Source organism: Amborella trichopoda, chromosome 9 (genome assembly GCF_054954075.1).
Source record: "Amborella trichopoda isolate Santa Cruz 75 chromosome 9, AtrichopodaSantaCruz75HAP2 v2.0, whole genome shotgun sequence".
NCBI classification, from domain to species: Eukaryota; Viridiplantae; Streptophyta; class Magnoliopsida; order Amborellales; family Amborellaceae; genus Amborella; species Amborella trichopoda.
The window spans coordinates 42,679,415-42,739,094 of record NC_142344.1 but is presented as its reverse complement, the minus strand read 5'-3'; the positions used below and the strand labels follow the sequence as shown (position 1 = coordinate 42,739,094).

Here is a 59,680-nt window from a genome sequence, read left to right as displayed (position 1 = left end):
GAATCACGAGAGAGAGAGTATGAGTGAGTGTGTGTGAGAGAGAGAGACTGTGTTTGGGATTCTTTGGGAGAATGAGATTTTGGTTTATGATGGGCGATAAAGAGTTTGGTTGAGAGAGGGGAAAGAGAGATAAAAAGCAAGGGAGATTATGTTTTTGAATTAGAGTAGGGAAAGATGAAGAGAGAGTGTGTCTCTGGTTTGGGTGAAAGAGAACTGGGGCTTTTGGGTGGGAGAGAGAGAGGAGAGAATTTGGCATCGACATGACAGGATGAAGGAGACGATTGATACTCCTTTATCATATCCTCCTTTTTCATATGATAGGCTGTTGGCGATGTAATTGTTGCAGAGAGGATTAAAATGGTCCAATCTTGTGTGTGGTTTCTTTTAGTAAAATGTTGTAGAGATTGAAGTTTTTCAAAGGTGGGTGGATAAAATATGGTCTTCTTTACCAAGTCTATGTAGGAGTTTACCTTATTGCAGGAGATTGAAGTTTTCCAAAGGTGGGTGGATAAAACATGATCTTCTTCACCAAGTCTATGTAGAAGTCTACCTGGTGGGAAGATTATTTGCTTTCTTGGATCTGCTATTGAGGCTAGTAAATTATAAATCAGAAGCTTTGAAGATTTCGAGGTATTGATTTAACTGTTGAGAAATGGATCCTAACCTTAAAGACTTCTTTGATAAAACCAATAATGGTTTGGTATTAGAGTCAATGGAATCCTAGTAATAACTTGGTCGGTTGAAGTGTTTAAGGAGGTCACTAGACTATGAGGATATTTGCTCAAAATAGATTAGACGAACTCATCCTATCATGAGATCACTTCAAGTGGAAAAGGTGGGTTTTGATTATCCAAAGAATTGCCTTCTTAAAGTAGGAAGTTTTGACTTTCTACTATCCTTTTCTGAAGTATCCATAGTTGATGGCAATGTGGTGAATTAAAAGCAGATGGAGTTCAAAGGGCTGCAGCTGAGGTGTGGCAAACAAGAAAAATAAAAAAGCTGCAGTTTGCGCAATGACGTCTTTGCAAAAGGGTCGAAAGGATCTGGTGCCACATCACAACCTCACTTCAAATCCAACTATTCATCAAATAACAGCTCCATTTTTAAGAAAACGGGTGGTTACAAAAAGGGTGGTCAAATTCGATGGTAACAGGGCGGCAAATTTTAAAATTCAAAACCAGAGTCCACATCCACCATCCATCTCCCAACCTAACCCTTTTCAGCCTCTCAAGGAATTTACCTTTTTCATGAATGACACGTTGGGAGACTTACAATTTCCAAAAATCTTCTCGCCAACCTTGGGAAACCATGCCCAAATAGTTCTTCCTCAAGCCTAGACTAGTTTATGAGGAAAGAAAGGAAAGATGGTCAATGAAAGAAGGATTATGTTGAAACACTCGGCCTCCAAACCTCTCAAAAAATCCCTAAGAAAGGCTGGGCCTAGTAAACCTACACTTCTGTTGTATGAGGTTCACGCAAGTGATGGTGAAGAAGATTCTACTGTGGACAGTGATTTTGAAGAACTTTTGTTCTTGGTAAATACCAAAGAAAATACAGAGAAATTTCAATTTGAGGATTCACATCAGCCTTTGGTTGCTCAACCACTGGCAATGCGACTCCCGCATAATGTATTTGAGGATGCTGGGGAAGAAGTTGAGGACACAGGTGAAGATGAAGATGTGGTAGAGGAAGGTAATTTACCTTTAATCTTGCATCCCATGGAGGTAGGACATGTGGTGAATGATATGCACTTGCAATACTGTGAGCCTTTGGACGCAATTGTTGAACCTTGATGCAATGCATAAATGTTGATGTTGCAGCCCATCAAAGTGGAGCAGAGTCGAAGAAGGTAAAAGGAAAGGGTAGTATGCAGCGAGAACTGGATAACTTGGTAAGCTCCATTAAGTACAACAAAGGTAAAAGGGTGTGTTAGAGCTTCATCAGAGTGTTGCCTCCCTGTGGTTGTCGATCCTTCTTGGATGGCCAATTGCAGTAATGGATATTTTTCTGAATGAAGATTTTATGCTGGAATATCCAGGGTCTTAATGGGTTTAGGAGAAAAAAGTCTCATGGTTTTTGTCAAGCTTGAAAAGCCTAAAATTTTGATTCTACAGGAGACCAAAATGAATGCCCCCGAACTTTCAGAATGCTAGGGCTATTTGGAGTAGTAGAACTATTCAATTTTTGGGTTCAAATGCAAATGGTAGATCTGGTTTATGGCTTATCTGGGATCCATCAATTTTGAATGGAACTAGTTATGTTATGACTGATAAGACATATTTCCATCATATTCACCAATATTTCATCTGGCTTTCAATGGTGCTTAACTAATGTATATGGCCCTAACTGTAGTCATAAGAGAATGTGTTTTTTATTTATTTATGAATTATATTCTTTATTCAATTCCTTGAATGTTCTTTAGTGTATGGGGGGAGATTTTAATGTTATCAGATGGCCCAGTGAATCCTCTACTTCTCCTTGGATTTTTGCTTGTATGTGGAATTTTGATAGTTTCATTCATAACAACGAATTGATTGATATTCCCTCATCTGGGGTTTGCTTCACTTGGTCAAATCATTCCCATGCAGACCCCATTTTTACCCATTTAGACATATTCTTGGTTTCGAATTCATTCTTAAACCAATTCCCCAAACTTTGCATACAAGCTTATGAGCAAAATAGGTTCAGACGATGTTCCCTTGCTTCTCAACTCCGATGGTTTCTCCTTTGGATCATTTCCTTTTCGGATGGAACTTATATGGTTAGCTGATAGGAATTTCTAAAAGCTTGCGGAAGATTTTTGGAAATCTACAAAAGTGGATGGTTAGATTGGTCATCAGTTGACAACCAAACTCAAGATCTTAAAAGAAAAGATTGCCAAATGGAAAAATGAGGTATCGAGTATTCAAACCAAATTCAGTTCACAAAGCAAGATGGAAGAGTTAGATGAACATCGGTTTTCTAGGTCTATCTTATTTGAGGATCAATTGAGAGAAAGACGTAATCGTGTGGGATGCTTTCACAGCTTGTAGAACTTGGAAGAGGTGTATTGGAGGCAAAGGTTGAGGATCAAGTGGTTAAGAGAAGGTAATCGTAATACAAAATTCCTCCACACTACTGCAAATTGTAGAAAAAGGGGAAATACTATCCTAAAGCTCAAAATTCAGGAAGTAAAGAGTAATAATGTAGAAAGAATTGAAAAACCCTTCTTGATCATTTTAAAAATGTGTTCTCAGGTGAAGGGCAGAGAAAATTTTCTATTGAAAATGTTCATTTGCAAAACTTGCCAATAAATAAAGCTCAATGGTTGGAATGTAAGTTTGAATTAAACGAAGTTAGAGAGGCAATTTTTGGATTAGAAAGAGATAAATCTCTAAGGCCGGATGGATTTTCAAGGAATTCTTATGAAGTTTTTGGGAAATTTTAAAGATAACTGAGGCTCATGCTAGATGAATTTTTTTTTGTGAGGTAAAATTAGTAAGGCGATGAATTCTATTTTTATAGCCCTTATCCTTTAAAAATCAGTGATTGAAGAGGTGAAGGGCATCAAGCCTATTAGTTACTTGGCAGTTTATACAAGATAATTACAAAAGTGTTAGCCAATAGATTTCGGGAGGTTATTCATTTGGTAGTTTTGGGGCGCCTCAGTTTGCCTTTTTAAAAGAGACAGATTATTGATAGTATTCTCAAGTATGTACATACATTCAGTCGATTCGTATGCCTTTTAAAAGTCAACTATGTATAGATGGACAAACTTTGAATAGCCTGTGAGTGGGACTTTGAATAGATGGACAAACTTTGAATAGCCTGTGGGCGGTTGAGTCAGTCGATTCGGATGCCTTTTAAAAGTCAACTATGTATACATGGAGTGAGTGGGATGGAAACAGAAAATGCCAATTTTCATACCACTTGCAAAACTTGGGTTTGGTTTCCACCAGTAACCCAATATGTTGGAATCCAAAGTGGCCCTTCACATTATGAGGGGAGCTTTTAAAAAAACTAAAAATCTATAGAAAAGCTAAATTCCTAAAAGTTTGCCAACATGGTAAATTCCAAAAAGTTTGTCAACATGGTTTCTATCTAGCAGTTTTCACTCGTTCTAAGTTTTCAGCAACAGACGAACATGGACTTCATCATTACCCTTCAATAAATAAATAAAAACATGTTTCCATGCAGCTGTGATTGCATGGTGCTGTAGCCTTTTGCACTGTCCCATAAAATTGGATAGGGCAAGATGCGCTGATAATATACTGTCTAATAGAAAACAGATTCCGTTAATGACTGCAGCCACATGCAACTGCAACTGCACCAAAACTCCAGCCATAAATAAATAAACAGTACATCTGGTTATCAAAGTGCAGACATAATTCTCGTAATCTTGGCCAAGAAACTTTGTTTATTGAAGTATTGTCATAAAAAAAAGGTATGTGAAAGTCATTTTTGCCCAAAATTTGATGGGAAGTTAAGATAAAACACTGTCAGACCATCAAAAGTTAAAAAGCAATTTTATCTTTTATAACCAAATAATAATCAAAATGCTGAAGTACTTAAACAGAAACGCCGCAAGTAAGGATAAGATAACTAATTAGTGCAGGAAAAATATCAAAGGACAGGAAATAGAACCCCCATTACTTTCCTAGAAGCAATCCAATGACATCCTGATACAGCCTGGAAGGAGATAGCCTTCAGAATAACAAAAAATTGTCCTGTTTGTGATGAAAAACCAAGGTCATCACATTGAGCTGTAATTAAACTCATCCAATAAATGCATTCAAAATTGAAGAGCCTCTGTTATTTGCTGAATCCATGGAACCCAAAGTCACTTTTTTAAGGGTCATAATCTCAAGGCAGCTTTTGCCATGGCAAGAGCACCTTCGTAAGTGTTGTTGCCTCCAATGAAACCACTCATATGCACAAATACACAGCCAGGAATGCCAGATTCATAGGGGAGTTCAGAATCTCTAAGACCTCTCCATGAGGAAGGAAGAGGCCTCCAGCTCTTGAATCTATCAGGAGCTATTGCAACTTTCTGGACTCTCCATTTCTTGCGTCTCTCGTCCTTCAGTTTTCAGATTAAGTTAAATAAGAATCAACAAATATATGATTACACCTGCCATCCAATGTTCCAGGTCTCTCTCTCTCTCTCTCTCTCTCTCTCTCTCTCTCTCTCTCTCTCTCTCTCGCTCTCTCTCTCTCTCTCTCTCTCTCTCTCTCTCTCTCTCGCAAAAACAAAACACACAAAAAAAGAAGAAAAGAGTCCCTCCCTCCCTCTCCCACACACACAAAAAAAAGAAAAGAGAGACTACAGGAATCGAAAATATCAAATGTGATAACTAAGAAAAGATTTGTATACATAGCTTATATATCATAACAAGGAATTGCGAAATTCTTTTTCTTTTTTTTTCAATGACAAATACCAACAAATTTTCCTGTTTTTTTTTACATTGGCTGCCAACGCATTTTCTAGAAAGCCAACATTATTTTTTCTAGGTAACTAAAATGATGCATTAATAACTTATTTCAAAGTGCGAAATGGAATTTTAAATGCTTGATTCTCTATCATGCAACAGAAAATATAGAGGACATACTTAGTATTCTGGTGCATCCATTTTTCACTGAATATTGGAGAGAAGTAAAGAACAAATGTTTCTAGTTCTGGTAGGGGAGAGATAGGATTACCTCATATAGAACATATTTCACGGAAGGCTCAATCTTCATTTCCTCCTCGAGCTCAAACAAGTGAAGCTTCCCCTTCAGAAAAAAAAAGGGAAAATGTTAGCCCCCTTCCTGATAATTATGCAAAGGGTGTGGTTTGCAAAAGGTTGCAACCTTAAACAATCAAAGTAAGATGCACCCTCAATTTTGGTGTCAAATATTCTTCGAATGGAATGAGAATCTGTTTTTATCTCTATATAAAATTATAAACTCCAAAAGTAGTGCAAATCAAGCAGATATAGAGATGTATGAAAATCTTGAAGGGGACGGTCCAAATTATATATTACAAGATGTACTAGTCTTAAGACTTGAAATCTCTTTTTTCTCTATATATAAACATCTCAATGTGGAGATGATCAATTAGATGTTTTTCAACATCAAAACATCATTTCTCGAAGGATTTTAGTGGTGCACCTTAATTCTACATTTTCAGGTGTAAATATTAAATAACTTTTTCCTTATGCAAATGATTCTTGGAAGTAACAGTCCTCCAAACCACAGAAATATTATTATGGGATTCCACAAGATCGACAACTTTACAAACACAAAGTAGAGAATATAGATTAAATACACCTAAATTAAGTGTCAGGGTTGGTTTCAAGATTTGTGACAAGCAAAAAGTGATCCAAAATAGTCACGAAAAGTACAGATGAAACGGACTAATACCCTAATTTAGACCCACCTAATGGTTTTGGACTGGCACAAATCTGTCAAATTGGGGGATGCACATCTGAAATAACCCCATTGTGTAAAATTACTAGATTTCAAACAACACATACATGACAAGGAAATGGGAAGCCTAAAATCATTACCTGATATCATGCAACCATTTTTAAACCACAAGATAACTAGAGATGGTAAATCATGAATGCTACAAGAAATATGTCATTGTTTCTTTTACATATGCTTGCAAGAGATATTCATAAAACAAACAAAAATTCTATGACAGGAAATAAAGTTGGAATCAACACAGTTGGATGAAGAAGATTTCTATTACAAAAAAATAGGTTACTCAACTTACAGGGCAGAATTTCTTCAAGACCATAATTTCTCCACTGGAATCAATCTCATGCCTTGCTGCTAAGCAATCCATAACAATAGACCGTGCAGGCAACCAAGACCAAGCATGGAACTGAACATTCTGGAAAGAAAAAGCATTCTAATTTAGGTCACACACTTGTAACTCGTGCCACTCCAAACTGTAATTCTATAACAATTATATGGGTTTAAATAATTTAAAAACTTTAATATATGTTTTATAGAATGCTTCTACAATCAAACAAGTCACCATGAGAATGTAACAGGGAATAACTCTGTTGTGCAATTAAAAGCTTCACAAGGAAAACTTACGTCCATTAATTCACCACCGGCAAGTTCCATTGCACGTTGAAAGGCTTCATTTTCCTTCTCAGATGACTGATCTGGATATGTCCAATCCAGATTTAAACGGCCAACTCGTGAAGACAAGTGTGTTGTTTACATATTTTGGTGGCTGATCTGTGTCATATTGATTAATTCCATTGTCGATGGCATCAATTGCCTGAAAGAAGCACACACGAATAAATAACAATCAAGATGAAATCATAAAGTGGCCTCAAAACAATTCCATCACAGGCCCTGCTTTAAGAAGTTGACAGTAAGTTCTGCAAAGAACTCATACATGTCAATCAACACGTAACTTTTCATTCCAAGAAATTATATAGCTGGAGGTCTTGCACACGTCGATAGAAGTTACAAAAGAAATCAAACCAAAGAGTTTCAGCCAAGTACCATCTTATCATGTATCATGGAGTAATTACATGAAAAACCAGGGAACAGGAGACACCTTTATAAAGAGTACCGATACAAATCGAGTGATGAATGGATTAAAAAATAAACCGAAAAAATAAATAAATAAAGAAACCTCACGGTATCAAAATTTGCATTGGTTTATAAATTATTTTTGGGATTTAATCGAGGTTTCCATCTTTATATGAAAGGTCTTTAGAAGTCAAGATCATAGTTTTGGGGATCTTCCAACCAACAGCGATTTTTAAACTTTGAATTTCGATCTTTCCTATCAAGGATCGAGATCCTAAGTTACCGGGGATTAAGATTCCCCTAAAATTATAGTATAGTGTTGCAATTTAGTATAGTATAGACGTGTGGTATATAGTACTGTAGTATAATCTAGCTGTGTGGTGTAGAATATATTATATAGTTGTCTATCATCGTCATCATCTTAGCCTTATTTTGAACTATTTAGGGTCAGCTCATTTTACACTTGTATATAACAAATTTAAATACAATAGCATATAGTATAGTAATACAATATAGTATATGGCAAAGTATTGTAGTATAGCATAGCAACATAATATTGCAAAGCAGTGTAGAGTAGTGTAGTAGTGCTCTCAAGGGCCTTGATTTTAATCAAGTGGAGTTCGGTCATGTATAATACATTATTCAATCAGGATTAAGTTTACATCGAGCTCCCGCACTTGGGATCAAGATCCCCAGATTTCAGGATGCACAGACTGTGATCCCTACCATAGGGTGCTTCCTGTTTGTCACAATCCCGCTATCCCAGTCCTGATCCCGGATTAATTCCATTGCAATCCCAGTACCTAGGTCATGATGAGCACTTTCTACTTGGCTAGGTTTATCAGAACATTCATTATTAGTTCCGTATACACTTGGTTCTCCAACCGCTCTGCAATCGTGTCATGGATTTTATCTAAATTTATTCGGCTTCCTTGACTTAGAGATTGTTTTAAAGTTCTGATTAAATCAACATATTTGTCCAAGGAAAATGGAAGGGGATGATCATAAATCAAAAGATCTGTCTTTCACTATAGGTCATAATTTTGGATGGAAGGCACTTGCACAACATCAAACATTCGCATAAGCTATGTATTTAACTAAGTACATCTGGTGCCTGTAACAGAACTTGTATAGGAAATGTCAGGTTAAATGTCCTAGTATGATTATGTCTCAAGGCATCGAAATCCTCGTGCATAGCCTGCCATTATCAAAACTGCCATAAAATAGAGGAAAGATCAACCACCATTTTGAGTGGAATCTTATTACTTTGAAGAGAATGGTTGATGTGCATGATCTATATCAGTAGTTGCCATTCCACTAGAACCTAGAGGACATCCCTGAGAGTAAGTGGGAACATAAACAAGTGCATAGTGATTTCCCTTCAGGAATCACCACTGCCTATTTGTGTCATGGAATCCCATAATGCATTAAAAAAGGATAGAGTTTTTACTGTAAATTTGTTCATAGAAATCCAGTTATATCGCCTGCATGAAGAGGCATTACTATATCTCCTACAAGGGGCGCCTTCTCATTGAAACCAAAAACAAAAACAATTTAGCTGATGGTATCCCTCAACACCGGAAGCAAACAACCCGTCATAAGGTGTAAAAAATCTTTGGGAAAAATGACACTTAAAGAAATTATAATCAACATAAGAAAAAGGCTAAGGAAGACGTTTTCAAAGCCTGGGACTTATCGTACCATCTATGTGCTTCACCATGGATATTTACTACACTGTCCTGTCAGTTTTCATGTTGGCACAAATGATGAGCTTCCAGTGCATCAATAAACTATATTTTTGAACCCATGCATAAACATCATCATCCAAGTTTTATCCCAACTATTTGGGGTTGGCTACACGAATCATATTCGTCATATTGGTTCGGGATTTATGAAAAGATGTGGCGAAGTTTTACGCTGGCTGCCCACTTTAACCAACCTATCCTGGGCTTGGCCAAGAAAGCCACTTGGACAGCCAGGAGAAACAGGTAGTACTTTTATGAATAGAATCATGCACAACATGACCTTTAAGACTAGAAGTACCATAGATTCATTCAGGGGAAGCCCCATTTCCACTGTTTGGGCTCCACTGAACCAAGCAAGACAATAGACTATGACACATTCAAACAATTTACAAAATTCAGGTAAGAAAAGCCAATGAGACTTGCATTAAATAACATAGCTGCCATGAACCAACATCTGAGATAACAAAGGTGAATCCATTGAGAAAACAGAGGGAGGGAGAGAGCTTAGACATTCAACTAAATTAAAAACAGAAGTACAGAAATAATAAGCAACAGCATGCCTTTCATGAACACCATCCTCCAAGTTGACAGAAACAAAAGCCTCCACAACTCCCATTTACACGCCTGTTATTCAGTCCAATACTTCCCATCCTTTGCCTTCTCACCCCCTTCTCCATCACTCCCATCATCATCCTTCTTACTCTTCTTATTCATCCTAACATCTTCACAAGCCACACTCTTAAACAAGAGCAAATCAATAGCCCCCCTGTTATTCACTCCAATATTTCTCATCCTTTGGCTTCTCACCCCTTTCTCCATCACTCTCCCCATCATCCCTCTTACTCTTCTTATTCCTCCGAACATCTTCACAAGCCGCACTCCTAAACAAGGCCAAATCAACAGCCCCCGAAACCATACGATAACCCCTTCTCTGCAAATCCTCAGCCCCATCAAAACCTGTAGCGAAACCTGCCAAATAAGACCCACCTTTCAACCCCAAAACCCCTTTCTCAGCCTTAAACAAAACCTCTCGGGCCTTCTCAGAACCAGGATCTCTCAAAGAACCAACGCTTGCGCTCAAATCCAATGGCCCCATTTGAATGCAATCAACTCCATCAACCATTCCAATCTCGTCGATCTTCTTCACTCCCTCTTCGCTCTCGACTTGACACATTATGAGCAATTCATCCTCATATATGTCAAGGTAATCTTCTTGGATCCCATACTTTGACGCCCTAATTACAGGGTGGGCAGCCCCTCGAACCCCTTTTGGTGGATATTTACAGTAAGAGACTGCTTTTTTCGCAGCTTTAGGGGACTCGATCATGGGGAACATTATGCCTTGAGGGCCCACATCTAGGGCTTTCTTCGCCCAAGTTTGAGAGGATTCAGGAATTCGGATAATAGCCGGAGTTGCAGAGGAAGCTAGCGCTTGAAGAATTGGTAGGGCAGAGGAGATACCACCATAGCCATGCTCCAAGTCAATGACCGCAAAATCGTAGCCCGAGAAGCCTGCAATTTCAGCAAGAATCGGAGAGAAGCTCATGAGGAAGATGCCATAGAGTTGCTCACCAGCTGCGAGCCGGGCTTTTAGGGTTTTCGGGGCGGGGTTTGTGGCAGATGATAGGGAATTTTGTTGCTTTTTCCCGTGAGGTGTTAGAGTAAGAGATTCGAGGTTTGGCGTTGGAGAGTGATAACAGTTGATGGAGTTGGGAGGAGAGATTGGAGTCTTTTTGTAGGGTTTTAAAGAGGGAAAAGAAAGAAAGGATGGGGTATTTGATGCAGAGAGAAGACGAAAACCAGTAGAGTGAGAAAAAGAAAGAGAAGACGAAGAGAGAGAATAAGGATGGGTGATGGATAATGGAGCCCTGAAGGTGAGAGCCATGGCCTGCTTCGAACTAGGTATACCGGGCTTTTAATTTCGAAGCGCCTTAAATGGACCAGGAGACGTTGCACAATTATTTGAAAGGGCTGCAGCCCTATTTAAAAAAATAAAGCCTCCCCTCGTAACTCATCAAATATTGCCATTCAAATTTTGAAAAACCTTTAAATTGTCATCTCACCTTGAATGTTATAGTGAATGTTATGGTTGTGTAAAAATATTAAGATTTCAAATTCTAAAAATAGTATATATTGTAGCTAGACTATCTATTTCTCTCTAAATAAAGGTGTTTATAGATCCACAAGATTTGTATATTTTTTTAGTTTCAAAATTTATTGTCGGTGTTGAAAATTAATTTTAGAGCCAACAAGAAGATTGCCTATGTCAAAAATGCTTTTCAAAAGAGGATTTGAGATGAGGCTTTTTTTTTTTTTTTTCATAAAGCTTAAGCCCGATAGAAACTTCATCCTTTATATTTTCCTGGAAATTTATTTATGGGAAAACTTATTTACCAAACGATTTTATGATTTTTAGAGCAAATTGTCTATTTACTCCCTCTAGCCAAGACGGTCTTTTTAGACCCCAAATTCTAGAGATGTATCCTCTACCACTTAGAAATTAACTCCACATAAAAATGAAAATTCTAATACACAATCTTTAAGCTGGAAAAATATTATCCCAATGATCATCGTCCATTTTTTGGACAAATATTAACGAGCTCAAAATCCCATTTCATTCTTTAGATATAATCATATGATAATATTTAAATAGATTTAAACATATTTCAAATTTTCAAATCCAAAAAGTTTTTTCAAGTTCATCTTTCACTCAAGGGGGCAAATGAACAATTTGCCCCTATGAGAGGTAACCTATTAGAGGGAAGTTTTTGTGTTCTATTTAATTATGGGTGCGGTTTGTATAGAGCCTAGGCTCTAAACAATCAAATTAGAGCCTACTTTCAAATAGTGTAGAGAAATATAATTTTAATATTGGAAATCTTTGTAATAGCCTTAAAATATATTTTCATCTTTATTTATAAATTTTAGAGCTTCAAAAATAGCGTCGATCGACATATCTATGACAACTTGAAAATTTTGAAAATTGATGATCTAAAAATGTGTTACAAAATACACTATTTGTAATACTTAAAATGTGTTTTTTTTTTTATGTCCATGCATCTTGACGTCGAGAATATTTGAGCATCAAAATAACTTCTACCGGTGAAATTTTTGAGGTAGGCTCTAATTTGATCGTTTAGAGAGCCTCGTATCAATACTAACTTTTTCCCTTTATTTATTGGGTGTGTGGTTTGTTAAGTCGCTCTCCCCTTAGCCCCCAAATATTATTAAAAGGTATAATTTGATGTTGACAACTTTTACAATGATTTGGAAAAGCTTTCTATACTTATTAGTTAAATAAATGGACAAGGATGAGGTTTGTATTTGTGGTTTGCTGCTTAATTATGAGTTTTTTCGTTAAATAAATCATTTAAGCCATTGCCATAGTGCACTTTATATATAGGCAATTGTGTCTTAATATGTTTGAGTTCTATTTTTATTTAAAAGCCACAAATTTGGAAAATGAAGATGTACCAATTTAAATCACAATTACTACGCCAAATTAGAGAGAGAGAAAGAAAGTGGCTCATGCCCCATACCCCATGGCCATGAGCACCTAGCCCAGCCCATACCCCCTCACCTTGGCCCTCTGCCCCATCAAACCTACAGTTCAACTATGGCCCAATTTTTCATAAGTGGAGCTCAAATTCATCTTTCATGCTGCTGGTTATGATTGAGTTCTACTCATTTACAACTTGGTAATCCATTATATACTTCCCCTTATTCAGCCATCCAATTTAAATGGAGGGCTGAGATGACCCAATCATAATGTCACGCTTCTTCACTATTTTATTTTATTTCCATTTTTTTCTACAAAATATTTTGACACCAAGGTGTTCACTCCTCTTTTGAACTTGTACCTACAAAACATATGGAAAAATATTTCTAGTAAAATAAAATGACTAAAATACCCATAAAAATTTTAAGAGCATTTTGGTTATTTTATTTTTTTTAAATTTTTTTTTAGTTGGGCCCATTGAGATGATGGCACATAACAAATTCATAAGGTTTAGGGTTAAGAGGTGATCCCAAGCATTTCTTGTGAGAATTGCTTTCCCATGGTTCATATCCTTGCTGCACACATCTGTTGAGTCTCTGTAAAGTAGAAGGTTGTATTTGAGGCGTGGAAGCGATAATTGTCAAGTGTTTGATGAAATGCTAAATGAATAGTGTCACTGAATTTTTCCAAGTGTCTATTGTATTATATTTTTATAACCTTTACTTACTCAAATGAGATGCTTTTTATCCTAATTTTGAGCTGTAAATCAAATCAGCAACTGTTTGTATCAGTCCCTGATTGATGTAAGTTCTATTCAAATATATCTGTAAAGCGGTGTAAAGCGCCATTTGTATTTATATTTTTAAGTGTGTATACCAAGGGAGAGGTCTTTAAACCTAACTACACCAAGCCATTCATAATCCATTGAGGAAAAGGGAGAGGTCTTTAAACCTAACTACACCAAGTCATCCATAATCCATTGAGGAAAAGAAGCCCCGGTGACCATTGCCAATTTGAAACCTCCCATGCTTCTTCGGAGAAATGTTCATGGATACAATGTGTTGCGAGCTTGGTAAGGCTCAGCCCAACTATGCGCTCTTTGCATGATTCCCATTTCCGAAAGGGAAATCCATAGAGCTCAATCTGTCCCTAAACATGCAAGGGAGAAAAGGGTATACCAAAAGTCTCCGCCAACCGCCAATTACGTCACCTATGATTGCTCTTTAGCAATAGATAGGGGAAGCAGTCTTCTCAGTTGCGCCGATCCAAACCTCCAAGTTGTCTTATGATTTCATCATAAGACAACTTTAGGATCCTGCACGCCTCTACTATTATACCACAAAGACTAAAACAGAGTAATTCATATAACGGCAAGGAGAAAGATGTTGAAAAACATCAAATATCTCCTTCACGATGTGTGGGTGACATTCAGAACAGTTGCATAGTACTTCAATTGAACCGCTTTACCCCTTGTAGGTTGATAATGGCTTAAGCAAAACTACAGAGCAACATGGTCCTTACGGCTAGTGCAATCACTAGAAGGTCTAGGGGTAAGGAAGGCCTCAAATCCCGGAAAATGATCAATAATAGAGTCCTACAAGGAAAGTACTTCTCTAACCTCATTAAGCCAGGGATCGTTTGGATACCTGGAAATATATTGTCTGTGAAATATATTACATGGCGTAATATATTACTGCGTAATATATTACTGCGTAATACATTACATGCAAATAGATTGTTACGGTTAGTATTTAGATACAACATGAGAAATATATCGCTACTGTTTTGAGAAATATGGGAAATTGTGGTACGGAGAGAAACAAAGTGAACCAAATTCAACAGCAGAAGCAACATAAACAAATTAACTTTAATGGGGATCACTACGTCACATAGGCAACTTATAGACAGAGTAAATTGGTTCAGTCTAGTGAGAAAAAGCCAAAAAAGAGAGGGAGAAAACCAGCTAATGGGAGAGAAGAACCCCTCAAATTGAATCAAAAGCAACACAGAACAGAGGATTAGAAGAAAGGGGTTTCTCAAAATTGATATTGAGATCTAGTCTTTATCTAATGAGGAAATCTCATAAATTTTCTGTAACAACCCATCAATCCAAATTCCTTTTGGATTGATGACAAAAATTAAAAACAATATAGAACATACCTAAAATTGCTTCAAGGCTTGAAGAGTGAGACATAATAATATTACTTCTAGGCTTGAAGAGTGAGACATAATAATATGAGAACTGATGGCTTCAGAAGAGGCAACAACCCAAATTGGACAGAAATGGATGTGAAAAGCAAAGTGTAGAAATGGATGTGTGATGTGGATGTGAACAGGAGTGTGTAGAAATGGATGCGTGCAGTATGTGTAAACACTTATAAGTGGAGTAGATTTGGATTGATTAATCAAATTAAAAACCAATTTAGAAAATACCTAAAATTTTTTCAAGCCAACTTAGAAGATACCTAAAATTGTTTCAAGGGCTTGAAGAGCGAGACATAATAATAAAACCAACTAGAACATACCTAAAACTGTTTATAAAACCAACTAGAACATACCTCAAATTGTTTCAAGGGCTTGAAGAGCGAGACAAAATAATAAAACCAACTAGAACATACCTAAAATTGTTTACAAAACCAACTAGAACATACCTAAAATTGTTTCAAGAGCAAGATATATAATAAGAGAGCTGGTCAGAACGCTACAACCCAAATTGGGGATAGAGGATGTAGAAATAGGAGAGTGTAGAAATGGATGTGTAGACGATGTGCAAAACACTAAGTGGAGTTTAAAGAAAGAAAGTATAAATAAATGTGAGCGGAGAAAGGGAGAGTGGATGTGAGCAAGAGAGAGGAGATCCTGCGCTTAGAAAGAGATCTTGTATAATTTATTTCCATTTTCTTATTATTGAAGTGTACCAAAATATGGTAAATATCATATTTCCTTGTCATAGGTTTCGTGTAATAGATTTTCAGGTACCCAAAGCCCATAATAAAAATTGTTTCGTGCGAGCTGGACCGCATGACTGCATATGCGGTCCAAAAAATATAAAGTGTCCATCTTAAAGATCGATGTAAGTAAGTGTTCCATCTAAAAACAAAAGAAACTAACGGTCTAAATGTTTTCTTACTAGAATTATTATTTCTAGTTTTTAAAAATTTACATGATGTTTTCATATTCATGATCTCCATGTTAGAGATTACATGTCCTTAAAAATTAACTCCAAAAACCTATCTCAAAAATAAATTTATTAATAAGCCTACATTTCTAGGTATGCGGGGGCTTGGCTGCATAGAAACTGGGTCCATCAGTTGCTAGTTTTATAGTTGTTGGGAAAGTAGATTCATCGTCATAAGAGCGTACTGATGAATATCATAGGTTGCTCGCAGAAAAGGAAATATCGGCTTTGATGGGAAAGGTAAATTTCTTGGTTTTTGGTTGTCCAATGAAACCAGTCGCCCCCTTAATTAATATTTTGCTTTTGTCCTTTAGGGGTGAAGTTTGTACAAGGCCCCTCCTTATTCTAAGGCATGTCTCTAAATTTTGTTTGGATGGCTTGAAATCTATTTTTATTTCTAGTTATGAAGTTGTAAATTTTAAAAAATAATATGAATGGAGCAAATCTATGAATATTTGAAAATTTTGAAAATAGACGGTTCGGATAATTTATAATAAGACGTACTAATTTTAGAATTTGAAATTTTTTATTTTTTATTTTTTCTATTTATATATTTTGAGGTCGAGATGAATAAATCGGAAGGTTTCTCAATGTTGGAATACTCTCATTTAGAGGATTTTTAAGGTGTAAGTCACTTCCATAGTATAAGGTTTGACACTCATGTTGAAAAACCTAGTTAGATCGGAACCGGTTTCAGGCGTTTGTGGTGATCGGTTGGTATTTTAAAAAAAAATAAACAAAATGTATATAAAATCCTAAAAATAAAGAATTTGGTTTGTAATACTTTTTTAATATTTTGTCCATTATAGTAAAGATTAGAAATTGTTTTGGTCATTAATACTTACTTTTATATTTTTACCTTTTTTTACGAAAAATACCCCCTAGGCACAAATGGATTCATTAATTTTAAAATCCATTTATTTCATTAATTTTCAACTTCATTTGAATGTGTTTTGTTTTAATCATTCTTTATGTATTTTTCATATTTTAGTAGATATTTTTTTTTTATCTTTTTTATTTTTTTTCAACAATTTTCTTTTTTTTAGTTGGGAGGTATTTGCTAGGAAACATAGTTTTGGGAAAAAAGTTGTTGACAAAATACTCCGTGAGGGTAAATTGTTTAGAAAGTACATATCCGGGGGGTTTTATGAAATTTACGCCATCTATTTACATGTGGGTCCCTTTTAAGAGATTTTCGATTCAAAACATAGATTCTGGGATCTAAAATTTCAGGATTTGTTAATCTCATTTATAAGGATAATCATCATTCAATAATTGTATTTTTTAAGAAAAAAATCAAAAAAAATTTTTCTCTAGGTACCATTTTTTAATTTTCATTATTGAAAGCTTGATGATTAAGAAAGTCAGCTGACTCGCAGTAGTGCACTTGCTGTGAATAAAAGATGACGATCAAATAAAATCCATGATGATACCGACCCAAATTGAACGGGAACCACATATTCAGATTCTGTTTCACCAGAAGCCAAACTAATGGACTTCGATCCCCTTCTCCAACTAAAAAAAAATCCAGGGATATTATTACTTATGCACAAGGCCACATTTCTCTCTCTCTTCATCTGCTCAGTGCTCCAGGGATATCTATCTGTGTATTGATGATGGCCATTGCGGCTTCTACATTGCCACATTCGTATTCAGCTGCTTTTCCATATTCATTCACCCACTCTAAAAATCCCAATTTCCAACCCCCAACAGTGTTGGGGATTTGCTCTAAAGGCCCAAGATCTTATTGCCCATTATTCAGGCCTATAATCATTAAAAACGCAGCAACAAAGCCAGCAAAATCTCCAGGTAAGCTCTCTCTCTCGGTTTCAACATGAAGGTATGCTCTCTCTCTTAAGCTAAAATGGGTTGGCAATTAAAAAATCTTTCATAGAAAAGATAATGGAGTTTGTTGGGTTTTGTCCTGAGATGCAGCTGAAGAAGACTGGAAGGTCAAGCGTGAATACCTTCTCAAGAAAAGGGTACTTTACATTTCTTCTCCCTGAGGGTTTTATGGTGATTTGGGTTTGTCATAGTTTGTTTGGTATTTGCATGCGCAGTTTGGATGGAGGTTTCTTTGTAGTGCCCTGATTTTTTAGCAGCTCAGTGCGTGTGTGAGAGAGAGGGTGAATGAAGTTATGGAGATAAGTTTGATTCTACTAAGTGAAACAGCAGAAAAGAGTGAAAACTTTATGTGGTGGCTGTATTGCCCTTTCATTTTAGCGACAACCCATATTCACCATGGATTAAAAATGAAGCCCTTAGGTCATATATACAAACGAGTTTTACAAACATTCATTCAATTGAGGTTGTAGTTCTAAACATCTTGCTATGCAACTTGAACTATTACATATGAGTCCTCTTATCCAAATGGCTACCTGTATTATCATATAATCAGGATTACATGAACAGCTCATGTACAGGATCGTTGTGTTCCCCAATATGTGGGTTTTTTGTAATTGATAGGCTCGCGACGGATGCTACGTTGACAAAAAATTTTATCCATAATCGTACAACATAATTCTTGAAATCAATAGCAGTATTTTGGCAACATCTTAATTAAACCAGGGGCAGTCGGGTGAATATATGGTCCTGATAATTCATGATATTGGGTTCACTTCTAGTAGAGCTCCTAGTACCATGTTAGAGCAACTGAAGCAGTTATCTCAGGTTATTGGCATAATCAAATGATCGTGCACATATGATGTATGTATGGGGATGTACATGGTCATCCATCTGTCTATACAAATGGACGCATTGACAGATAAATAGATATTCACAGTTAGTGAATGCCTGAATGAGAATGTTTTTTTCTTTTTTCGGCTAGATCAACAAGGAGGATATCCTCTATTCGTGGTAGGAATGGAACTCAAAGACATCATGTTGTGGCACCACCATCCTGACCACCTATGCCTTAAAAGTCCTTCTTAGTTTTGGACAGAACTACATCAGTTGGATTCCTCACTTTTGGAAGGATGAGCATTGGATGTTATGTTGGTAACATAACATATTCCAATGACTTGATATCTGGTGATATATAGATTAACTTAAGTTGGATAAAGAAAAAGAGATGCCAATACAGTACTTGCAACTTGGTTATTTGCATTGAAAGACTGCCATTGCTTCATGAGGAACAACTGTGAAATGATAACTCGCATGAGTTGATCCATGTATGGAATTTTAATTGTCGAATTGCTAATATAATTTAGTTTATTTTTCATTTCTTTTTTGGTGTGTGAAAGTCTTATTACTTTAAAGGCTCTGCCTAGAAATGCCAGAAACTTTTGTCAGCATATTTGTTTTAATTTCTTTCCCGGCACAATCATCTTCCTAGTGGTTGTTGCCAATTAGGTTTTCAAGAATTTTATGGTTAATTTATTAATTATTTGTACTTTGCAGGTCCGAAGTGTGGATGTGAAGGAAGCGTTGCGCCTTCAACAAGAAAACGGCTTTGTGATTCTAGATGTGCGTCCTTCTGCAGAATTCAAAGAGGTTCAACTTTCGCTTGCTCATTGCATTACATCAAAGCATCTTCAAGTTTCTAAATGTCTTCATATAAAACTATACATCTGATTAAGATGATGTGGAGTCAAGCATCTTAGAATAGCTATCTTATAATATTCAAAGATGCTCATCAACTATTCCTTTTCATGGTTATCAATACTGAATTGAACAGGTGGTCCAACCGGTCAGACCATCAACGCCTTAGTTGTTTTGGTCCAGAATAGAAACTAGGTTTGGTAAAAAATAAGTGAAAAACATTGTTTGACCAGTCCAACAGGCCAGTTTTGACCGGTTTGATGGGCTAAACAAAGTTGGAAACTTTTTTCTAATATATTTTATATTTTTAAACTCTTAGCTATATTTTTCTAATATTTTTAGTATCCAGTAAAACCAATTCGATCTGCGGTTGGACTAATTTTTTACTACACCAAACCCCTCACTAGTTCAATGTTAAGTATAGTCCTAATAACCCTAGGTTTTTTAATAGCATTCATGAAAACCAGGTGATAACCATTATTGAATTGTATTAATATCATGTCAAGTTTATTATTTGAAAAAGTTAAAGTATTACGAAATTATATACAAGGTTTTTTTTTTTTAACCTATCCACATATGTGCAAATGTGATAAAGGAGGTTTGGATATTTGATGCTATTTTAGGTGTATTATTAAGTGCATATAATTGTGTTTGGCAAGACCTGTACCATCCATTGAAATGTTTTATTTCCCAAGAATATGTGGCTCCTTAATTGAGTTGTACCCACTTATCTTCCATCTCGGTTATTTTCAAGTTTCTCTTCTTGGACAATGGTTTAGATGCAAAATAAAGATGGGAGGTCAGTGGGTCATGTTGGTCGAGAGAGCTGGCCTAAAAGAGTTGTTCAATTGAGTTTTGTTAAGGTTTAGAGAGGTAATTCTATATCCCATAATCTATGATGTGCTTTGATCAGTATAGTGGATTTTAGTTTATCGTGCCCACAGATGTAGCCCCATTTAGGGTGAACCAATGAACATCATAGAATCTATGTGTTCTTATATTTATTTTTCTGCTTTCTTTTGGCATGTCGACATTAGCGTTGTACACGCCTATTTTGTTTTTAGCCAATTAGTACACACCAGAAGACCCAATATTATGGATTCATGTTTTTGTATACAAGAGAGTTCTTAAATATCTTACAAGTGGTATCAGAGCGTATGGTTCAATACATGAGTAAGATTTGTGTTGAGAGGCAATGCCTTCCCGTCTATATGTGAATCAAAGAAAAAAAATACCAAACCTACAAGAAATAAAAATACAAAAATTTGCAAGATATCAGAAACAAACCAGACGCCAAGATTTACATGGAAAACCCTTCAAAGAAGGGAAAACCGATAGGGCACCACTGATGAAATCCACTATACATAAAATAGTTACAATAGTTCTTCCCAAATTGACTGACCGTAGCCTAAGGATTAGGAACAATAAAAATAAGAAAAATACAGGGTTACCTTCGTGGGAACTATTTCATCTTCCTCCACTTCTCAAAAGCATAACTTCTTTCCAACCTCTATTGGAGAACGCCTGCTTCAATCATTTGGAAAGCTCCAAAACTTTGGAGATTTTTGGAAGGAGAACCCTCTATAATTTTTCTGCACATCAAATAACTCTAGGGAGAAATAAAAGATTTCAACCTCTCTCTGTAATTTTTTTGGTTCACCTCTCTCTAAAAGTTAAGAAAGACTCCTTTCTATGAGGAACCCTAATTATTATAATTTTTCTGTTTCTCAAAAATAGCCTTTTAATTTTTCTTTCCCAAAAAATAGGCCCCAACCTCATGGGGCTAGAAGTCTATGGACTTTGGGAAGAGTCCATAACAATTGTGCATTTAATATATAAATAAAAAAATTCATATGGTGAAATATGAAAGTGTTTTGTTTAAGGTGGAAAAATATGATAGTAAGCACAATCATTTCCATCAAGAATAACAAAGATCTATTTGGCAAAACGAAAAAAATCATTCAGCTATTCAATGGTGTTGGTGAAAGAAAGACCAATGTGATCTTGCCGGGGACTATATATATATATATATATATATATATATATATATATATATATATATATATATATATATATATATATTATTTTTTTTATTTCTCACCCCTTTTATTTGTGCAAAGATCACTTACAATTAGTCTCATTACAATAACTCATACTTCAAAGAAAATAAAACCAAGATCTTAAAACCTTGATACCACTGAATCAATTTTCTTTAAACAAAGAAAATAACCACTACTTCATATGGGACTATAAAAACAATATAATTAAATATGCAGAAACAAAAGATATGTCGGAGATTACCTGAACCAGACTTATTACACCCCACACCGAGTCACCACCATCCGATGGTCCGAGATCAACGATCAACCCTCAACGTCAACAGGAAAAGCTAGTTTAGGCAAAGCCCTCCAATGGAACTATGAACTCCTCTTGATCACAAGACTTATACTTAGGTTCAAACCCATAAGACCTAGTCTAAGATAGCATCCTCTTAATACTACCCAACCTTTAGGTTCATCAAAGCAAGATGAGAGAGATAGAACACCATCTAGGTGGGGCGTGCCCCTGAGGTCAACCTAGAGAGAGAGAGAGAGAGAGAGAGAGAAAGTTCAAGAGGTGGGGTGTGCCCCTCACAATAGACTAGAGAGAGAGAGTCTTCTAGGGTTTGTGCGTGCCTCCTATTGCTACCAAAAAGAGAAATATTTGAGAAAGAGAGAGACGAAAAATATTGGTGTAGAGATTTTATGGGTAGAGGTCCTTTTTTTATAAAACAAGAATAGGATTAGGGTTTCTTAGGATTTTACACGGCTTACCTCTTTTGTGAGATTGAACATGAACCATTGATCTTGGGTGACTTGTGGGGTGATAGATTTGAGCCCTCCATTCCATAAATGGGCCATCAACATTAAGGAATGTACTAAAACCATTATCCCATTTTTCTAAAATACCAAAATAATGCACGGCAACTTGCCCTTCAAGTTAACACCTTTCCAAAAATCCGTTCAAAGCTTCCTCAAGTTAACACCTTTCCAAAGCACAACAACTTGCCCTTCAAGTCAAAGTTGCTTATCACAAAAAAATAGAAATAAGAAAGCTTCTAAATGGGTGGGGCGTGCCACCCATGAGAGGATCTCATGGCCCCACCATCTAGGCCATGGTGGGCCCATATACACAATGGGCCCCCATGCAATTTTAAATATTTTAAAACTCATTAAAATAATTTTAGAATTTTATTTGAATATTTAAATCAATGTAAAATCAACATCTTTGTTTTTAGAAATCCAAATTTGATAAATAAAATATTTAGAGATATAGAAAAATTCAAATAATAATTCTAAAATAATATATTTAGAATTTTATTTGAATATTTAAAGCAATGTAAAATCAACATCTCTATTTTTATAAATCCAAATTTGATAAATAAAATATCCAGAGATATAGAAAAATTCAAATAATAATTCAAAAATAATATATGTTATAAAACAAACACAATTAAATTCATGAGATGGGAAAATGATCCATATGGTGTAGGAATTAAATCAATAAACACTAGGGCACTCCATCTTCAACTGTGGACTACATATCACTCTTGCTTTATCAAACCGACACAGTGTTTTTCATGACCCCCAATCCATGCAAGAGCTCATTAGTGGGTCACCAAAGTCTAGCCGATGAGCCAAGGGGTCGTAATCCCAGCTTGTAGATTCAGGTTCTCCCCTAGAGACATTCTAAGGTCACGTAGACCTGATACGACTACAACTCCTATGGTGCATCAAGGTATCTCTCGCACATGCATAAACTTCACCCTGAAACGTGGTTCGCTTTTTCGAAATGGCTATCATTATACATGCCGTGTGATGGTATATGGATGAGGCTTTGACCCCTGTCGCTAATGGCCACCATCACACACAAAGATCACACAGTCCCTCGGCTCACTCATCCGGGCATAATTCGACCTCATCAAGGGATGACCTATTAGAACCCTTATCGGATAGTTTTCTATGTCTAGGTAACATAGGTTTTTCCCAACCAACTAGTCTAGCTTGTCAAGCTCAATCCGGTATCAGCAAACATTGTTTGCTTAGTATAATCCACGAGGGACCACACTCCCACTGAGTTCAGTATATCAAAATGTTTTATTACAAGCATTCATAAGGCCTTTAATGGCTACACTCACCAAATAGTTGGAATGGTGAGCAGGTGATTTTTTTTATATCAAGGTAGAAACTATTAAATAAGGTGATATCCAAAATCATCAGCACAAAAAAATCCCCTATTAAAAGAGATTGAGATGGTCAATGCTTTCTAAATTAGAGGAAATCCTTTGCAAGTTTCACTCCCACAAGGAACAAGAGAGAGAAATTACATGTACCTAGTTTGGTCACCTTCTAGGAAAGGTGGGCTTCCCCTAAAGCGGGAGGCCAGAGCTTCACTCGAGAGAAGTGAGCTTCTTATATAGGGGAAGGCCGAGATTTTGGGTGGTACTCTCTTTTTACTGAGAGTTACATTTATTCTCAATATTCTCTTCATAGAAAGCGGTTTATTTGTAAAATAAAGATGGGAGATCAAGAAGTAATACTTGTTGTAAGAATTAGTCTAAAGGGGTTGTTCAACTAGTTTTTATCATGGGTTAGAGTTAATTGTGTCCCAAAAATCTGTGATGTAAATTTCATCAATGTAGTATAGATTTCAATTGCTGTAAATGTTTGTGTTCTTGTGTTGTGCTTCTGTACTTTATTTCCCATACTAGTATTATGGTTTATACCTGTCTATGTTGTCTCTAGCATATTAAATACACTATCCTAATGAAATCCCAATATTAGATGATCTAGTCTATAGTTCTTTGAGCCCTGTAAGTTTAGAAATTAAATGTGACTTGTAGGGATAAGAGTTCCTTTGAAATGGAACGATTATGGAATGGTTCTTCTTTTGAATTGCTTATGCTTGTTCTTAGACTAAGGGCAGGTTAACATGGTATTGGTGTTGACTAGATTGAGTCATCTGGAAGACTTTATTTGAGCATACTCTCTCTCTCTCTCTCAGTTAAAGCATTATAAATATTGGTGTGATACATTTTTAATACACAAGTTTCTCCATCAAATAAATTTTGGTTTGATACATCGTTAATACAAAATGTTGCCCTGTGACCATCTCTTTCAGGCTCACCCACCAGGGGCTATCAATGTGCAAATTTATAGACTAATAAAAGAGTGGACGGCATGGGATATTGCTAGGCGTGCTGCGTTTGCATTCTTTGGGATATTCTCTGGTACAGAAGAAAATCCTGATTTTATTCAAGGTAAAACGCGATCTAAAGTTACATTGCTTGGTAGAGAATGGAGCTGGGTTGTGGTGGTAGTACCACCTGAGCGCCAGTTGAAAGTCATGGCCTACATTCTCACTAATACTTTCAAAAAAATTGATTCTTTCCAAAACGGGTAGGGGCCTGTAATCCCACTGTTATGCGAAAAAAAAACATTGCTTGGTATGGACATGTCGTCCCATTGGTTTTCAAGTGTTTAAGAGTAACTGGATGATGGTGCCGTGTCCCTCGCAGATGTGGAGTCGAAATTGGATAAAAGTGCAAAAATTATAGTGGCATGTCAATTTGGTGGAACCATGAGGCCTTCTCAAAATCTTCCAGAAGGCCAACAATCAAGGTTAGCTCATTGTTACCTCTTCCATCTCTATGCATTCTATCAAAATCTGGTTCTTTCATTTGTTTACACATTTTTTTATTATAATATTTTTGATATAAGTGCAAAGCTATGTGAAATCAGTTACTGATAGTCAGTGTCAACTTCGGCTGTAAAGAATTTGTCATAAGTGTCTCTCTCTCTCTCTCTCATCATTGAAGATGACAAGGTGGGATTAAGCTGTTTCCTTTTGCAGGTCTCTCATAGCTGCTTACTTGTTGGTCCTGAATGGATATGCCAATGTATTTCACCTTGATGGTGGACTCTATACATGGTTTAAGGAGGCCCTACCCGTGGCCAGTGAAGAATAAAATTCTTTTTATTTCCTTATAAAATTTTGCCACTTTTTGAGTGTAGATTGTGTCCTAACCTTCACCAACCTACTGTACAGTAACTTTTTCATGAGTTGTGGACCAAAAAACTGCAGATTTTTTTATATTAGATGACGGCTATTTCTGTAACGCAACTATACCTTCATTGGCACCTTGGCATAATCCATGAAACATAGACAAGTGTGTCTTGGGGTTTGACCATGTATCTACACTTAGTGGATCCGACGCATGTGTTGACACTGACACTTCTAATAAGTGTCCACTACGATGTCTTTTTTTAGACATTTCTTTTTTTGAAAGTGAATTTTTTTTAGAAACTTCATTCTTCATTGAAAAGCATTTTATTTAAAAGTAACAAGTGTTTGAAAATACTATATATAGTTTAGAATAAAAATAAAGAATATTTTTATTTGTTGAAGTAGTCTTTCCATAAGTCATATTTACTATAAGTTTCTCCCTCTCCAAGTTTCTCATTCCTCAATTAGTTTCTCACTTTGTAAGCTATGGATCATAAGTTTCTCCCACTCCAAGCCTTATGGACTATCTTGCTCGCAAGGAGGAAAGATGATCATAAATCAAATCCATATAAGTATTGGGATGTGGATCAACGAAAACATAGATGGATCTACAAAAATTGACATTAGAACATGGTGTTTGATGAACTAATCTTATAAAAAGATGAATATTTGAATCTTAGAAAAGAATGAATATTTGAGGGTGCGAGTGGGATGATAGTGTGATTTTGGATGAATGCATTAGAACTCTTTTCAATAACCACACAATAAAGGTGTTACATTTTGAATGAATAATTAATTAATACTTGGTAGCTTTTTTTTATATTGTTATGATGCAACTTTGGATTAGTCTGTGAGAAATTTTGATGAATAAAATTTAAATTCACATAGTAACTTTTTTGGACTATTAATTAAATTATATTTATTTTTTGGATGCTTTCCAATTATTGTAAGATATGAATTATTGTGTGTAAATGCATACGGAAACTACATATAGATTTTAATATGTATATATATAGACGTACGAATTTATGTACATACATATTGTACAAATATGTCATGCTTAGATATCAGGAGTTCATGTTTGTCTGTATTATAAATGGACATATATGTTCCTGTCCATGCAACACGGCATCATTGAGATTTTAACCTCATTAACTAAAGGAAATCTACAAAACAAGTATATGCAAACATCCAAGTGGCATAACATGCCCACTCTCACTTCCCTTAGAATATAATTTACAATCACTTATTTCCAATTTGAGGAGTAAAAAATGGATGCTCTTTGGATGTTAAAATAGAGAGCAAAGATCCATTCCCTCTTTCTCTGACCTTGTTAGGCTCTCTTCATTAACTTAATGAAAGCTTATCGTTTCAAAGAAAAAATAGAAAACAAAGATCCGTAATCTTATTGAGATATTATGGAGAAGTTTTTTGAGGCACACATTTTTACTAACAATCAAAATCAATGTTGTCATATTTGCTTATGAGCTTTTTTTTGGTTTGGTAATTTCGTGCTTTAGCCGATTTGAGGGTAGATTTTGGACTTTTTATAAATTTAATATAAATAAAGTATATATTTATGTGTAAAAATGTATTACAACAATAACAAAACTTGAAATAAAAAATAAAAAAAATGTGTTCTGTGAGAGGAAAGCTAGCAACATATTCCCCCTTTTCTACGGATTCATTCTTAGGGCCCCATTCTCTCTCTCTCAATTCTCTATATCTAAGACGACCAATTTTCACCTAGGTTTTATGCGGATTCTAGGGTTTGATTCTTTCTTGAAATGCATTTGTTTTTAAAGATATGGTGTGGTATCCTATCTGGATATATTTAGGAGTTGATTTTTTCGCCTCTCATCTCCTTTGTCAAAAGAGGGCCTTCTTCTCGAGGTTTTCTGCACTTTTCGGGGTTGCTTTTGTTTCATCACATGTTCTCTCAAAGAGACTTTTTTTTGTTTTTTGATCGAGGAATTTTGTCTTTCTAGTTTTTTCTTGATTGAGATTTGGGGTGGAAATGGTTTATTCATGGGGAGTAGACTAACCCGCTAGGTGGAGGAATCCACTTTTTAGGCGCCTGTTTTCTTCTGATGTTTGTTTTGTTTATCCACCTAGACTCGCCATAGTTTGTTTCTCATTTCTGTCCAACATATAAAGGTATACATTTCTTTTTATTTCAATCTTTGCACACTAACTCTTTTATCCACAGTATATATTGTTTCTCTCTTCCCACATGCTCCATAACATTGCCAGCAGTACCAATTTCCGAAGGATAAGGCCTACTTTCGGAATTGGAGGACTGAACCATTGTATAAAGAGTGCCTCAATGGATGCAGAACAATCCAGCTAAGGTCAAACAAATATGGTGTTAAACGACCATATTTCTTGGCTAGCAGGAGAATGTAGAGAGAGATGATACACAATTTCGTCATCATTCCTGCACGACCATTGACTCTACTCCTTATGGTGAACCATCAGGCCCTTCATTTAATGTAATGAGCCAAGGAAAAGGTTCAGAGTCCTTGGGATGGACAACACTTTGTGAGCAGTGAGGTTATCTTCCACGGATAAGGTCATTGTGCACCAGAACTTAACAGAGTATTTACGTATACTATCAGGACTTACTCTTAGATGGTGAGTTGATAGCAGACAAGTGCATCAACAATAGACACCATCACACCAATCCAAGACCCCAGGTCATTGTCCTTGAATTGGATGAATAAAGGCTTGGGACCACGTGGATTGGGACATTCTCGATCAAGCACTGTATGGCTTCAAGAGCGGCCTTGGATCAGGAGGTGTATCTCGTACATGTGGTTCTCGGTGCTTGTCCAGCGATTACCTAAGGCCTTTTGTCACCTTGAGAAGCCTTTGGAAAGAAGAGCCCACGTCTCCATTCTTGTTTGCCATCATAGCCAAGGTCTTCAGTAAATTCATCTCGAAGTTGCTTGATAAAAAACTACTCAGAGGCTTTAAACCGTCCTGGAGGGGTCCTTGTCTCTCACAATATGCAGACAATATGATGGTTTTCTACGATGCCAACACCCAATAAATGTACAAAATTTAGTTTTATCTAAGATGGTCTGATGTCTCAATGGGGTTCAAGATCAATATGGAAAAAACTGAAGTACTCTGGGTCATAGTTCAATCTTGGTGCTGGCCAAAACGTTGGGGTGTGGAATCAACTCTTTACCCAACAAACACTTAGGTCTTTTCCCTGTGCATTGGCAGCCCCCATAAGTCCAATGGGATTCGATAGTGGAGCATTTTGAACAGTATCTTGCTGCTTGGAAAGGAAGCGTTCTGCCTCTAGAGGCAGAATCACACTACTCAAAGCATCTCTAATATCCCCCATTTTATCATATGTCAGTTCACAATGTCATCCATCATCCATGGTTGCCAACCACCTTGAGCATTTGTGCAGTGGGCAAACGTAAGTCCCACCTATTACAGATGAATGTCTTTTGTCAACCCCGGAGGAAGTGAGGATTTCGACATTAGAGAACTAAAGGAGTACAACAGAGTATCCCTTGGTAAACAGTTGAGGAAGTTGTCAAAACATAAAACATAATTATGGGCTTGCTCATAGGAGGCTTTGCTTATAGGAGGCTTTGCCAATGGATCAGCCCATAATCGCCCAAATCTCCCATATAGGTAGGTGGCAATACCACTGCGAAATCTTTGCTGTCCCAAAAAGGTTGGGATCACAATTCCTAATATTTAGGGATATAGACTCCTAACATATGCATTGCATGGAAAGGGATCCCAACCACAGGGATCTTCTACTCATTTAACGATCTCCAATTCCTAATCCCGGTCCTACTCCGGTCCCAACAGCTATGGACCAACCTCTAGGGTTTGGGAAAGGGCTAGTTTCATCATGTGCAGCATTCATTTCTAACATTTGTTTTATGGCTAAAACTGGGGAAGAAATCCAGCTATAGGAGGACCTTTGGATAGAGGACATTCCCCAGTAATTCCACCCAAATCTATTCTTGTTGACGAATATCCAAGACATCATCTTGGCTCATTCAAAAAAGTCATTGGAGGACAACTGGTTTTATCCCAACCTATCAGATCCAGAGATCCTGGAGCTCGTATCCTTGTTGGACTTCTTATGGACTCATAATATCCCCAGAACAGGATTTTACAAAATGGTCTTGATCCCTGGCTCCTCAGGTTTTTATTCAGTTGCAGCCTTCAACCTTACCATCAAAAAACCAAACCAAGTAAACAAACCCCAGAACTTAGTCTCTAAGGCCTGGTTCTTCTCGGTCCCACCAAAAGTTCAGGATTTCAATGGGTTGGTCCTGCTCGTGTGACTCCACATAGTCTGCCAAGCCAACTTTGGTGAAGAGGATCCACATGGCTAAGCATTGTATGTTATATATGGAGTCGTCGTCCAAAGATTATCTTTACATTCATCGTTCTTCCTCTGCGTACATTTGGGTCCTCTGCGTACATTTGGGCCTCCTTGTTGAGGAAGTTTGGCTGGTTGAGGATCTGGCCTAACAGTCCAGCAATTATTCATGGGTTTCTTTAACCACCCCCACCCCCCTCCCCCTTCCCCTTCCCCTTCCCCTTCCCCTTCCCCTCATCCATTTTGATCCTATGGCAGACCATGCTGTTAGCTATGTCTTGGAGCATTTGGCTGGAATAATAATCTCAGGTGGATGGGGTAGAGGATCACCTCATGGCTGTTGTCATTTTTTGGGCCAGGAACCAGAAAGAGTTTAGCAGTTGAATGTGGGTCAATGTTACATGATAACTTTAATATTGTCACTAGGTCGTGGCCAATACGTGTTAACACTTAAGACATATGTTGATAATTCACAACACGGCCCCAACACATTGACAATACATGTCGGATGACATCATCATATTTTATGCATACTAAGATGCCTTGAGTGTGGTGCATTTTTTGATCAGTTAAATCCAAATAACTGTGGTAGAGTAGACTCGCTCCAAATCCTACTACATGCTCTCTTTATTATGAAAATTTTTTGCATATACTTTTATGTACACTATGTAAAAATGTTATTTTATATAAAAGAACAAAACATTACCCCTTGGCACCAGGCCAGCTCTAACTCAGGACATCTTGCTAGGGAACATTGAAACCTACCACTTCGGCAGAAAAAACCTCGTCATAAAGACTACTCCATAGTCAACTATTTTTCAAAAAAATCCACCACCATGCCAACTTACATTGCTAGACTTTTATGCTATAGTTGCATTGATCAATTCCCAATAACATGCCATTTTAGCCAAAACTGGATGGCTATCCTTTTAAACTAGGGCCAAAATCGATTCAAACGTCCAGCTCGGGGTCCCTTCAGAGCTCAGTATCTTCATGCTAAACTTCAACATATGCTCCTTCAAGAATAGTAGGCGGTTTCCAGATTGGAAGCAATTTTTTTGGGAAAAATAATTTTGAAGTTTGGTAACCCTATTTTAGTTGCTAGCTTATTTTTTCTTTGCCACGAACGCCTACTTCTCCAGGCATTTTACTAAGCTGAAGCATCATGTGGTCTTCTCCAGATTTTGAGACTTTGCCGGCTCTTTGGATTCCCCTGTTCCTACCGCTTCCCACCCTAACCTAGCCCTCATTTTTTTGCTTCTAGCCTCTCTCCTTAGTCTGCTCTTTTAGAATAGAATGAAAGTCTGCACTCAGCAGGACTGAAGCTTCCATTGCCTTTATCCTCGTCTCTATAACAGTTAAGAAGAACCCAATGTTCTTTTTTGGGTAATTCAGTGGGGAAGACAGGCCCCAACCCATTTTTTCAAGTAGATTAGAGATTAGCTTTTTTGAAGTTGTTAGTGTGGTGGTGTTATTGATGGAAATGGAAACCACTTGATGGGAATGGAAACCACAACGTGGTGACTAGTTACGAAGAACCTAATGTTGTCTGCAAATAGTGACATTTTTACGGGTGGTCCGATCACGCAGTACTTCAATCTGTGGTACTATGATCTGGAATCTTACTGCATCAAGGCTTTCTGTGGCTATAGTTTTCCAGTCAAGCTTCATCAGCTTACCACAAGGCTCCAGTTGAGCTTGATTAGCTAATCACAACCCTGGTACGTTTGCAGAACACCTTGTAAGTCCATGCATTAAGGGGAACCTTGTGATGTTTTAACCTTCTCATTCTTCTTGGATGAAAAGGTGCACAATCTTTTATTCTCAAAAAAAAACAAAAAGAAAGAGATGTACAATCCTTGGAGTTCTAGTAATGAATCCCGAAACCTCCACGATGTCTTAAATATTTTCCAAGCTTTATTCTACAAATGTAATATGAATAGATCATCCCATTTTAAGTTTTTGCAAACTACAGGTGACATTTCCTTTTGTTCCCATTGCTCCAGGCCTGAGAGATCTTATGATGCTCACATGTTTTGGGATTGCAGGTAGCAAACATGTTTTGGCATTGTTTCAGAGGTGTTTTGGATATTGGAGGATGTGGTTGAGTCAGTCGATTCGGATCACTTTTAAAAGTTAACTATGTATAGAATGACAAACTTTGAATAGCCTGTAAGTGGGATAAAAACAGAATGCCAATTTTCATCCCACTTGCAAAACTTGGTATGGTTTCCACCAGTACCCCAATATGTTGGAATCCAAAGTGGCCCTTCACATTATGAGGGGAGCTTTAAAGAAAATAAAAGCTATAGAAGAGCTAAATTCCTAAAAGTTTGACAACATGGTAAATTCCTAAAAGTCTGTCAACATGGTTTCTATTTAGAGGTTTTCACTCTAAGTTTTCAGCAACACACAAACATGGACTTCATCATTACCCTTCAATAAATAAATAAAAACATGTTTCCATGCAGCTGTGATAGCATGGTGTGCACAGTCCCATAAAATTGGATAGCGCAAGATGCGCTGATAATATACTGTCTAATAGAAACAGATTGCGTGAATGACAGCAGCCACATGCAACTGCAACTGCACCAAAACTCCAGCCATAAATAAATAAACAATACATGTGGTTATCAAAGTGCAGACATAATTCTGGTTATATTGGCCAAGAAACTTTGTTTATTGTAGTATAGTCATACAAAAAAGGCACGTGAAAGTCATTTTTGCCCAAAATTTGACTTGAAGTTGAGCAAAAAGCACTGTCAGACCATCAAAAGTTAAAAAGCAATTTTATCTTTTATAACCAAATAATAATGAAAATGCTGAAGTACTTACATAAACAGAACTGTCGCAACTAAGGGTAAGATAACTAATCAGTGCAGAAAAAATATAAAAGGAAAGGAAATAGAACCCCCATTACTTTCCTAGAAGCAATCCAACGACATCCTGATAAAGCCTCGAAGGAGATGGCCTTTAGAATAACAACAATTTGTCCCGTTTGTGATGAAAAACCAAGGTCATCACATTGGAGCTGTAATCATACAATAAATGCCATCAAAATTGAAGAGCCTCAGTTAATTTGCTGAATCCATTAAACCCAAGTCACTTTTTTAAGGGTCATAATCTCAAGGCAGCTTTTGCCATGGCAAGAGCACCTTCGTAAGTGTCATTGCCCCCAATGAAACCACTCATGTGCACAAAGACACAGCCAGAAATACCAGATTCATTGGAGAGTTCAGAATCTCTAAGACCTCTCCAAGAGGAAGGAAGAGGCCTCCGGCTCTCAAATCTATCAGGAGCTATTGCAACTGCCTGGACTCTCCATTTCTTGCTTCTCTCGTCCTTCAGTTTTAAGAATAAGTTAAATAAGAATCAACAAAGATATGAATATGATTACACCTACCATCCATTTTTCCAGGTCTCTCTCTCCCTCCCCCAAAAACAAAACACACACACAAAAAAAGAAAAGAAAACAGTCCCTCCCTCCCTCTCTCCACACACACAAAAAAAGAAAAGAGAGACAGCAGGGATCGAAAATATCAAATGTGATAACTAAGAAAAGATTTGTATATGTAGCTTACATATCATAACAAGGAATTGCCAAATTCTGTTTCTTTCTTTTCAATGACAAATGCCAACAAATTTTCCTTCTTTTTTTTTTTTTACATTGGCTGCCAACACATTTTCTAGAAAGCCAACATTTTTTTTTCTAGGTAACATAAGTGATGCATTAATAACTTATTTCAAAGTGCGAAATCGAATTTTAAATGCTTGATTCTCTATCATGCAACAGCAAATATAGAGGACATACTTAGTATTCTGGTGCATCCATTTTTCACTGAATATTGGAGAGAAGTAAAGAACAAATGTTTCTAGTTTCAGGGGAGAGATAGGATTACCTCATATAGAACATATTTGATGGGAGGCTCAATCTTCATTTCCTCCTCGAGTTCAAATAAATGAAGCTTCCACTTCAGAAAAAAAGGGGAAAATGTTAGCCCCCTTCCTGATAATTATGCAAAGGGTCTGTGTTTGCATAAGGTTGCAACCTTAAACAATCAAAGTAAGGTGCACCCTCAATTTTGGTGTCAAATATTCTTAGAATGGAATGAGAATCTAGAATGGAATGAGAAACTGTTTTTATCTCTAATTATAAAATTATAAACTTCAAAAATAGTGCAAATCAAGCAGATCTAGAAATGTATGAAAATCTTGAAAATGGACGGTCCAAATTATATATTACAAGATGTACTAGTCTTAGGACTTGAAATCTCTTTTTTCTCTATATATAAACATCTCAATGTGGAGATGATCAATTAGATGTTTTTTCAACATCAAAACAACATTTCTCCAAAGATTTTAGAGGTGCACCTTAATTCTACATTTTATGGTGTAAACCTTATATAACTTTTTTCTTATGTAAATGATACTTGGAAGTAACAGTCCTCCGAACCACAGAAATATTATTGAGTATGAGATTCCATAAGATCGACAACTTTCCAAACACATAGTAGATAATATAAATTAAATACACCTAAATTAAGTGTCAGGGTTGCTTTCAAGATTTGTGACAAGCAAAAAGTGATCCAAAATAGTCACAAAAAATATAGATGAAAAGGACTAATACTGGTTTTGGACTGTGAGTGCAAATCTGTCAAATTGGGGGATGCACATCTGAAATAACTCCGTTGTGTAAAATTACTAGATTTCAAACAACACATATATGACAAGGAAATGGGAAGCCTAAATTCATTACCTGATACGATGCGACCATTTTTAAACTACAAGATAACTAGAGATGGTAAATCATGAATGCTACAAGAAATATGTCACTGTTTCTTTTTACATATGCTTGCAAGAGATATTCATAAAACAAACAAAAATTCTATCACAGGAAATAAAGTTGGAATCAACACAGTTGGATGAAGAAGATTTCTATTACGAAAAAAAGGGTTACTCAACTTACAGGGCAGAATTTCTTCAAGACCATAATTTCTCCACTGGAATCAATCTCATGCCTTGCTGCTAAGCAATCCATAACAATAGATCGTGCAGGCAGCCAAGACCTAGCATGGAACCGAACATTCTGGAAAGAAAAAAGCATTCTAATTTAGGTCACACACTTATAACTCATTCCACTCCAAACTGTAAATCTATAACAATTATATGGGTTTATATAATTTAAAAACTTTAATATATGTTTTATACAATGCTTCTACAATCAAACAAGTCACCATGAGAATGTAACAGGGAATAACTCTGTTGTGCAAGTAAAAGTTTCACAAGGAAAACTTACCTCCATTAATTCACCACCGGCAAGTTCCATTGCATGTTGAAAGGCTTCATTTTCCTTCTGAGACGATTGATCCGGATCTGTCCAATCCAGATTTAAACGGCCAACTCGTGAAGACAAGTGTGTGTTGTTTACATATTTTGGTGGCTGATCTGTGTCATATTGATTAATTCCATTGTCGATGGCATCAATTGCCTGAACGAAGCACACACGAATAAATAACAATCAAGATGAAAGTCATAAAGTGGCCTCAAAACAATTCCATCACATGCCTTCTGCTTTGAGAAGTTGACAGTGAGTTCTGCAAAGAACTCATACATGTCAATCAACACAGTAACTTCTCATTGGAAGAAATTATATAGCTGGAGGTTATGCACAAGATGATAGAAGTAACAAAAGAAATCAAACCAAAGAGTTTCAGCCAAGTACCATCTTATCATGTGTCATGGAGTTATTACATGAAAAACCAGGGAACAGGAGACATCTTTATAAGGAATACCTATACAAATCGAGTGATGAATGGATTAAACAATAAACCCAAAAAAAGAAAAGAAAAGAAACCTCACGGTTCAAAATTTGCATTGGTTTATAAATTATTCTTGGGATTTAATCGAGGTTTCCATCTTTATATGAAAGATCTTTTGAAGTCAAGATCATAGTTTTGGGTTCCAACCAAGGGGTCAATTCCACTCCATAATCTCGCTCCTCAGCGATTTTTAAACTTTGAATTTCGATCTTTCCTATCAGGGATCGAGATCCTAAGTTACAGGGATTGAGATTCCCTAGAATTATAGTATATAGCAATTTAGTATAGTATAGACGTGTGGTATATAGTACTATAGTATAATCTAGCTGTGTGGTTTAGAATATAATACTGTCTATCATCGTCATCATTTGAGCCTTATGGCCTAGAGGGCTATCTCGGGAAGCGTTGCCTCTTAGTTTGAAGCTTTGCCAAGAAGCTTCTACATGTTGAAGCCAGCGAGCGAAGTACGTAAGCACTGAGCAAGCCATCTGGAGGGATTAGGAGCATCTCGCGTATTAACCTGGATGAGTTGACTGAGCAGACAGTAAGTGCTTTCGGCCACTGGACTCTCGCCATCTAGGGTGCAGTACTCAATCGCTTCGCCTAGCAGCACGACGCTTGTCATGGGAGAGGTGCGCCAGCGGCGAGCAAAAGCATGGTTATTAGATACCAAAGGAAACCCCGGCCAAGACCACACATGCAAGTTTCCCTGCATGTGGCTCGTCCGTGATAACTTCTTCGGAATTGCGTGAACTAGCGGTCCGTTCACAAAGTGGGATATCAACACGAGTAGCTCCATGTCCAGATTTGTACCTTCGTGATCGCCAACATCAGTAGCTTTTTGAACTATTAGGGTCAGCTCATTTTACACTTGCATATAACAAATTTAAATACAATAGCATATAGTATAGTAATACAATATAGTATATGGCAAAGTATTGTCAGCATAGCAGCATAATATTGTAAAGCAGTGTAGCATAGTGTAGTAGTGCTCTCAAGGGCCTTGATTTTAACCAAGTGGAGTTCGATCATGTATAATACACCAGTCGATCCGGATTAAGTTTACATCGAGCTCCTGCACTTGGGATCAAGATCCCCAGATTTCGGGATGCATAGACTGTGATCCCTACCATAGGGTGCTTCCTATTTGTCACGATCCCGCTACCCAATCCTGATCCCAGATTAATTCCATCGCAATCCCGGTACCTAGGTCATGATGAGCACGTTCTACTTGGCTAGGTTTATCAAAACATTCATTATTAGTTCCGTATACACTTGGTTCTCCAACCGCTCTGCAATCATCTCATTGATTTTATCTAAATTTATTCGGCTTCCTTGACTTAGAGATAAGTTTTGATTAAATCAACATATTTGTCCAAGGAAAATGGAAGGGAATGATCATAAATCAAAAGATCAGTCTTTCACTATAGGTCATAATTTTGTATGGAAGGCACTTGCACAACAAGAGTCAAAATCGTGAGGTTGATTCAAGACAATTTATATCTCGACAGGACAAGATAATGGACATATCTTCCGTGCATGTTTCTTGAAGTTGCATGCATGACAGTAAGGGAGTTGACTCCAAAACATGCCACGAAGATTGATATTTGATTCCATCCCACCCATTTTTCCCTTTGCACCTCCAAGAGAAAAATTAAAAGAATTCCCTTCCAGGCTATTGGTCAACATTTCTCTAGTGAAGTCCAATAACTTCATCAGATCATCAACAAATCATTGCCTCCAAACTTTATTTACGATCTCTAGCTAGCATTCAAGAACAGCATTGTAACATAAATAAAATCTTTTTCTCCAAAAAACAGACATCAATATAGCATGAAGTTGTAATTACCAAATCAACAATATCCTACAACTAGAAACTTGCCAAATCCATCTCTCCCATGAGTAACTTTCTTATCATCCACCTTCCCCTCCCAACTGCATGCTAATTAACCTATAGTGCCTCCGACTCTTCTAACTACAACCGTACGCATAATGCACAGAACAAAGGTGTTCTGCTCTATGGCATGGTATTAACAAGCACAGCATCTCCATAAACTTGTAACAGTGGGTCATCAAGAAGGCCAGCAGAGTACAGTAGAATGATCACCATTATAAATCCTTTCCAGCTGCATCCAGCAACTTAATGCATAGGAAGTGTACTGATTATCCGATAAATAATATATAGCCCCCTCGGATCTTTAGTTCATTTTATTTTCAACATAAAAGAAACTGAAATCAAGGATGAGGAGTACAGTAAATTACACAGCTCTCCAAGCCCCTTTCTTTATAATAACCAATGCTTAAAACACATACTTTCCCATTTTTGTTTTTAAAAAAAAATTACTCTAGAGGTATAACACCATTTGACTAAAGTATCAACTATCATAAATCAGTTACCTTCACAAAATTTAGAAAAGAAAAGAACTAGCTACCTCCATAAAGCTTTTATATATAGCCAAAAACAGCCGTTGTACATCAGGGTGTCCCTCCTCCAGCTGAAGCTCCTTTGCAATAATCTCCATTCCATAATGCTGGGGAAGGAACATATGAGATACATGAAAACCAATTTATATGAGATAGAAATGACAAAACATCAATATTAATAAACAGTAATAAGAGGGCTTATCACAGAAAAAGAAATTCCTTGAAGACCAATAACTTTATCTACATATGGTTTTGAATTTTGATGGGGACAGTGTCTGGATTGGGTGTTTAATGGAAACTGTTTGTCCATTTTCTGAGGTATATCCATCCTCTTTTGACTTGGATGGGAATAACATATCTTTCAGAGACAATAAAGAGGATGAGAGTACCATGTAAAGCATCAAGAGGACAGTATGAAGATGGAGGAAAATGGAGATCTTCCAAGCTTTGTTGTTAGAAACTTGTGTCAAGGTGCAATACCTATTCCCACTGTGAAGATCCTTATGTGATTCATAGACAAATAATAGTGGAAACCTCTCTTTTCCCCTATATTCTCACACTCACTCTCAAAATTCAGAGCAATGGTAGAGAAGTATAACAAGGATTAGAATGGAATCGCCTCTGATCTGAAGTGTAGATGACTCCACAATATAATAATTTATAAGCATAGTTTCAAAAAGTGCTAGGCGGTTCCTAGGTGGCCTGGGGTGTCCAGGCCGCCCAACGCCTAGGCGGGCACCCAAGCGGGGGGGCCAAGAACCTGGGCGGCCCAGTTGAATCCAAAAAGGATTCTACAATTATATATTGTATAAAACATAAGAATTAGGTATTTAAGGCACATCAGAATTAAAAGTATAATACACATTAGTACACACTCCTTAAGCATAACCATAAGTCGGTCCATAATCCATATCCAATTAAAACTTAAAATTTAGCATTCATAGTTCAATCAAAGTTCAAAGTTTAATAATTATTCAACATTCATCATCAGAAAAATTAGCGTCAGCTGCATTGGCATCATATTCATCGGAGTCGTCACCCTCCCCAACATATTGGTTGTCCTCCTCTGTCTTTGCTGAATCTGCCTCTTCTTCCTCCTCCACCCTCATTCTTTGTGCAGAAGATCTAGTGGCCCTAGGAGGGTCAGTTGATGTCCCTGAAGCATCCATGATCATGTCCCATGTCAATCATTCATGCCCCTCGACCTCATCATCATCAACTAACCACTCCATAGCATTGTCCATATTTTTTGATTTGCTCTTATCTCTCTTAGCAAGCATGTCCTTCAAGAATCGATTATACTTGACATAAACTAGGTCACTGAGTCTCTTTTATTCAAGTCTGTTCCTTCTCTTTGTATGAATCTAACAAAATCAAATGAAACTAATTAAAATCTATGGTTCATGTATTATTAATGCAATTATACAAATTACCCTTATGGCCTTACCCTTTCAAAAATACTCCAGTTGCGCTCACAACCGGATGAGAAAGTGGTTAGGTTTAAGATCCGAATGGCCAACTTTTGTAAATTTCGAGAACTACAACCATGTCGGCTCCACCAATTGGCTGCAAAGATATAGAATAAAATCATAAATAAACAATAGAATTATAAAAATGAAACTTGATTACTTGAACTTAATGAACCTAAGAATATTATTACTACCTAGATCAATTTTGGTCATTTGCCTCATCGCCATTGGACTCCCAAAAGACTTTAATGAGCACTTGTAATTTATCAGCTCATCAGCGCATATAATATCCTCGATATCAAGCACATCTACACACTTATTAAATCCAGTCATTTGTGTGTATATCCTTGTCAACATAAAAAAAAGTTGAATTCAAATAATAACCAGTTGCATGCAATGGCTGATGTAGCTGCCTATCCCACTTCTCATCAATAATCTCCCAAATAGGCTTGTAGCAATTCTCAATTATTATCAAAATTTTGGGCTATCTCTCTTTTGCATTTCTCCATAGCCTCATATATATAGCCCATAGAAGGCTTATAGCTATCAACCATGCAAAGGACTTTGACAAGAGGAAAAAATACTTTAAGAGCGCCCTTCACCCCTCCCCAAAAAGATTTAGAAAGGATAATATCTCTCACCTTCTTCCCAACCTGATCCTTGGACCACTTGCATGCTCTCCAATCATCCGAGGTAAATATCTGCCTCAACTACACTCTCCTCGAATATATGTTGTCTACGCATAAGAACCAGGTCGCAAATCTCGTGTCCTCAGGCCTCACAATCTCTTTCTTCTTTGTAAATCTACACATCATGCTGAGGGTGAGATGGTAGCCATAAATGACATTTGTAACTGACTTTGCCTTCTTCACTGCACCTGATATCTCGGTTAAACCGCCAAGAGCCTCAAGCATAAAGTCTATACAATGTGCTACACATGGTGTCCAAAAGAATCTAGGATAAGCTATGCGCAATAAATTAGCTGCAGCAACATTCGCAGCAACATTTTCTGTGACAACCTATACAACATGATGCTCCCCAACCTCCTTGATTCCCTTCTCTAAAACTTGGAATATGTAATGGGCATGCGGCATCATGGATATGATTAGAGGCATTAATAGACCTCAAAAAAACAATCCCTAAATGATAATTCACAAGCAAATTCATCTGACTTCTTTTCTTCCTATCACTTCAAGCATCAGTCATACTAGAAACCTCATACTGAGCCCATGCATCCTTCTTAACTTCTACAGCTTCCTTCGTGACACTCACCGCCTTTTTCAAAGGAGGCTCTAAAAGCTCATATGGGTTGGGGGTTTCATCCCAGACCCAATTTGGCCAATTGCCTCTACCGCGGCATAGAAACTGCTTAAGCAAGCGACATTGAAAGAAATGACCGCCTCATAAAACAATGTAACATGATAATAAGCAGTTCTATATCTCTCTATTCCTTCTTCATTCTATTTTCAATGGTGGTTTGCTTCTTTGTTTTCTCTACTGCAACTTCAAGGTCAGGCCGAGACAAAAAACTATCCATAGGGCCTCTAACCCGAGGCTTCTTACTCCCAAAATCAGAACCAGAAGCAATTACAACTCCCTTTCCCTTTCCCCTAATAATGGATTGCTCTACTTCTACCTCTTGATATCCCTCCCCAATCCCATCCTCATCACTATCATCATCATCATAATTAACCCGAACCCCAGACCTAATCTTTGCTATGGAGCCAAATCTCACATCTTTTTTCATTTTTACCACATTCAAAAAATTGGCTATTTCCCCTTCAACAGCATCAGAAGTTTTTTTACATGGGGCAACATCCCCCCTGATACCGGCAAGATTTTCTTGAACCGGGTTATGCCCCCTTTTGTATCCTTCTCACAAACATTAGGATCTGAGTTGTAGCCATATTTCCAACCGGGATCACCACTCCTATTAGATCCCGAAGAAGACATCTTAAAATAATGCAATTTATACAAGTAATAAAAATAATCACTTACTTTGAATTTGATTGCTCAATCTCTTCCACCTGAGAGATGCTTCTAAGGACTCACAATCTTCTAAAACCCCCCTAATAGATTTATAAAACATCCAAAATTAAATCTAATATCAATGGGTGATGTTTTGATCAATTTCTCATAACTTTAAGAAACCCTTCGATCCTAAAAAATCACCAAAAAACTAGTTTTTTGGGGGCTTTCTCTCTCTAAAATGGGCTCCAATAAGTTTTAGGTTTCAAATGGACCTAAAACCCCCATTTTTGACCCTTTAGTATTAAAAAAAAGGACTAAAAATGCCCCTCACGAAACCGTTTTTTGCCTCTAGGTGGGACGCAGTCCCTAGGTGGCCGCTCAGCGGTTTCCTGGGCGCCCAAGGACCACTGCTTTTTTAGGGTGCCTAGGCCTGGGCGATGCGCCCAAGCCCCCAGATCCGCCTAGGCGGCCGCCCAAGAGCTGGGCGGTCCGCTTTTTGGAACATTGTTTATAAGGCTAGTTTTGTGATTAGAATCACACAAAGAAGGACAAGGGTGCCAACGTCATGGCACGAAGAGTAGTGTATTTGCACCTTGGGATTTAAGAGGACAGCTTGAGACACAAAGTTCTATGTTATATTGATGGGTGAGGACATTCTAAACCATGATCTCAATCTGTATCATATAAGACCTTAGAGTCCAACTAATCAGCATTTCAATTTCTCAAACAGAGCAGTCTGAGGTTGTTATGCGTTATGTGCAATCATTTTTCTTTGCCTTTTTTTATATCTTGTGCAATTACATATATCAAGGAACAGGCAATCATTTTAACCATATTACCAAAATTAGTTAGAAGTGCAAATCAACCTTGTAGACGAGCCCAGCGCTACTGAGTTTGGTGGTAAACCCATGGCCAAGAACTTCATTGAAACCTTTCTGATGATGATCGTAACGATCTCGGCTGGGATCATACACACCCCCAACATCAAGAACAACATCCAGTGCATCCAACACCTATCAAATATGAAGAAATATTACAGACACTCTTTGAAGAAAAAAAGATTGAAGAGTTGGAAGACCCACCAAACAAACAACTTTCAACGGATTATCATGGGAGATTAAAAACAACAACAACAGTACCACATTGAATTTCGTGAACATATTGTAGCAAAGAAAAGTGTTCTTAAAAGAGTGTTTTTTCCATCTTTTTCTAGTATATTAACTCAACCCATCCATTTCTACAAACCAAAATATGGTTAAAGAAAGGATAGACATAAGGTGACAATGAGCCAAATACCCATGAGGCATATGACCGGAGGCAATGAATCCTAAGTAAGGCTGCTTAGAGACAATAGTGAACAAGCAAGAAAGCTATCAATAAGTCTATATAGGTGTTTGAGTTCACACAGAGCAAAGTCGTTCAATCAAGCATCAATATCAAGGTGTACTGTATACAATTCAAGCTCTAAACCTTAGATGAGGACTGGCGCAAAAATGCCTTTCAATGTTTGCAAAAAGAATACCCTAAGAACATTCTAAGTGACTCAAAGGATTTAATTCAACAGAGATGAGTAACAAACAATTCATAGAGGGTATTAAGAAAGGAAATACATATTGAAAACCTGCAAATTTCACACATTTTATGCTCTAAAAAAACCTAGTTACACTATTACTCAGATATGGGTAATTTTTCAAAACGCCCATCATCTGTTTCAAACAATGTTTGAAAAAACAGTGTTTTAAAAGGCGGCCGCATCAGCCGTTATGCTGCCCAACGCATCACAGATGGCCCCATATGCAGTTTGGAGAGATGTGTACGATATGCGATGCATCCCGCATAGGGTGCATCATTCCGCATATGCAGTCCACCATGTTTTTCGAAAATGAACCCCTCATGTAGGGGTATTAAGGTCTTTTTGACCCCTGTAAATGGGGGGAAAGGGTTTGGGGGTATTAAACCCCCCAAACATCATTTTTCAGCCACATCTGTGGCTTTTCTTGGATCGATTGAATCAAAAAAAAAAAATTTGACAGAAATTTTTTTTTGTGAAGTTCTTCGATTTGTGCATTGGTTGTTGATTTGTATCTTTTGGGTGTTCTTTGAGGAAGTTTAGACGAACTTGTGACAACAAATCGAGGGTTTCAAGGATCGTGAAGAAATCGATACTTGCTTCAAGATAACTTCTCTAATTAGGATTTGCAAAATTGAAAGTTAGAATCTCACTCTCAAGACTTGAGAAATGATTATGATTGTATAATTTGTATTAACTCTTCCTGAGGTTGACTTTTAAAGTCTTTAATCTTCATAGACTTTTACTTTGTAGTAGTTTGTGATTGCAGATTTACGCTTATGGTTGCTGGTTGTTGAATGTTTTATGAAGCTAGTTTCTATCAGACAGTGGATACAGAATCTCCGTCTCCGACAACTGACACTTTTGGAGTTAATGAATAAACTAAATACCTACTATCACATATATCACCTCCATATTTTTTCCTATGCATTAACCTATTTTTTTAGATTTTTGAGAATTTTTTATATTTATTGACCGCATCGCAGCGATGCACCCACATCCAGACCGCATTGCCACATCGGCACCCCCAACGCATATGGCCGCATCAAGCATCAATATCAAGGTATACTACATAGAATGCAAGCTCTAAAACTTATATGAGGACTGGCACAAAAATGCCTTTCAATGTTTGCAAAAAGAATAGCCTAAGAACATTCTAAGTGACTCAAAGGATTTAATTCATCAGAGATGAGGGTACAATAAGAAAGGAAATACATATTAAAAACCTGTAAATTTCACACATTTTATGCTCTAAAAAAACCCAATTACACTATTACTCAAATATGGGCAATTTTTTAAAACGCCCATCATCTGTTTCAAACAATGTTTGAAAAACTCAGACCAGTCCACTCGGACTCAACCCCTTGCTGAGCTGAGCACTCGGGTAAAATAAGAAATCGTAAAAATTATATTTTATTTTTTGTAGAATTAATGGATAAATATTTTATGCCATTTTGATGTTTTTCATGATGATTTGTGAGTTTTTCTTAACATACACCCTAATCTTATGTTTTCCCTTTTCAGGATTTTTCTTAAATGTTCCCAGCTACAACTCATTTTGGACTTTCAATGTTGTGTATAGCATGCTTTCCTTTTTGCTATTTTTCTTTATTTTTAACAAAGTCGGACGGGCCGACTCAGACTCGCAGAGTAACTCAGCTTGGGCAGGAGTTGCAGGACCGAGCCCTGAGACTAAGCCTAGTTTTTAATCCGTGCTTTTAAATTGTAGCTAATTTTTATTTGATCAGCTAAAAGCCGCAGGAAGAAAACAATAAAACTCTTAAGAACTCAACAAAAATATCAGATATGGAAAAATAAACTCCATACAGTAACTAATCTAGAAAAAGCACATAAAAAACACAAAACATTGCAAGATACTAATTCCTAACCTCATTACTCCAAAAGATAAAAACTAATACTCCTCAATTTCATATAAAAAGGACATTCCATAGACAAAAATAAATAATAGAAAAACAGAACAGGCAACTCTTCCATTACTCGCATTTCAAGATACGTGATTAAAAATAGTAATAAATATTTCAAAAAATCAAGAGAAAAAAAGGCTCATGTTTTACAGAGAAGCAAGTACCTGATGATCTCTGGACCTAACAACTTCAGCATCTGCAAATTTATCTGTGAGGCGAATCATGAAGCAGCCAAGGGCTTCATCACAGTGAAAACTTCCATTATGGGTGCCTACCCGTTTCTTAGAAAAACCAGAAGCCACAGAATATGGCAGTTTGTTAAGAGAAGCAGCCATGGGAGCAAAGGACGCTGGTTTCACTAATAGCTTGCTCCAGGTCCTCAGTGCAATCATGGTTTAACCGAACCAGAGCCTTAAACCCTAATTTATAGGGCCAATGACCAAGCCATCCCTAATCTTTGCAAAATGACGATTCTACCCTCCATTCATGATGTGTACCACTGACGAAACGTAGCGTCCTGGAACTCCAAATGGAAGCTTTGCTCTGGTACTATCATGGAGGTTTAGGGTTTTACTGGGCATGGCATCTCAAGTGAAAGAGAAAAGTTGAGGTCGTATGAAACACTATGATGGTTCCATTTTTTCAGTATAATTAGACAGGAAATCAGCGGGAAATCGGAAATGGAGGAATTTAGGTGTTGTTTATTGGAAGTACACTATACACAAGTGGCGTATCGTACTTGGTACAACCGAGGGTTCACCCGCTGCCTCTTCAATCATATCGGGATTGTTTACAATTTATACCCATAAGACCATTTGCCTTTCAAATAAGGTACGTCATAAAATTAAGAGCCCTACATCTAGGGATGAAAATGGACCGGACCGACTCAGACCCGTCGGGTATATCCAACATGGATCCAAGTATGAGTCCAGTATTTGGAGCCGGCGGGTAGGGTTTGCCTCCAAAACCTAGACCCAAATACTATTTAGGTTTGGATCCGGGTCCTGGTCCGATTGGACCCGACCCGTACCTGTAAATTGTTGGTGATAAAATACTTTGAGCCCTATTCATTTGTATGTGTTAAGGATCGTGTACAATAAGACTCGTAGTCATCTTTAGCTACTAAATGACAAATTAGACAGCTTGTTAGCTATTCAATGACAAATTGGACGGCTAGAAATCAAATTGCGAGTGATTGTGACCTTGTTGCGACTAATACGGGTATATGATAGTATTAAAAAAAAAAAAAAAAAAGAACTATGGTGGCAATGGACCCGAGACCTGATGGGTATGGGTATAGATCCAATTTTTGGACCCGACGGGTTGGGTACGAATCCAAAACTTGGACCCAAATACTTTTGAGTTTGGATTTGGGTCCACCTGGACCCGACCATTGCCACTCCTACCTACATCTCTGCATATCCTCGAGAGCCGGTTGTATTATCTATTTTTTAATATATATTTTTTGAAAAAATTTCAAAAACCCCCCCAAAATATACTATTAACTGAACTTACCCCCATCCAAACTTTTTCTCACACTTTTTTTCTGTCAATAAGCTTTCTTTGTAAAAACCCCCTAAAGTAAAAGTTTTAATTTTTTGGACAAAATGCCCTTACCGTACAATAAAAATTCAATTGGCGGTCCCAAGTTACCTATTACCGGAGCGAAGAACAATACCGTCGGACTGCCTAGAACTGACTATTGGATCACAATATCCACTGCTGGAGCGCAAACATTTCTCCAGAAGGTGTAGTGCCGGAGCGCAATCTAAAATGGTGTCGGGGCACAATCAAATAATGTTGGAGCGCGCTGCCAAACCGCTGAAGAGATATGCTCCAAAAGTGTCTTGCCGTAGCGAAGTACTAAACTGCCGGATCGAATTGCTCACTGCCGGAGAGCATGACCTAACTACTGGAGCGCTCTTGCCGAGAAGCTTGTTTGCCATAGCCTATTTCTATAGTGCCGGATTGCGTTGTTTTAATGCCGAAGCGATATAAACTGACTGCCGGAGCACTGTGACTCCAGTTGCTTGACTGCTGGAGCGTGCTTCTCTATTGCCGGAGTGCATCGTCAATAACACCGAAGCGTGCAAACTAACTGCTAGAGCGTTGTGGCTCTAGAAGTTGTACTGCCGGAGTGTAAAATATGTAGTGCTGGAGCGTGCATGTGGACCATCGGAGTGCTGCGGCTCCAAAAACTGTACTGCCGGAGCGTAAAATATGTAGTGTCGGAGCGTGCATGTGGACTGCCAGAGCGTGCATGTGGACTGCTGGAGTGCTCTGTGGCTCCAGAAGATTGATTGGCAGAGAGATGTGTTGTACTGCCGGAGCGAGGTGTTGTATTGCCGGAGCGAAGTGTTGTAATGCCGGAGCGACTTCTGAGTGCTTTCACTACCTATTATTTTTATTTTTATTTTATTGGCTTTTTGCTTTTTGTGGTGTTGTATGTTAGAACTGAGTTAGGTGTTCTCTTTAGTGGTGTTATATGTTAGCATTTGGTGGTGGCTTTACATTATATGTAGTGGTGTTATATAGTCTTTGGTGGTTTTTATATGTTAGCCCTGAAGTAGTTACACTTTTCTTTGATGGCTTCATAGTTTATCACCAAAGCAGCAATTAACATTACATGAAAGCAATTGTATTTGATAACCAAGTTACATTGTCATAAAAATATATAATATCCAACTTGATGACTTTCTCGTAATTGAAGAGGCAGATAAAGAGAGATCTCTCATTTATGTAACATACCATTCATTAAACGTCTGTTTCGAACATTCATATAAAATCCAAAAATACATATCAAACTCAACATCAAAATATAACCAACCATATCATTTACCTAACATCTATTTCAAACATACCAATCAAATCCAAAAATACATATGAATGTCGATTAATATCAACCATATTTTTTACTTAACATTTGTTTCAAATATACATATCCAAGACAAAATAAAAAAATCAATTTTCTCCACTGCAAATTCCATCTCGATTCCTCTTGCAATGCCGGTGCTTGAAAGTGATCATCTTTTTTATTTGTTCTTTTCTCTTCGTCATGCTCACTATCACCATCATCTCCTCCATCATGATCATCCTCTGCTCCATCTTCTCCTTCGTCATCAATATCTTCTCCGCCATCATCCTCTCCTCCATCATCATCATCTTCTCTGTCATCATCATCTTCTCCATCATCATCATCTTCTCCGTCATCATCCTCGATATTTCTCTCCACATAAGTATTATTCGGTAGCAGATCATGAACCACCTATACAAAACCTATGGATTCCACGGTTAATACTTCACCATTAAGTGCAGCTTGTAGCAACTCTATACATGTATGTCGATGCAAGTAGATAGCGAAAACAAACAAAATTGACTATTAGATATATATTTCATAATTTTAAGATATATTAAAATGATAAAATAAAAAATACATATAATAAATATTATACCAATCTATTATCTTGGGATTGGCCTACGGAAGGCTGTACATGCAATTAGTTTGGAAATGTTGTACATGGGATTGCGACTGCAATGGGGGGTGAAATGGTGTTTTTCCTTGCGTAAAGATGTTGTATCAGGGCATGTACTCTTCTATAGGTACTCCACCAGATTTATCTAATGGTGCATTAACAATGTTACGTTCTCGTTGTATCCAATCTTTTATCTACCTACCCAATTCTACAGTCCAATTTATGGAGTGTACACCGACCTTCTCCCTCCTATCCCACTTGGGTGGCATAACAGAAACACCTTGCATCTTCCCAAATTGTCGCAATACACGATCGGGCATTTAATACTCTGCAATGTTGAAACTATTGAGGTATGATCGACACATGAAGTACTCTGCAATTTCCTGCGACTCTTCATACGGTTGCCAGGTCACCTACAAAAATAAGCATGAGATATTAACAACAAGGAAAGACATTCTTAATACATTATCTATATTAAACGAGATATTATCTACTACATTATAAGCACACAAGACAATCACTAACCATATTGAACGAGATATTATAAAATGAGATGTTTTTGTGGCGTGCTTGTTTTTTCCACATGCAAACCTTAGGCATCTCTGGGTTGATGACCGGTGCAACCATGGTAACTAGAACTCGAAAATGCTCATAGATCCAACATTGTTAAAAAAAAAAAAAAAAAAGTTGGTAGCCACAAAAGTTGTAAGATTGTAAATATATATAACAGAAATAGTGAAAAATACCTATAGTAAGGTCGTTGACCCTCTAAAATGATTATTTTTCCCACCTGCGACCTTGGAAAATGAACGATATAAGAAAGTAAGAGCCACATCACCTCATGCACACTTCACTGCCTCATCAAAATATCGAAACAATTACAGATATATTGAAAGTGTCGATTCTTTAGATGACTCGGCAAATATAGTTTTTCCAACTAAATAGAGGAGATATGCTTGTGTATGTTGCGTGAGTTATAATTTGGTGGGTTTTTTTGGTAGTTGGCCAAATCTACTCCTCAACCATGTATGATTTAGATGCATAGGGGTGACATCTTTTAGGTAATCTCTCAGATACTCCTTGACAAAAGGCATAGTTTTCAGATCTGATGCCGATTACAAGCTCACCCTTCACAGCTATCCTTAATATCTGCCATACATCATATAACGACTCATTTCACCGATGCTTAAATGTGTAATGTTCGTGTCCTTGCACTATTTCCCTATAAATGCCCTCACTAGGTTGCAATCGATACGTGAGACCCCAATATCCAACCCAATCTTATGAATTAGAGGTATCTGTCATTGATCAAGCTTCCATTTTGCTAAGGCTTGAGTTGATTCATCAATACGAAGTATATTTCTCTCCTAAAATGAAATTAACAAGAAATTGCAATAGTCAGTCACATGAGAAATACCTAATTAATATAAATCATTAATTAAAACAAATAGACCATCTTATCTCATGCCTTTGACCTGATGAAGTGGATGACTCCCATGTGCCTCTTAGTTGTTTCGGGTCTTGCATTGCTAATTATATTTTCATAATTGGCAAAAAAAGTTAACCACAAGTAGCATATCCAATAAGAAAAGAGGTAGAACAGTGGCATATCCAATCTAATTAAAAAAAAGATAGAACAGTTGTATATCCAATAAAAAAAAGAGAGAAAAGTGGCATAACCAATATATGTACTGACAAAAATATATGTACTGACAGAACAAATAAGATAACTAGAAAAAAAAGAAGAGAAAAATGACATATCCAATATATGTACTGACAAAATTTCACACAAGTGGGTGCTACAATTTAAAAAGACTGAACAAAGAAGATAACTAAAGCAAAGATTACTTATTTCTTTACAATTTCCCACATGCCTTCAAGTGGGTAATTTACATGTTGCCTTGTTGTGGCCAGTTTCTTTGCACATACTACAGTGAATAAGTCGCACTGGTACTTCTTGTAACTCGATGCGCTTTTTTTTTAGGTCGACCAGGAGACCGTCTTGAGTGAGGTGGAAATACTCTTATTCCATCTAGAGGAAGTTGTCCACGCATATGCCCAGATATATCGATTAAGGTAACTGGCACGATAGGTTCGGAATATGTTTCACGAAACTTTGCAATCGTAAAATAGTCTTCACAATAGTCACGGGATCCCTATTCATCCATTGAAGGGCTTTACAAGCATGTTTGCAAGACAAGCCCGTAATTTGCCAACCCCAGCATTCACATTCTCGTACAATTATATTTGCCTTATAATTCATGCGATCAACTTCAAACACTGCTCCACTTGACACAGTGACCCTAACTAAAAGGGATTACTTTATGATCTTTATCAGTTCCTTTTACGCGTGCGGGGTAAGTGTTGTGGTCCAGGTTTCAGCTTCCAAGCTGTGAGTGGCCATTAGTTTTATGATTTGTCTTCTCATTAAGTCAACGCACTAGAGAATTGACCTGTCACGTGCTTTTAGAATCCACTTGTTATATGACTCAGGCACATTGGTTGTTACTTCGTTTACCCCTGAAGAGTGATGTGGCCCAACGGTCAGGCGATGTTTCTATTAACCACTTGAATGCGACCTCAGAAATTGACCTAATTTCACTCATATTGTCAAAATACTCTTGTGGCATGTATGTTCTACATGCTTCGACAAAGTATTTTACAACTGCCTTCTTAATATCATTAACTATGTCTTTTACTTCCTTCATGAAATTCTTCGCTAAATGACGCTCACAGAAGGCATGATGGGCATTCTCAAAAACTTGACAGACAGTATCAACCAGGTTAGAGTGTTTATCAGACAAAAAGGGGATTTCACGATCTGTCCCACTAGTAATCTTTACATATTCCATAAACCACAACTAGTTGTCAGTACTTTCAACGTCCTCAATAGCGAATGCAACATGAAACATTTGTTCTTCCCCATCGAATGAGTTGGCAGAAGTAAAGTTCCAAGGTATCGTGCCTTCAATGATGCCCCATTGAGAAATATTAGTGGACGACATCCACTTTTGAAGTCATGTATTGAGCCATAAAAGCTTAAAAACATCTGATGAAATCTATCATCATGTCATACTTGTCCTATCGCATAACTATTAGGATTCGTCTGGATCACTCGGTTTACATATGCAGGTAACTAGTTGTTTGCCTCCTCTTGCGAACCATGTATGTCTTTGATGGTCGTTTCGCTAAGCTTTGCAATAGGGTATTTTTAGCCCATAATCTCGAGACAAATCATTCATGATTTTTTTAGCCTTGTACTGTGCAATGTCACTTAATTTATCCTTGATTAATGATGCAATAAATTTGTGATGCTCTTCTCTGTACATCATTGCTTGTCCCAATATTACATGAGTGTTCTTTTTTCCATGTTTTGATGCTGAAGACGTTCGTTCTGCCAAACTTCAAAACATATATATCCCATTTGCATCCATCACCCTTCCATTTCACCCTTATGCGATACCCCTCATTTTTAACAACACGGTAAGTGAAATGGTGTGCTATAGCAAACTTGTTAAGGGCTTCTCGGAAGTCATCTAGAGATTCAAATTGTTGTCCTATATCGGTAAGTGCATCCTCCCATGAACTAAGCAACCTTGGTGCATTGTTTTGTTCGGAACTAGAGACCAAAACATTAAAGGATTGGGGGGGGGCGGGGGGGGGGGGGTCTGATCTCTTCGATTGCCTTAGGGTTACGTGAAGTACTTCCAACCCTTTGTTCACTCCCATCAAATACATAAACCAAGAGATTATTTTCGTCTTCATGTACATTCAACATGCTCTCAATATCATCGTCAATGAATAGATTCACAATAAATCTTCTATTTCCTGGGATAAAATACCTCAATGATATTAAGTGTATGCCTAGCAAGAAACGTTGTGCTAGGTATTTTCATAGGTCATCTAACCTAGTTCTACTTTCAATCATAAATATACATGCATCACTACCAATATAATCCAAAGTCCCATCAATATTTGATTGAAGTTCTCCACCACAAGTATAATAAATCAATATTCTATCACTTCGTTTCTTTTGTCCTGCACAAGATTTGTCATAATTTACACCCCACAAATAAACAAAGCCAAAAATTATCTGAATACAACACTAATGACTTTGTGGATATAAACATATACTTTCAATCAATCAGTGGCTATTTCAGAGCAAACTCAGTCATATTTATTCCTAAGGCCAAAAGCTTTACCCCTTTGAGAATCCAATGCTCTTCTATTTTGCAATTCAATATAAATGAAAAAACAAGAAAATAAATAACATGGAAACCATAAAAATCAAGAGAAATTGTATAAAAAATGAAAACTAATGACCCATAAACTAGATTCGCAATTTGAGTTTAACCAAAACTCTTGAGGTCACCATGCCAAATCAAATACAACAGCTCGAAACAATTTGATCGAAGTTTACATGTAACTCAAAAACAATTTGAATCTATTTCATGACGAGTAGCTCAAAATCTCAATTATATGTTGGTTGAATTCATACATATTTTGAAAATTTACAAGTGACTGCTCAAAACAAAAAAGAAGATCAAATTCTTCTTCAATGATGCAATCAATGGTCACTGAAGATTACAAAATTATCTGGGTTAGTAAGTGTGTAAAATTGTCGATACGTGTCCAAAACAGATACAACATTAAAAAAGAATAACCCATATAACATAGCTTCCAAGTTGGCTCCATTCCCATGTTTCGTAAAACAATAAGGTAGTTATCATCATAAATATCCACATACAAATACATGTAGACAAACTTACATTATAATCGCCAGAGACATTGTTTGCTATAGGAGTCTCTTTAATACTATCTTAACAGTTGATTCTATAATATAATTGTGATTTTAGTTTTTGAAATCTAAATTGCTTTCGACTCTCTCCTTTCCCCAAATAGCTCAAATGGCATCTCAATTCCTTGATAACAACATGCTAATACATGTTTTTTGTAGAATATTACTAATGATAGTTAAGTATCCTAAATTTCTATAAATCCACATAACTAATTTCAATTCTATGCCATTCTCATGAAGTCTAATTTCACCAAAATCATCTTCAGATAACAACAATTTCTGCATTGTTTTATTTTAAAAAAGAAAAACAACAAGACCCGCATTTGATAACACCATTGACATCAACAACAATTCATCATCATCATCAGTGTTCGAGCCTTAATCCAATTATCTAGAATGGGATTCATCAACGAAAACGACAACCGATCACACAAATTTCCATAAAATTCACTAGGTTGCCATCAACTCTCTGTTATTTCTAGAAATAGCCATAGTTAGCTCAATATATTGAAAATACAAATCAAATACAATTTAGGGGTCATTAGTTTTCAATATGTATATGTCAAATCAAATACAACAGATTCATTGTCAATGGTAATCAAATAACTCAATGCCAAATCAAATACAACAGATTATCAATGCCAACAAATTTTGAGTGATTTTATTAAAAAAATTTACCTTAGATGGAGCTGATTTGGGGTAAAGTAAAAATTGAAATAGGGCTATCGGGTTTGGGCTGGGACACAGATTTTGAGAGCCCAATGATATCTTTCGTAGAGAGACGGAGAGAGCTTGGGCCTTAGCTTGGGTGTTCTTTCGAATAGAGAGAGCGAGAAAGCTTCAACCCACGAGAGAGAGCGTAAGAGGAGGGGGCTCGGGCCGCAGAGAGAGAGCGTGAGAGGAGGGGGCTCAGGCCGCAAAGAGAAAGTAAGAGATGGAGAGGAGCTCGGGCCGTAAGGGAGAAGGTGTGGGAAGAAAAGCTTCGGTGGAGGAGCTCGGGCCGTGAGGGAGAAGCTTTTGTTAAAAAAAAAGTTCGGGTGAAATTTACGGGGTAAGTGGGAAAGAAAAGGGGAAAGACCAAAAGGGTATTTTGTATTATTTTTTGGGTTTGGGGGTTTTTGCGAGGATAATTTGTTGAATGAAAAAAGATGAGAGAAAAAAGTTAGAAAGGGGTAAGTTGAGTGAATAATATACTCTATAAGGGTTTTTGTAAAAAAAAAAATTTTATCATGTCTGGTCTTATTTTATCAATCGCACCCCTTTTCAAAACCCCATCTCTCTCTTCAAACCTAAAACCTCATCACTCTCTCTCCAAGTCCAAACCCATGCCCAAACCCAACCCCTGTTCTACAAACCTCGTCTCTCTCGCCACACCCAAACCCAGCCCCAGTCCCTCTACTACAAATCTCCTCTCTCTCTCCAAACCCAAACCCCTATGCAAACCTCACACCTCTCTCTCTCTCTCTCTCTAACCCACCCAAATGATGACCCTATCTCTCTTTCTACAAACCCATAATTCTCCTCTTTTGCAAACCTCTCACCTCTCTCTAACCCACTTGACATTGCTCTCTCACCTCTCTCTCTCTGGCAAATTTATGGTTTCGTCCTGAGCTTTTATTTGCAACTTCAATGGTGGAAATCTAGAACGTAGAAGAGAAGAGCTCTAATAGAGATCAAAGTAGAAAGCAAGCTTCTTCTTTTATGCCTTCGTGTAAGGTGTGTTATGAATCAAATGTAACCCATTTTGAGTGACTTTTGAGCAGCAAACAAGACTAAGACTTCAGGGTCTCAACTTTCTGTTTTTCAGGCATTGGATAGGTATTTCGGGTTAATATGCACCGGGGTGTTTAGGATGACTAGTTTAGAGTCTTGGTATGTTTAAAGTATCGAGTTTAAGTTTGAGAATGTGACTAGGGCACAAGGATACAAGTTTGGGGATTTTTGTTGGCCATAATTTTGTAGGGGTGTCTACAATTGGCCAAAATTTCAATGGAAGTGTCTACATAAGTTATTTCTACCCTCCCGGGACCCAAGGCTTAAAAATTCTTCTATCTCTACTAAAAGAGGTTATCTTGAAACCCAAACCCAATATCTACGGAAAACCTTTGACACCTCTCTCAGTCTCTCTCTATTGGAATTTTTGAGCTCTTGAGTTCAATGTGATAGAGATCCCCTAGGTCAAATCTAATCTTGTCCTTAAAATATCAGATTTCTCGATTTCTAGTTCTGCCAATAGATCTAGTCCAGTTACCATGGGGTGAGATAAGTTCTCTTCTATACAGTTCTTCAAAAAGGCAGGCCCAAGTACCAAATAAAAAAAGACAATCATGACAGGTCCGATCCAAGATGTATTATAATCTCAAAATTAGGGACACAAGATGATCTCACTTTCTTTGAAGTATTGAACATCTTTGTCTTGCTAAATGCCCCAATACGAAACCAAGTTTAGGTGAGCATACTCCCAAGATACGATTAATTCACAAATTACTTTTCAAGTATTTGGATTGCATGCCCTAAAACCCTTCTAAAATGCTATTATAGTAATTTATCTACAAATCAATATATAAAATTCGATCTCAGTTGGGCATGAATCTAGTTGAAATTAGCACCACAGACCTTGATTGACATGGAGAGATCAATAGGTCGAGAAAAAATAGTTGAGTGAGAATGTTGTACATAAATAAAAAAAGATTGTACACTATGAAACTATTTATCTTTCTTACAAAGAGGTCACAATTACTCAAGCCATTAGACACCAAATTGGATGGTTTATAGTGTATCATGAAGTTTGAAAAATTTTGTTTTTAAAACTTTGAATCTAGTCAGTGATATTTTGACAACTGCCCCTGATTGTAAACTCCTCCTGCTAAAAGTAAGTAAGTAGTGTCTTGACATGCTTTTCCAACTTTGAAAGACTTCTACCCAAAATGAGAAAAGATTTGGGTCTTTATAGGGTTATAGAGTACACATGACACCTCCATGATGACCCTTATCGTGTCAATTGTCACCTCAATGGTTTCGCTTTCGCTTATCAAAATTGTCCAAAATAAATTTAAAAAAATCTTAAATTATTCTGAAATATGTTATTCGAAAATTAAAATCTACTCTCTTTCTTTCTTATTTAATGATTTAGAAAACGCTTGATCGGCACAAAATTGCCCAGTCCGTATTGGGAATCGGTCATCCTATTCCAGTTCTGTATATATAGGAATACGGCCAAATCTAAAAGGGAACCGGTGGTTCTGCACAATAAAATGACGATTCTCTACAGTAAAACAGCAATCAGAATCGCAGATTCACAAATTTGGATCGGTTTTTGGCCGGTGTACTATTTTTTAATGTGTTTTTTCAATAGTTCACTATTTTTTCCGTATAGTAAAACAGTGATCTGGACCGCTGATTCACCGATTTAAACCAATTTTTAAAGTGTTCGATCTGAGTCAACTATCCATTTTTTAAATCAATGCTCTTACCCTTATTTTCCCGTTGCTTATCTAATTACTCTTACCGCGGCTCCATTGTGAGAGAGAATTGAGTCTGTGGTGGTGGGGTCGGAGGCAGGGGAAGTATTGGGGCTTTCCATTCCGACGGGGAGAAAGAGGTCACAGTGTTAGGTAGCAAATAAATGTATTTAATGGTATTTTCAGAAGTAGATCATGCGTTACATATGCCCAAGTGGTTCATGAAGTTAGTTTTTTATCTGCAATGAAACATTGAGGTGAGCACTCATGATGCAAAGCAGTGGGTTAAAAAACGGATCGGTGCTCGAATCGAGCATCTCAAAAACCCATTTGAATCGATGAATTGGCGATTCGGGTCAAGAATCGACTGAATCGGTCCTATTAAATTTCTAAAAAAATCCAAAAAAAGTATAAAAATTTATTATAAATGTTATTTTTTAAGAATTCAATAAGAAATATAGGTATTATTAACTTTCATTTTTAATCAATTTATGAATAATTAAGATGTTCTTTTCCTTTATGAACTTCTGTTAACCATTAAATTTGCATCAAATAAAATTAAAAACATAGAATTACCATGGATAAAGTATATAATCATGCATAGACTACAATAAAAAATGGATTAAACTGATAAAAAATGGCAACTAAAATCTCGAATTGGTGGAAAAACCTAATCTACTAGAAAAAAAAAAAAACCAAATTATTACAACCTAACTAACTATAATCCAAAATTATTATAACCTATTTAACTATAATATTATATATTGCGACGAAAATTGTTGGTTTATATTTTATTATATAAATAATAACAAATTTAAAATATTTTATAATATCATTTAGTTTAAAATGTATTATTGACAACTGTAAGAAAAATAATACATTACAATATTTATTAAGCAAATAAATAAATAAATAAAATATTTGATTATCAACATATAAATTATTCGAATGCGCATCAATTTTCGAAATAACACTTCAAATTTTTAAAAATATACTTTTTTAGAATTCTAGAATAAATTTAAAGGAAGAGATTGTTAGAGACAAAGAAATATTTCAAATGTGTATGAATCATATCTTAAAATTAATACTCCTAATTAGTGTTAAAGCTTACCATATTATAAAAATAAAAATTATAATTAGATCAGTTATTCCTAGTTTGTATTAAAAAATATTTGTTGTATTAAGAAATATTTTTTATTTTTTTGACAAGAAATACTTGTTGTATTTTTTTTTTACGAGAAAATATGGTATTTGTTGTATTACTTTCTTTTTTTTTTAACAAGAAAAAAAAGAAGATGTTATATTACCTTTTTTATTTTTGCTTGTATTACTTTTTATTTTTTTCATTTCTTTTATCATATTATTTTCTACATTTTAGTTTTTTTTTTAAAACAAAGTAAAAATTTATCCTTTTTTTTTATGATATTATTTTTTAAAAAAAAATTTTATGATATATTTTTTAAAATTTTTTTTATGAAGACAATAAGTGAATTTTTCTTTTTTATGAAGACAAATTTTAGTTTTTTTTCTTAAGACAAAAGTAAAAACCTTTTTTTTCCATTTTTTTTATTTTTATGATATTATTATTATTATTATTATTTTAGGATATATTTTTTAAAATTTTTTATGAAGACAATAAGTGAATTTTGTACAATAGCATCACAACTGGGATTCGAACTTGGGAAAGTCACACGTAAAACCTCAGCTGCTAACCACAGCAGCCATTCACGCACTGCTGAAGAATTTTGTACAATACTTATATTGTATGAATTTTCAATATAATATCAATTAGCGTAAATCCCACATCGAAGAATTGGAAAAAATCTATAAAATATATATACCTTTACAAAAGCTTTAATCCCAGTGCTATGGAGAAAAATGGTAACCTGAAATGATATTTTGAAAAAATTGTCCAAAATGTCCTCAGGTAAGGACTCACCATGTGACATCACTAAGCGACCAATTCTCCTTTAAGATCGACACACGCTGCAAGATTCCCATTCCAAATTCTCCTTTAAGATCGGGCGACACAAGGTGCGAGATTCCCGTTTCAACTCTCCTTTAAGATCGGGCAATCGAGCGACACAGGGTGCGAGATTCCTGTTTCGACTCTCCTTTAAGATCGAGCAACACAAGGTGTGAGATTCCCATTTCGACTCTCCTTTAAGATCGGGCGACACAGGGTGCGAGATTCCCGTTTCGACTCTCCTTTAAAATCGAGCGACACAAGGTGCGAGATTCCCGTTTCGACTCAGGCGACAGGGTGCGAGATTCCCCTTTCGACTCGAGCGACACAGGGTGCGAGATTCCCGTTTTGAGGGTGCAAGATTCCTGTTTCGACTCGCCCGCGTCAAAACGGACTCGCCGATTTTTAAACCCAGATGCAAACGATTTTTAAAACCCTAATGCAGAGAAAACGATTTTTAAAATATCCGAACTGAACTGCATGAAGGTTTTAAAACCCTGTGAGTTGGCCGACTCGTGGAGACCTTGTCCTTGGAAAGCAAAAATGTAGAGTGTATCGAAGGACGCACTTCTACATGCGCGTCCCCGGATGCAACCAACATCAATCTCAAAGATAGATGTTAAAAGGTGTAGTCCTACTAAAATCTCTAAATCAGCGATCTAGAAAAATATATCAAATTTTTTTATTTTTTATTTATTTATATTCATCTTCACCATGGTATCAAGCCTAAATTTTTTAATCCAAAATTGATTTCTAAGATGGATTTCGGAAGAACTGATATGAATGAATAGATGAGTCTGCCGACTCATTAGAAACCTCGTCCTTTCAGAAAATATATTTTCACCATGTTCCACGCTTATTTTTAATGAAGGCAAATTCACCTTGAAAATAAACTTTGATCCAAAATTTTAGGGATTTTATG

General features: G+C 36.7%; 4 protein-coding genes and 1 long non-coding RNA gene across 12 annotated transcripts; 1 reads left to right on the top strand and 4 right to left on the bottom strand.

Annotated features, from left to right (window-relative positions):
* Window positions 1-4,834: 4,834 nt before the first annotated feature.
* LOC105421037 (uncharacterized) lies at window positions 4,835-7,095 on the bottom strand. Its single transcript, XM_020670260.2, has 4 exons — window positions 7,066-7,095; window positions 6,737-6,856; window positions 5,680-5,751; window positions 4,835-5,059 (listed from the first exon to the last, which is right to left on the bottom strand). The coding sequence occupies exons 1-4, from the start codon at window positions 7,093-7,095 to the stop codon at window positions 4,835-4,837; spliced, it is 447 nt and encodes a 148-aa protein (XP_020525919.1).
* Window positions 5,390-45,681, bottom strand: LOC18438958 (uncharacterized). 8 transcript variants are annotated; one of them, XM_011626875.3, is made up of 7 exons: window positions 45,225-45,681; window positions 42,432-42,578; window positions 38,134-38,232; window positions 35,179-35,370; window positions 34,849-34,968; window positions 33,782-33,853; window positions 32,205-32,468 (listed from the first exon to the last, which is right to left on the bottom strand). In XM_011626875.3, the coding sequence occupies exons 1-7, from the start codon at window positions 45,450-45,452 to the stop codon at window positions 32,421-32,423; spliced, it is 906 nt and encodes a 301-aa protein (XP_011625177.1). In that variant the 5' UTR covers window positions 45,453-45,681; the 3' UTR covers window positions 32,205-32,420. The 8 variants fall into 8 exon arrangements, 7 of the variants coding, with proteins under 7 accessions (XP_011625177.1, XP_088702665.1, XP_088702668.1 ...); XM_006849132.4 differs by lacking the exon at window positions 32,205-32,468 and adding an exon at window positions 32,660-33,224; XR_016040571.1 differs by lacking the exons at window positions 32,205-32,468; window positions 33,782-33,853; window positions 34,849-34,968; window positions 35,179-35,370 and adding exons at window positions 5,390-5,751; window positions 6,737-6,856; window positions 7,066-7,255.
* Window positions 9,661-11,217, bottom strand: LOC18438960 (uncharacterized). The gene has a single exon (XM_006849134.4). The coding sequence runs from the start codon at window positions 11,143-11,145 to the stop codon at window positions 10,030-10,032; it is 1,116 nt and encodes a 371-aa protein (XP_006849197.1). The 5' UTR covers window positions 11,146-11,217; the 3' UTR covers window positions 9,661-10,029.
* On the top strand, window positions 17,169-25,639 carry LOC18438959 (Rhodanese/Cell cycle control phosphatase superfamily protein). The gene is made up of 6 exons (XM_006849133.4): window positions 17,169-17,746; window positions 17,873-17,919; window positions 19,337-19,429; window positions 24,638-24,776; window positions 25,035-25,137; window positions 25,370-25,639. The coding sequence occupies exons 1-6, from the start codon at window positions 17,551-17,553 to the stop codon at window positions 25,482-25,484; spliced, it is 693 nt and encodes a 230-aa protein (XP_006849196.2). The 5' UTR covers window positions 17,169-17,550; the 3' UTR covers window positions 25,485-25,639.
* Window positions 45,682-47,771: 2,090 nt separating the features above from the next.
* LOC148780531 (uncharacterized) lies at window positions 47,772-49,195 on the bottom strand. The gene is made up of 3 exons (XR_016040570.1): window positions 49,059-49,195; window positions 48,513-48,946; window positions 47,772-48,336 (listed from the first exon to the last, which is right to left on the bottom strand). It is a non-coding gene; the product is annotated as an uncharacterized LOC148780531 (long non-coding RNA).
* Between the last annotated feature and the right edge of the window lie 10,485 nt (window positions 49,196-59,680).

Coding starts and splice junctions, on each gene's coding strand:
- LOC18438959 (XM_006849133.4), top strand. CDS start 17,551: ATGATGGCCATTGCGGCTTCTACATTGCCACATTCGTATTCAGCTGCT. Junction 17,920..19,336: donor AATACCTTCTCAAGAAAAGG/GTACTTTACATT, acceptor TGTACTTTGCAG/GTCCGAAGTGTGGATGTGAA. Junction 25,138..25,369: donor CCAGAAGGCCAACAATCAAG/GTTAGCTCATTG, acceptor TTCCTTTTGCAG/GTCTCTCATAGCTGCTTACT.
- LOC18438958 (XM_006849132.4), bottom strand. CDS start 45,452: ATGATTGCACTGAGGACCTGGAGCAAGCTATTAGTGAAACCAGCGTCC. Junction 35,371..38,133: donor TATATAAAAGCTTTATGGAG/GTAGCTAGTTCT, acceptor TGCTTCGTTCAG/GCAATTGATGCCATCGACAA. Junction 33,854..34,848: donor TCTTGAAGAAATTCTGCCCT/GTAAGTTGAGTA, acceptor TTTTTTCTGAAG/TGGAAGCTTCATTTATTTGA.
- LOC18438960 (XM_006849134.4), bottom strand. CDS start 11,145: ATGGCTCTCACCTTCAGGGCTCCATTATCCATCACCCATCCTTATTCT.
- LOC105421037 (XM_020670260.2), bottom strand. CDS start 7,095: ATGGAACTTGCCGGTGGTGAATTAATGGAC. Junction 6,857..7,065: donor CCGGTGGTGAATTAATGGAC/GTAAGTTTTCCT, acceptor TTTTCTTTCCAG/AATGTTCAGTTCCATGCTTG. Junction 5,060..5,679: donor TGAAATATGTTCTATATGAG/GTAATCCTATCT, acceptor TGAAAACTGAAG/GACGAGAGACGCAAGAAATG.